Here is a 72,089-nt window from a genome sequence, read left to right as displayed (position 1 = left end):
TAAGTCCATGGTCAGAAACTCATTATATGCTTATGCTCGGATTTACTAAGTAATCACATATTCATATTCTTATACTTGAATTTACCGAGTACCCACATATTCGGAAACTAGGCTCGAATTTACTTTGTAGTCGTGTATTCAGATATTGGGCTTCAATTTACCAAGTAATCGTAAGTTTAGACGTTGGGTTCAAATTTATCGAGTAATCGCATATTCAGACATTAGGCTTGGACTTACCGATACTCATAAGTTCAGACACTAGGCTTGAATCTACTCAATAATATCAAATTTAAACATTATCCATGTACTTATTAAAGTGAATGTCGTTCCTGGTTAAAACCTTTCCAAACAAAACCTATTTTAGGAAAAACTTGAGTCAAGGAAAAATAGTACACAATTATTTATATCTATGTGCTACAAAATAGTAAAGTAAAACCTAAATGTTTGAGGTATTTGTGGCGTCACAAGCCTTATCTCATGTTATATCGAGCTCAATAATATGTTCTTTGGGGTATTTCTGATGCCATAGGCCTAATCTCATACTTGTATACAATTTGTATTGGCTGATTTCTTGTCTAATTGTGCTGAGGTCCACATTTTCATTGTTTAGAATTGTCCAATATTAAACAATTATCAATGGAATAATCCAATTTGGACATACAAAGTATAGTCATCCATCATCTATCTTATCATTGTCATTTTTTATTTCTCGTCTGAGAAACAGTTTGCCTATGTGGCCAACATTACCATGTTTCCTGATTTGAACTTTGAGTGCAGACTTTGGTACTCGGGTTAGGTCTTTAATTTTTTACCGAGGATCTAAATTGATTTCTTCCTAGTTTGCCTATGTGATGTTCTTATTTCTAATTAGAAGTATTTATTGTCTTTGATTGATGTTGGGAGTTGCAAAGCCGCTAATAAAGCGGAATTATGAGGAATTTCAAGTTTATTTGCGTATTGTATCAGCATGCAACTTTTTACTTTGTTACCTCATCTTGTATTTGAGACTCTCATTGTTTTTTATGTTTAAAGTTTAGGTCAAATTGTCGATCTTCCTTGTCGAGTTCCTTATCAAAGTGTTGTCTTGTCAAGCATTAGTAACAAGTAACTCCATTTTCCTTTAATGATAATTTTGGTAAAGCTTTAGGCTTTTATTGAATGATCATATAAGTTGATACCAAACTACCGAAATTGCCAATTGTGTGATGCATAAAAGTTTTTAGAGGAAAATATTGTTGAAAGTTTACTAAGTAGACTCCCAAAAAGGATTAGCATGTCACGATCAACAAACTTAAAAGCCTTGTATTTCCTAGCTAGAATTTTCTCAAGACTCCTTTTATAAATTTGCTCATATAAATCCTCAATAGCACTAACACTCTTTCACACAATATCACTCGTACTTTGTCATTTTTTATCCGAGTTTCTTTTTGTATATTGGGTAAAAGATTAATCATTTATTGGTCTATCAATGTTTTCGTACCTCGAAAGATTTTGTGATTGGTTTGATTGAGATTTATTTGTCCATTATCATTATTACGAGTTTTATCAAAGTTTCTTCTTTGAAGTGGAAGGCTCTCGAGAATTGAGATATTGTATTCTTATATGAAAGATCCAAGTTCTAATGAAAGAGAGGAAAGATCCACGGTCTTAGCCATTCAAACACACCACTCAAAGAAAGTTGTTTTTCATTTGAATTGATGTTTGCAACACTTCTGAGAGTTTCAAATGGCTCTCCCTCCAAATTTATGTGTTTTTCTTCATGCTTTTAAGATTACTTTCAAATGACTTTTCATCTTAGCACTATTAGATGTTTTTAAATACATTTTAGGTGTGGTTGCACCCGAATACTTTATGTGTTATCTTTTGATTTTAAATATCCTTTGGATGTGTTTCAATTTCAGATGTTGTAAACTATTAGTTAGACTCAATATCGTTCGACTTGTGTTCAACGTCGTTCGACCTTTAACCGTGTTCGGCTTGTCTTCGACCTTCATCTGTTACTGACCGTATGGTCTTGTACATGTGTTGTGTTTATCTATTTTGTTCGGCTTTCAATTGTTATACGTCATTCGACCTTTAGTGGTTGTATTCGATTTTCTTTTCGTTGTAACTGTCTGTGATACAGTTTGGATGCTTGGCTATATTATGGCCACTCCCTTTGTATTTCAGATATCGTAATCGAAGTATTCTTTCAGACCATTCTCTCTTACTCTCTGGTTTTCTTTTTTCTCTACTTTGCATCTGGGCTCTTGTTCCCTTTCCTGTCGGACCAACAAGTGGCGCCCACCATGGGGCTTAAACAAGAATTTATAGAAACGATGGCAACCAAGTTCGGCATACAAAAATTCAATGGATCAAATGACTTTGGGTTGTGGAAGATCAAGATGGAGGCAATCTTGATACAACAAGGCTGCGATGAAGCATTGAAGGGTGAGTTGAACATGGTTGCTACTCTTACGCAAGAAGAGAAGAAAAGAAAGGCTGATAAGGCAAGGAGTGCAATCATATTGTGTCTTGGTGATAAGGCACTAAGGGAGGTTGCGAAGGAGAAAACTGCAGCTGGAATATGGGCAAAGTTGGAGTCCTTGTACATGATAAGATTGTTGGCTCATATGTTGTGTCTAAAACAACAACTCTATTCGTTCAAGATGACAAAATCAAGAACCATAGAGGAGCAGCTTGCAAAATTCAGCAAAATTGTTGATGATCTGGAGAATATTGACGTTAGATTAGAAGATGAAGATAAGGTTGTTATTCTTCTGAATGCACTTCCAAGAACCTTTGAGCACTTCAGGGATGCCTTGCTTTATGGTAAGGATAAGGTGATTACTTTAGAGGAGGTTGTGACGTTAATTCGAACCAAGGAGTTTCAAAAGCTTCCAAATTCGAAGGCAACCAAGGAGGTGGCATCAAGGCTCATTACGTTGAAAGGAAAACGGAAGAAGCAGGGTGAAAATGGGAAGAAAACGAAACCAGAAGATAACAAACATGTGAGATTTTCAAGTGCCAGAAGATTGGACATATCAAGAAATATTGTCCAAAAAAGGGCAAAGGTGTTTGGCTGCATGAAACTACTGATGTGCCAGAGGCTTCCGAAGGATATGAATCTGCCGGTGTTCTGGTGGCTTCATCTAAAGATTCTCAAAGAAGCTGGGTCATGGATTCTGGCTGCACCTATCACGTGTGCCCGGTGAAGGAGTTCTTTGAGAGTCTTGATCAAAAAGAGCATGGAAATGTGCTTCTTGGCAATAACAAGGCTTGCAGAGTGCAGGGAGTGGGGTATGTAAGACTTAAGATGTTTGACAATCGTGAAATGGTGTTGCAGGATGTGAGGTATGTGCTTGAACTAAAGAAAAATATGATTTCTATAAGTTCTTTTTATCTTAGGGGTTATTCCACGAAAGTTGAAGATGGAGTGATAAAGGTGTTTTCTGGAGATTCTATGGTTGTCAAAGGTAGAAGAAAGAATGACTTGTACATTCTAGAGGGTTCCACTATCATTGGTCATGCCTCGGTAGCAAGTGAGAAGTCTGAAAATAACGCTCGGCTTTGGCACTTGAGGATGGGACATATTAGTGAGAAGGGCCTTGAAGAATTGGAGAAGCAAGGTTTACTTCTGGGAGATAAACTACAGAAGCTTGATTTCTGTTACCATTGTATCTTTGGGAAATCACACAAAATACCGTTCGGTAAAGGGAAACACTTAACCAAACAACCGTTTGAGTATGCTCATGCTGACTTCTGGGGGCCTGCTAAAACTCAAACTCATGGTGGAGGAGCGTATTTCCTAAGCATAATTGATGATTTTTCAAGAAGAGTGTGGATCTACATTCTGAAGAACAAGTTTGAAATCCTTGAGAACTGACAATGGTCTAGAGTTTATTTTAGATGAATTTAATGAGTTCTGCAAAGTCAATGGGATCAGGAGGCATAGGACTATGGTGGGAACTCCTCAACAGAACGGTTTGGCTGAAAGGATGAATAGAACAATTCTATAGAGGGTTCGGTGCATGCTGCTTGGATCAGGGTTGTCAAAAGCTTTCTAGGGAGAGGCTGTCAATACGACAGTATACCTGATCAACAGGAGTACTTCTTTTGCCCTCAATCATAAAACATCAATGGAAGTTTGGAGTGGACAGCCAGTAGATTACTCCAACTGAAAAGGGTTTGGTTCTTTGGCATTTGCTCATGTCAAAGGGGATAAGCTGGAGGCTTGGGCAGTGAAAAATGTATTGCTTGGATATGTTGAAGGAGTTAAGGGATACAGGCTATGGAGGTTGGATGCTAAACCTTCAACACTGATCATCAGTAGAGATGTCATTTTTGATGAGACAAGAATGGTTATGCATGCTGAAAATCCTGAATGTTAGAAGAAGACTCTCATTGAGGTGGAGCATACTACTGATGAAGACGTTCGGTCGTTAGCTGAGAAAGACTGAACGAATGAAGTGTAAAGAGAGTCTATCACAGATCTTTATGATGGTGTAGATGGAACATTTGTTGATGTTAGTCAATCAAGAAGAGCTGATAATGAATTGAGGAACTATCAACTTGTTCGTGATAGAGAAATGAGGATCTTTAAGCCAACCAAGCGGTTTCGAGAGGCTGATCTAATTTGCTATGCCTTAAATGCTGTTGAAGATCTTGAAAGCTCGAATGAATTGAGAAGTTTCAAGGAGGCTCTTGATAGCAGCGAATGGAAACTTTGGCAAGGAGCTACGGAGGAAGAGCTTAAGGCTTTAAGGAAGAATAACACCTGAAGATTGGTGGATCTACCAAAGGGTAAAAAAGTTGTAAGTTAAAAATGGATTTTCAAGAAAAATGAAGTTATACCAAGGGGTGAGAAAGCAAGGTACAAAGTGAGGCTTGTAGCCAAAGGCTTCACCCAGGTTGGTTGTATAAATTTGAGGCTTGTAGCCAAACCTGCTGGCACTTTGCTCGGCCAACACTTCAACTCACCAAAGAGCAATGCCCAAAGACCGAAGATGAGAGGAAGAAGATGGAGTTTGTTCCGTTTTCAAATGGGATTGGGAGCATCATGTATGGCATGGTCTGCACTAGACCTGACCTGGTGCATGGAGTAAGTGTTCTTAGTCGTTTCATGGTTGATCTTGGACAAATCCACTGGGAAGCTTTAAAGTGGATACTTAGATACATAAAGGGGTCTCTCTTGATACTAGATTACTCTTTCAAAATAACTTTCAAGTAGGAGGTTTTATTGAATGATTTGTTGATTCATATTTTGCTAGGTGCATGTACACAAGAAAGTCCCATTCGGGATATGTATTTACTTTGTTCGGAACTGCTATGAGCTGGAAGTCTACACTACAATCAGTCATTGCTCTTTCAACCACTGAAGTAGAATATTGTGCGCTTGTTGAAGGGGTAAAGGAGGCACTTTGGTTAAAAAGCTTGATTCGGGAATTGGGGATTGATCAAAAGTCTGTTCGTGTTCATTGTGACAGTCAAAGTGTCATACATTTGGCCAACCATCAAATTTACCATTCAAGAACAAGGCATATTGATGTTAAGTTGAACTTTGTCAGAAACATTGTGGAATCCGGTGATATCCAAATCTACAAAATAGCATCTGAAGACAACCCTGTAGATATGCTAACTAAGCCACTCGCAAAGAAAAAATTTCTGAAGTTTTTATCTAGGATTGGTTCTGCACCGTTCGGTCTTTGATTGTTTTCCGATCGGTCTTTTGTCGTTATTGAGTCTAGGTGGAGAATTGTTAGTTAGACTCAATATCGTCCGGCTTGTGTTGAACGACGTTCGGTCTTTAACTATGTTCGGCCTTTATGTGTTAGTGATCGTTAGACCCGTCAATTTGGCCCCCTTACATGGTTTGGCCCTAACCCACGTGGATTGGGGCCAGAAAAATCCACAAAGCCAAAATATCTTCAAAAGTCCTGTGGGCCAGGGCCAACCCATGGGCATTTCTTTTAGAAAAAATGTTCATTTTGAATACAAGAAAAAATATAATTAACTCCTAATTTGTTACAAAAATAGTTACTGTAGAAAATAAATTGAAATTTTTATAGGAGAGTTCTAGAATCAAGAAGCAAAAGCAAAATGACAATATTTAATATTTATTGAGTTAGATTCTCTAAGTATATAACTAAAGGATCATTTTATAAATTTGAAATTTAAATATTTAATTTCGCTTTTTTTAGGTTATAAGTTATAAATTAACTTTCTATCTAAAATTATCCTAATTGAAATTTAAGAGAAGATTTTCTCTAATTAAAGCTCTTAATTTAAAAAAAATGAGACTTCTTTATTTTTTTAGAAAGCTATTGAAATAGAAATTAAATATAAATGATTTTCTTTTTCATTTTATACTCAACAAATCATGCTCATAATATAAATAATAAGTAAAAAGAGAAAACTCATAAACCTTGTGCAGGCTGCAGTTGTATTCGCCCATAGAATTCAATCTCGTTGTACTACTCACTCAAAATGTTTACATTTTAAATGTCATAAACATAAACATAAACATACATTTATGTTATGTGTTCTAATTGAAAGTTAAAAATAAATTATTTAATATGTTAGTTAAAGAATTGAAACACTATAACATTTGTCATTCTTTAGTACTTTTAGGTCTATTTAAAATTTTCATTTTTTTATTAATTTTTAAGAAATTAACTTTCTTTTTATAATATATCTTAAGGTGATTTTGAGAAAAGATTATCAGAGAGAAAAAAACAAAATAAAGCATAAGTTTAATTTACACATAAAATATTAATACTATTTATGATCCAAAAAATTTAGATATTAAACTTTTGAATTATTTTTAATTTTAAATAGTTAAAAACAGATTGAGTGATATTTTAGAAGTCGAGGAAATAAAACAGTGATTCTTTGTAAGAACTGTAAAAGCATCGCAAATGTTATATCAATTTAATATGTTATTATAAATTTTTGTATTATTTTTAATTTTAAATAGTTAAAAACAGATTGAGTGATATTTTAGAAGTCGAGGAAATAAAACAGTAATTCTTTTTAAGAACTGTAAAAGCAATGCAAATATTAAATCAATTTAATATGTTATTATTATTTTGATATTACTAATTATATATAATTTTCTAATAATTCATATCTGCAATATAAGACATAATTGTATTAAAATTGACAACAAAATAAAGCATTTTTATAATATTTTAGTAAAATAAATTTGTAATACTATTTAGTTGTATAAAATTAAGTGTGTGGTTTGCAATTGTTTTTAATTATTTAAAAAAGTAGTTATTTTGAATATTAAATATTCTATTAAACTATAATTAATTAGTTTTATTTAATAATTTGAAATAAGAAATCAATTACATGAATATAAAATTTAGTACTTTTAATAGTTATTATGAGAATGTTGAAGTTTATTTTTCAAAAAATTTATTGAGGCTAAATCCACTTTAACCCTGACCCTAACCCCTTGAGAGGAGGCTTTGGGGTTTCTTTTTGGCCCATTTGAGGGGCTAAGAGGAGGTTTTTTCAATAGTGGGTTAAAACTAGCCTTGAAGTCAAGTCAAATTGAAAGCTCTAATTATCGTTTGGTTTTGTACATGTGTTGTGTTTATCTATTTTGTTGGGCTTTCAACTACTATTTTGCACATGAATATATTGTGTTGTGTTCGGTTTTCTTTTCAAGTTGTAACTGTCTGTGATACAGTTTGGTTGCTTGGCTATATTATGGCCACTCCCTTTGTATTTCAGATATCGTAATCAAAGTATTCTTTCATACCATTCTCTCTTGGTTCTTTGATTTTTTTTTTCTATTTTGCTCTAGACTCTTGTTCTCTTTCTTTTCTCTTTATGCTCGGCCGTCGTGGTGGTGGCTTGTCAGTATTTAGCAGCTTACCCAATTGTTTTACCGTTGCTGGTAATGTCTTGGTCGATGATGCCAACAAACACATCCTCAAACGACATCATTTCCGATGTTTATCGTTTTCAATGTTTGTTGATGTTTATCCTCAGAATAACACAACACAATATATTCATAAAATTGAAATTCTTAACCTAGTTCAGAATTTCAATATTATATTAATGCTACACAATATAATCGATTAACATTTTAAAACACTTTCATGAAATGGAACTTTCATGTGAGGAAAGTAAATGCATATTTGAATAGAGGTTGTATCAATAAATTCGGATTCATGGCACACATTTCAAAATTTCTGATAAACGAGAATAGTTAACTAAGATACATGCATGTATTGTACAATCTGACAATTCAATTAGGTATTTATGCACAAAACCTTATTAAAAGTTCCAAAACCTTTTTAGAAAGCCCAAATCCTTCTGGACGGTTAATGGCCCATTCTTAGATGTATTAGGCGAACCTTGACACTGGTCTTTGTGAGAGATTGGTTAAATTTTGAAAAAAAAAAATCGTTGCAAAAAAATTTATAAATAATAATATTTCGATTGATTTTGAATGTAATTGATTTCAATCAAAGCAGATCAACTTTCAATTATTTAATCATAATCGAGTGGAAGGATTGTTAATTTATTTTCACACAGCATCGAAAAATAATTTTATAATGAACAAAATAAATTTATACCATGTAAAATCGAATAAGTTGAACCATCATCATTATATATGTATAACAAATAAGAAAAAGGATTGGATTTGGTAAGAGATACGTGTTCACGAGACCTGTGATAATTAAAATTATGAGAAAAAGAAAGTTTCTTTCTTTAACCCAATCATGTCTAACTTTTCTTTTAGATAGTGTTTCAAAGGTATGGTGAAAAATCTAAGTTTAGCTTATTGCATGGTATTATGATAGCAAAGGGAATGCATGGAGACATTATGAGAGCGGACTATTTTTGTTCTCAAAATGAATGGCCATAAAAGATAGTATAAAATGTGGAGGTTGGATAAAATTTTATTTGAATCTCACTACTAGACATTTATTAGGTTAATCCGTGGTTGGACTTGTACCGACTTGTATCCAAACTCTTGATGGCCAAAAAGTAAAGTAGTTTACTTAGAAAAACTCTAACGCTTAAATCAATTTGTGAGTAAATAATAATTATAAGATGGGATGTACTCATTGTAATATCATTTTAAGATTTTGTGAGTATATTAGTATAACAACAAATAATATAATCTAAAGATATAACAACAAATTAACATATATAATAATCAGAGATATATTATAATATGAATTATGTTTATATTATCATAAATATTATTTTTGTTTATTTTAGAGATATTAATGTTTCAAAGTAATCTCACACTCAAGATCTCGTATTTATCGGACCATTTTGAGTAATAAAAATACTTTTTGAACTACATACTAACGAAAACAAGTGAGTTTTCCTTTTCTATAATATGAAACCATGCATTTTCATATGCATACGTCTATATCACACAACGACTCTATCTCTCCTTTTCATTTTGGCTTTTCAGGAGTAGCACAACATTTAATTTGGGGGCATGATTAGAACTAAATATAGAAATGTTGGATTAACAAGTCAATCAAATTAACAAGACTCCATTACGTAGCCACGTTTTATCATCAGATTATGAGGTTATCAACAATGAGTGATAACTTTATTACATATAATCTTCTACTGATATTATCTCATTTATTTATTTATTTGCTATATTCATCTTCTGGATAGGATTTTAATCTGGCAATAAAGGGAAAATGACATTGGCTAGGGTGTATGAACCTTTCGCAACTATTAATAGCAGGACGTGAATGGAAGTAGCAATTTTGTGCATGAATTTCGTGTACAGTGTGCAATTGTTGTAGCAATTTGAGCATGATAGGAGAAAAAGCTAGAAGAATGGTCCCTCCTAGCTAGTAGGCACTGAAAATTAAATGGTCCATCACTAAAATAAAGAAAAAGCAAGAATGCTATGATAAATTTGGCTACGGGGTCCTGTCAAAGTTGCGACGGTAAATACCCTTATACCATACCAAATTGGTCCTGAAATAATGTAAGACTTTGATAGCTACATGTCGATGTTATGATTTTTGCTAAAATATAACATAATATACCTAATCACAGGACCTATGCTTGTGTGAAAGTAGGTAATTTAAAATGACGTAGTTTTTAATGTACGTAATTATTCTATAAATTAAAAAACAAAATTTGGGTTAAATGAAAAATATATATTTTACAAATATTATAAAAGTTATATATATGGTAAAACACATTAATTTTTCATTTATTTAAAATATTTAGTATTTCTAAAGTTTAAAATTACTGATTTTTCTCTTGATTTTTGAGATTGAGTGTATTTTTTATTATTAGAGTACATAAATTAGAAGGTGACAGAGTATATGACAATAAGAGACAATATGAATTGCGTATCAGAATATAAGTTCAAAATAAATATAAAAGTTTAATCTTTTTGTTTCTTTTGCGATTGTGAGAAACTTTATGCATTACATTTTGAAAAATTAATTTATAACATAAAGTAATATATTTTTCTGGGAGAATAAAATCATTTTAATTAATAAAATATTTATGGCTGTTTATAATCTGTGTAAAAAAAATTGTTAAAGTTTGAATATTTATAGAGACTGTACTTGTGTTTGAATATGTAGAAAAAGCGTTGTGGGAATGAGGTTGGTTAAAGTTTATCATGTTCCACTCATGAGTTGGGCCTTTGCTTTATCATGTTCCACTCTCGGCTCATTCCCATAATGGAACCCAAACCAGTATGAAATATCTAAGATGGGCCACAAACCCATAATCTTTCAAATCTATATTCTAACCCTAAAAAACTAGGTCCCCTTTTTGGTGTTCTTTCTATTTTTTAATTTATTATTATTTATTCTAGACGTAATTTTTTTCTTAATATTAATAGATATTGCATTACCATTTAAAACTAAAATTTAATGATATATTTTATTTAGATTTAAACGTTAAGAATCTCCAAAATAATACTTTATTTCAGTTTTTAATACTATAAGTTATGATATTACATTTTTAACAAGAAGTTTTTTTACTAACATTAGTCTAAAATTCAAAGTTGAACCATTTGGTTTTAATTAGTACTTTTTATCGATTCAATAATAGGTATAGTTTTACAAATAATAACCATCAATACCATGTTTCCCCTTAGATTAGATTCAATGAATTTTATTATTATTATTATTGGAGGATTGCTGTATTATACAATACAATGATAGACTTGAAGAGAGAAAGCAAACAGTGAGGTTGACAAATTGGTTAAGATGAAAAGATATAGAAAAAGCATAACCATATCAAGGTATTTTTAGCCGAGGGCGGATCTTCTCGCAGGCTAGAAGATTTTGTGGTCTTTCTAAACTTTAAAATTATATATATTTATTGAGAATTTATGTGAATTAAATTAGGTAAATTTTTATTTTTTTATAAAATATATTGATTCATATTAATAAATAATAAAACATAAAATTAAATATAATAAAGAATAAAAAAATTTATTAAGATATTTTCTTCTTTTTTTTTTCTCTTGATTTACTTCTCTTTTTTTTTCACTTTTCACTCTTTGTTACGTTTTCTTATTTATGAAAAAAAAAACCTTAAACATAACTATTTAATTTTCTCACTTCATACTTGATATTTTTTATGGATAATGATGCCTTAGAGATCTAAAAATGACAAACTTTTGACACCAGACACGTGTTACACTGTCATTGGACCGGGTGGAATTTTTTTAAAAAAGAGAAAATGAGGTGAAAATTGAAAGAAGTAGATGGTTTTTAGTTTCGCGGGTCCCTCTGGTGGTTTTCAAAAAAAGAGAAAGGTAGTCATCTCACTCAGAATCCTTTTCGCTCTCGTCCAGAAGCATTTTCGTCTTCCTCCTCCATCGCACTCACCCACAACCACCGTCGTCGCCATTGAGGGAGTTCGGAGTTGGTCGGAGGCATGCTGTTCATCGCAACTATCGTTTGCCGTTACGTGCTTACGAACCTAGAAAAGGTCATTGGAGGTCAGTTTTTGAAGGGTTTTTTCGTCGCTAATGGTTAGCTTTTGTTCGGTGGGTTTAATTTTTTTTTTTTTTGGGCATTTAGGTTTTGTATTATTATTTTGTTGTTTGTCATGGCAAAGTTGAATGTTGTTTGAAGTTTTTGTTGAACATTTCGTCTTGCATGTGCTTTATTGGTTGAAAGTTTGATTTTTTTTTTTATTTGTGGTAGTATTTTGGTTATTTGGACTTAGGTTTTGTATTACATTTCTTTGGACAGTGATGGATTGCATTAAAGAAGAAGGTCATAAGAATGAAAGTAAATGTGATGTATTGAAAAGTGTTGGGACTGTTCAACAAACCTCTTAATTGTGTATATATTTGTCATGCAGGTATCTCTTGAATGAACAAAGGGAAACATATCAACCAAAAATATCTACATATATATTTTTTGGTTTTTCAAATCATGGCTGCTTCATCTAGTGCAGGACCGTCAACAATCTTGTGGAAGTTTGGGACCATCCACCTAACAAATTTGGTAAGCATGTTGTTGTCATATAATTTTTTTCCATGTATGTTATTTTAATTTTGCTGCATACTTTTGCAGGATTTTGGGTATGTTGAATTGTTGCTGCTTTTGAAAATGAATTAGGATCTACGTGGTCGTTGGTGGACAACAATGGTCACACACATGTGGTCACTTATAACATGAATACTTTCAATGCTAGAATAACGAATGGATTGTGTGCAATGAAAAACATATACCCTGAAAGACTTGATGATGCCCACATAACCTTCCAATATTTGGGTGACAACAATTTCCAAATAATAACTTATTTTGGTCCTTGGTCCAGCAAGAGTAGGGAATCATTCATTTATCGTTCTACTACAGATCTTGAGACGTCGTTGTTTGCTGTCAAATTGACTAAATCACAATGTCAAGAAGTCATTTGGTACGTCTGCAATAGTTTTAATTTTGCCCATTAATTGTCAAAAAAAATTTAACATCACAATGTCATTGACTTCATATTACTTCTGGCATAGGACTTGCAAAGTACATTTGGGAATTTAATCAGGAACAAAGGGTTCACAGAGGTTATGATCCTTGGTTATAAGGATGACATCATGTGCAAGTTTTAGTTTCAGAGACTAGGAATTCAATAAAGTTTGGAAAAGGATGGAAGGAATTTTGCACCCAATATGGTTTGAAGGAAGGACACATTATGGTCTTCGAGGTTGAGAACCATTGGAATGATATTATAGTTGAAGTTCACATTAATGGATGTCATTGTAATGTTATACATCCAATATCAGTGTGAACCACAAAGGACATCATCAATTCACTAGTGTAGTCAAGGGAAACAACGATTATTTTCTCCCATAGATAGCGGTTCCGAAACTGAGGCATATACAGGCGAGGCAAAAAGTCTACCCTTTTATGCCTCAGTTCACAACCGAGGCAAAAAGGAGTAGGATTTTGCCTCAGTTCAATGGTAACCGAAGCAATAGTGCTTTTGGTTTTTTTTTTCAGGACTTTACGTCTCGGTTCTTTCAGAACCGAGGCAGTATCTTCCACCTCCCCTAATGGCCTCCACTACCACGGACCTTCCCTTCATGAGCATTCCATCGAACAGGTTCTGTGCGGGGGTGTCCATCCCGCTAGGGGAGAACGAGATGAGGAGAAAGGGCAGTAGAGGGAAGCATCAGTCGTAGAGAAAGGGTAGAGGAGGTTGTCGCGGAAGTGGGTGGCATTGTCGGTGTCGCCAGGGGCCTTGACGCAGACATCCCAGAAGATCTTCTTGTGATCAGAGACGACCTGGATGACTAGAGAGGGCTAGCCGTAGCGGAAGCGATAAGGGTTGAGGTTAGTTGTTGTTAGGGGTGGAGCGGAGGTGGATGGGGGTGGTGTCAATGGCACCGCACATTTTGGGGAGGGATGTGAGTTCCTCGAAGGTTTGGGTGGTCTCGAGGAGGCGGCGGCGGCCAATGACAATTTTGATGAACTTGGGGTAGAGCTTGGTAGCAAGGAGGCGAGTGACCATGTTGGTGATTTTGGAGACGAGGTAGGGATCGAGGGAGTAGTGGGCGGCGAGGGTTTTGGCAGAGAGGCCGTGGGTGAGACTGTGGGCGAGGGTTTTGGCGGAGACATCGAATGGAAGCCCTAAATCAGACCTGCAGAAACCAGATTTAACACTATATAACCATCACGCAAGGATCCAATTCAGAAACCACACGATTTCACTGGCCACCATCGCGCCTCCGGAAGCAATGCGAACTACATCAACCCTAATCGGACAGCCATGGCAACTCTTGCGCTACATCAACTCTTCTGTCATGCCGCAATCTTGCTGTGGAGAAGGGTAGAAAGAAAAGATCTGCAATAGAGGAGGAGTGGAGGAGGGAGGAGGGGTTGATGGTGGTTGATGAGAGTGAGTCGGAGAGGAGGGAGGTGGTTGGGTCAAGGGAGTTGTGGAGGTCAAGCAGATTTGACAGCATTACCAGGAACGATTGATCCATCCCTTTTTCCTTTCACCCTCTCTCACCTCACCTACCGCCTCAGTTGGTTAGATAATCGAGGCAAAAGTCCTATATTAGAAAAGCTGGCAGGTGAAAAGTTTTTTTTGCAAGTGGGAGTAGAGTTTTCTACATCGGTTGTTCTAATAACCGAGGCAGTATCCCCTTTAAACATCGGTTCCTGGACAACCGAGACATATACTTTCGCTAAAACTACGATAATGCCATTGCACTTTTATACACTTCGGTTTCAGTAAAACCGAGGCGTATATAGTGCGTTAAAAAACCTTTTTTTTACTAGTGATTTATGTTCATGTCCTCAAATATTTATATTTCAATAAAAGATTATTTATGACATCTTGGTCTCAATGACGTAGGTTTTTATACAAATGTTGTTTTATATGTTAATATTTATATATTAAGTTCAATTGTTAATTTTGAAATTTATTAACCATTTTTATACAATATAACATTTGTAATAATAATCATTGATATAAATTCAAATTAAACATTTGTCACTGAAGCATTTAATGGCATGAACTGTGTTGACAAACATGTGCAAAATACATGCCTTAAGTGTGATAATCAACGGCTGAACATCACTTCTATGTCCAATAGGTCTTAAAAAAAATTGGTTCACTTAAAAATCAATGTCATTTTCACAGTTGACCCTTGTGTGTAGAAACTTTGCCTGAACTCCCCACTTATTTGGCCTTTGCTCCCATTTCTGTTTCTGCACATTGAGTTTTAAAAACAATTGTTCCTTGGCCATGGAGATCCATATACATGTGATAATCAATGGTAGAACATCACTTTTATGTCCAATAAGTCTTAAAAAAATTGGTTCATTTAAAAATCAATGTCATTTTCTTATTTGACCCTTGCGTGCAGAAACTTTGCCTTCACTCCCCACTTATTTGACCTTTGCTTCCAGTTCTGTTTCGACCTTTGCTTCCAGTTCTGTTTCTGCACATTGAGTTTTAAAACGAATATTTCCTTGGCCATGGAGTTCCATATAAATGTGATAATCAATGGCTGAACATCACTTGTATGGCCAATAAGTCTTAGAAAAATTGGTTCACTTCAAAATCAATCCCATTTTCTCAATTGACCCCTGTGTGCAGAAACTTTGCTTGAACTTCACACTTATTTGGCATTTGCTCTCAGTTCTGTTTCTGCAGATTGAGTTTTAAAAAGAACTGTTCCTAGGCCATGGAGTTCCATATTAATGTGATAATCAATGGCTGAACATCAATTGTATGGCCAATAAGTCTTAAAAAAAATTGGTTCACTTAAAAATCAATGTCATTTTCTTAGTTTACCCCTATGTGCAGAAACTTTGGCTGAACTCCCCACTTATTTGGCATTTGCTCCCTTAGCCAAAGCACTTTTTATGAACTTGTCACCAATGTTGATATCAATCTAGTTCAACAACCTTGGAAACTTTGTTATTCGTGTATTGTACATCAAGTTCATTAAATTCAATAATTTTGTGCCCAAAATAAAACTCAACCATGTTATGTACCCATCTACCACATAACTCACCCGACAAATTCCTACCTATCTTAATACAATCTGGCAACAATAAAAACCATGAAAAAATAGTGTTGTCATTCAAAGCCTTTTGTTCAAAGGTCAACCTTTCGTTCAAAGCACCTAACAATGTCATCTTGCAGGAGTGTTTAAAGACTAATTGCATACAAAAACATGATATTTATTTAAATACATAAAAACGACAAATCTATGCAAATCTCATACAACCCCACATACCTTCTTCCTGCTATCAGAACATTCAGTGTATTGACCAACTTCCTCCATTACACTACACCAAAAAAGGTAAAAAAATATCTAAAAGGACATAAAGCCGAAAATGTTCAACCAAAAGTTCAACAAAACAACCTAATAACAAAACAAATCCTAAATGCCCAAATAATTTTAAAACAATTTTACCCACCGAACAAAAAAATTCGAATTTTCCACCAATAAAGCACATGCAGTACGAAATGTTCAACATAAACTTCAAACAACATTCAACTTTACCATGACAAACAACAAAATAACAATACAAAACCTAAATGCCCAAAAAATTAAAAAAAATGAAACCCACCGAAGAAAAGATAACCCTTAGGAATTTTTTGGCTTCGTAAGCACCTAACGACGGAACAAGGGCGTTTTAGTGAGTTGCGGTGAACGGCGTGCCTCCGACCAACTCCGAACTCCCTCAACGGCGATGACGGTGGCTTGTGGGTGAGTGCGACGGAGGAGGAAGACGAAAATGCTTCTAGGCGTGAGCGAAAAGGATTATGAGTAAGAGGGCTGCCTTTCTCATTTTTTGAAAACCACCAAATGAGACCCGGAAAAACGAAAAATCGTCTACTGCCTTTTATTTCCACCTCATTTTTTCTTTTTAAAAAAAAAATTCACCTAGTCCAATGATAGTGTGACACGTGTCTGGTGTCAAAAGTTTATCCTTTTTAGGTGTCAAAGTATCATTATCTTTTTTTATCACCAATCTTTTTTACAGTAAATTTTTATGAATATAAAAGAAAAAATTAACTATTATATATATTTTATAACTCGATTTTAATTGTAACTTGATTATTGTAGATTTTCTTTTTAATAATTACATTTTAAATATTTAATGAGACTTTATAGTTTTTTTTTATTCTTAATTTTTTTTAAATAAGTATATTTATGATAAATAAAAGAATAAACTCATCTTTTAAAATTGATAAAAGGGAAACTACGAAGATGAAAATAAAATAAATTCAATTTCTTCACTTATTCTAAATATGATGTTAATGGTCCAATAATTTTTTTTTATTAATGACAATGATTAAATATATTATTGAATTAATGAAAATAATACATATTGAAAAGTCTTACATCATCTGGGACAAGCACTGATGTGGATGTTAGTGGCTGTATAATGGACTTAAGTTTATTGTTTTAGTTGACACATGTCAAAGACACTTTAAACTTGTATTTTAATTTTTTTTATACTCTTATAGTAAAGCTTTGTAATTTTGGTTAAATTCTTGTTTTGTATGGGTATACTTGGGGTCAAAGGGCATGAAAGAGTAATAAGAGTTCATCTTAGAATTTTAAAGGATAAAGTGTTTGTGTTTAGGTGCATTAAGAAAGTCTAATGAAGATCCCCAAACAACATTAAGATAACTAAGTTATCTAGATGTGAAGGCTCACTTTAAGAGATTGAAAGAAAAAGATGAGAAGATGGATTCGACATAACCAAAAGAAGGAACACAAGATAACAAAGAAAACATAAATTATGAAACCATAAAATGGATAAAAGAACATAAAGATAAATGGAGTGAAAGATGGATAGACAAGAAAGGAAAGAAAAAGAAAGGTGATCACGACACTTGGGGGAGGCGGGTACTAAGCCACCTAAGATAAGTAGTGGTTCCACCACTTGAACCTTGGTTCAAGATAAGACTTAGAAGCTTAATAAAAAAGAGACTCTCAACTCATTCTAGAAATGATTGAACATAATAACTTTACTCCACAAAAATATTCAACCCCTTACAAATAATGGAGAGTCTACAAAAACATAATAATTCTCTCTTAAGTAAACCAAGTGAGCGGTCTCCTAATAATTACAAAGAAAATTAACATTCAAGAAACTAAAGAAATCAAATACTCTCCAAATCTATGTGAGATCAATCTAATATTCAAAGGTGTTTTTCAAAATTATTTTTCTCTCTCCTGATACATGTGCAACCCTAAATCTTTTGTGGGCCCCATCCAATCTTTAAAAAGGTTATTTTCCCTCTTTTCAAGCACGTGTAGCCCTCCATGTGGTCTCCTTTTTCTAAGATGCTATATTTTTCACTTCAAGAGTGTCTTTTTAGCAAAAGAAGGGTAGGGGTGAGTACACTCACTTGGGTTAATCATTTCATTATTATAGGAAGTGACAACTTCCAAAAGAGGAGGTGTCATTAGCAAACCTACTAAGTGAAGACACCAAGTTATAAACAATCATAAAGAGAAATGATAAATAAACTCAAAGAAGATAAGAGAGAGGTCTCCTTTTAGTTATGCTTTTGGTGATTCTCCTAAGAAGAGTCTCTCTAGCCTCATGAGGAGTCATTGACTCATCCAAGAGTTTGTCTATGTGTTGTAAAATTTTTCACATAGTGTTATTCTCTAGTTGTCATTAGATAACAATTTTCGTTTTTCTCTTACCTTTTTGTTTCCACATTATATTCTTGTATTGATTATTTTTACCTTATTTCTCCATTAGTAGGGTAATTCTCGAAGGTAAAGACATTGGTGTTTTTAGTGACGCATTTTCCTATCAGAGTGATATCAAAGCTTATTATGATTTGATATGATATTTTCAGTATGCTCTGTGGTTGCAACTTTATTTGATCTTCCACACCAAAAAAGATGAATTTCCCACTACAGGAAAAGGTGAAAATTTTCGGTGGAATATTACCGAGGGCACTTGGACCCTCGGTAATTCCATGACAAATTTAGTTACCGAGGGATATGCGACCGTCTATAAGTTTCTCGATATTTAATCCCTAAAGCTTGAGTTTCCCTCCCATAACTTTCATTCTTCGAAATAGAAAACCCTATTTCGGTGCTTCGAACCAGAGAACAGGAGCTTGAGGTGATTGGCGTTCAAGGCTTGTTTTTCAGTCATGAACACCCTCTCCGTTATTCGCCCAACCATTCAAAGAACTTCCATCGGTTGTGCTTCGTTTGGGTTTAAACGATCTCCTTCTTCAGTTTAGGGTTCCCAATTTCCAAACGTAGAGCGTCTCCATCATTGGTGTCAGGGTTCCTTCAAGAGGATAGCTTGGTGGGTCGTGGAGGGTTCGTGGGTTCGTGGAGGGTTCATGGTTTGTGGATTGTTGGTGAGTTAAGCACGGTGTAGGGTTGGTGCGTTGTTGGGCTTCGAACATTAAGTCCTCTTCTTCTGCCCTATTCTTTTGTCTAAAGTACCAGGTTAGTTAATTGTGTGATTATCAGTATTATGAATGTTGTGGGCCGCTGATTATTTTAGTTCTTTGGTTCTAATTTTGCTTTGAACATTTGAATCTTTGGTTGTCCTTTTGTAAGACCCGACAAAATTGTATAGATTGTGCTATCTATTATAGTTGATAGTGATAAAAAGGGAAGGCTGTGTTGATTAGGGGCTGATGATAATAATGTTAAATTTTGTTCCTGTGATTAAATTATGTTCCTGTGATAATGATGTAGTTTATCTTTTTGTTATGAGTTGCATATTAGCTAGTGAAGATACTTGGGGTGAACTTGTATGCGATATGAGTATAGGGTATATACTCGTTATTATATGTTGTCCAAATTTAAGGAAACATTACTTTTTATTACTGCACATGTGTGACCTTGCTTGACAATTATAAGCCTGTAAAACTGATTAGAACAGTGACTGTTTTAGGGGAAGTGTTGCATGTTATTGGTTGTCAAGACCTTTAATATGAGATTTTGCTGTCGAGTTTTCATATCTTTGCAAGCTTATTCAAAAAGGCAGTTTCATAATTTAATAGAGTTGTTTAAGTCTTTGATTTATTGACCAATACAACAACCTCTTTGCTTGTCATAAATATGAATGTAGTTCTTCCCCTTACGCATCTGGAAAAAATAGAGTGAAATCACGAACAAGGTCATGGTGACCCTCAAAAATCTTTTCAACCTAGGAAAGTCGAACATACATATATGATTAAGTGAATGAGAAAGAAAAGGAAATCAACAAAAGAAATAATTTGTTGACAATCATAAAAGAGAATCCTAGTCTACAATCAAAGCATTTCTTAAAAAGTTGTGATGTGTATATGTTATGTTCACGTACACAAGCACCTTATAAGTTTAATTAATAGTAGTCTCCTTCGTCGACACCCATTTTTCGTCCCTTTATCTAGAATCAAACAAATACTTCTTAATTTACTTTATTCAAGCAAATATTTTCCTTATTAAAGTAGTGGTTTTCTCCATTCTCGTTTCTCTTGTATGTACTTCATATGAAAACAAGTCCCTTTCAGCCAAGGGTCACAAAAAGAGAACTATTAAGTACTATCCTTAAAACCCCTTATATCATCTACCTAAGTAATTCATATATATGTACCTTCAAACGCTTAATTCCACTTCCCTCTCATATATTTAGTCTTTAATTAATCAGATATAACACAACATTTTGTTCTCTTCATTCACCACCACCATCACTTATATGTTGTTTAGTCACATAAGTTTTAATGTTTTATGAGTGGCTGAATTACTGTGGTAATTGATGATATTGCATTGTGAATCATTAAGTATTAATAGACCTACATATGTATCATGAAATGGGGATTTTAGTTGTGTAGTTGGTGGCTGGAATATAACTGAAGGAATGCTTTCATTAGGTAGGTGTATGGCCAATTTCGATTTAAACTTTGACATGGTATGGACTCTGTGTGTTGTTAGGCTTGCTTTAAATGTCCCAAAATATTATGATAGATATTTATTTTTATTACTTAGGTAGTAGAAGTTTGTTGATATATGATAGTAGTGAGGTGTTTAAGTGTTAAGTGTATGAGTCTAGTATTTTATTTGGTTGGTTAGATTATCATAGAATGTACAAGTACTCTTATTAAGTCATTATACATATCAATTACATTATATATACTTTTATTAAGTTACCTATTGTTGTCTCCTTAGACATGGAATTTAACAGACAACAGTTACCCTATGTTACCATGTAGGTGCAACAACTCCTTGTGATGGATTAAAAGGGTGATACAGTTTTTGGGTTTGGGGTGTTTCTCTTTTCCACCATTTTCTAAAAATGCATGCTTTTTCAAAATTTAATGTCTATGGTAGGGGCCAAACAATTAGATCATGGTTGAAGTAAGTAGTATTTGGTTCTTACAATGGATGGAGAGAGAGGTAGATGGAGTGGCATACATATTGCACTCTGAATTGTTAAATGAGTAAACCACATTTGCGTTTTACCACCCAAAAAAAGATGTGCATTAATTAGTCTTGCATTGCTGTTTAGTAGAAATTTGGTAAGCAAACCATAGCTCATTTACAAACACTCACTCTCATTTTCACTCACTTAGACTCATCTAAATTACACCTAATATACCAAATAACCCCTTTTTCACCCTCATCTTCTTTCCTCTATTGCACCCAAATGTTTACCATCTTCATTTTTTCTCTCTCAATATTCTAACTTCGTTTCATAATTTTTATATATCTTCAAGTTTAAAGGAAAAAAAATTAGACGAGTTTGAATTTTATGTGTTTAGAAAGATTCTGTTTTTGTTTTATCATTTCTGGTTCTTATACTTTTCTTTGTTTTCTTTTTTAATGAAAATTAAATTAATAAAGTTTATTGATAAGAAATTTGTTACATATTTATATAATCAGACAGAGAAGAACTAACTAATTGAATAAATTAATCTCAAATATCCTAAGATATTTTTATTCGGAATTTGTTTTCTTATTAATGATCACGTGCAAACTTTCCTACCTTTTAACAATTAACAAAATTTTATGTACTTTATAAGAGATTTCGATGTAATATGATTAAAATAAGTAATAAGTTTCCTAATGAACCTACAAAAATATACATATCTGACAAGAAATATGCTTGTGAGGAACTTTTGGTTAATTATACTTGAGGAATCTCATGGTACTTATTGTGTTGTCAACCTTAACTCTGATTTCCTTTTTCATTTTTGTTTATTGTAGGTAGTCAACGCACTTGCTTATTGCGTCAGTATCTTTACACTCTCTACCTTGAAAGGGCACACTAAATGTAAGCTATTATGGCCCATGCTTTATTCTTATTATCATAAAAATATACTTTAGTTTATGTGATAAATGTTTTTTATATACAATGATATTATCATAAAAATTAAAATTAAAATATACCTTGTCTATATTTATGATAAAGAACCTTCATTATTTACATGTTTTTAGTGTTTTTGTTATGTTCTTAGAAGTAGATATTCAATTCTTTCTTCATTATGTATGTGTATAATAGAAAAGTGATGTGTGGTGTGTATAATCAATCTAGTTTGAGGTTTGATTTAGTAATAGGATAGTTCTAGTGGCATTAACGTAGTTACATGTGAAATGAGTGGTACATGTGTTGGTCTTAAACGCCATGTTTGCTTATTTTTCTCTAAGTGGTATGTTTGTTTTTATTTTGTTCGCAGATATTTCCTATTAAACTTGAGTCCACCCCATATTGCTCTGCTATCGACCCAGTATTCCTGAACTAGTTTTCCAAGCATTCTTCAGTTTTGTACCAAGTAAAGTATGTTCAAATTGTGAATCTATTTGTTATTATGTTATGAATTTCGACTATTGGTGTATGTATTATATGTCCTATGCTATTGTTGTGTAGGTGTGACTTATTAATCATAAAAATTGTTTAGTGTATGTTGTTTATGTATATATTGTGTAAGTATTGGTGTATGTTTTAAGGTCAAACTTATAAGTATTGGTGTATGTTTTGCCATAGTTGTGGGTTCAACTATATTTGGTTGAAGATAAATTTGGATTGTCTTATTTGAATTGAATTACAACTACATTGTACAATATGCCCAACCCTAGGTATCATTTAGTTAGGTTCCTCATGTAATTTTGAAACCCACATCGTACAATATGGCCAATCCCATATGTGAAAGGAAGCCTACAAATTGGCCTGTACACTACCCCTGTGAATGTTGATAATGACGCTAATGATTTATCTTGCCCTTAAATGTATATGCAGAACTATTAACGAGGGTAATGGGTTATGCGACATGGACTTTTGCCATAGTAGTGTTGAAATTGTATTCCATGTTTCACTTAAGTAGTAATAAGTTTATTACTTATGTCACATGGACTTTTGTCACAGTAGTGTTGAAATTGTGTTCCATGTTCGACTTAAGTAGTAATAGTTTTATTACTTATGTCACATGGACTTTTGTTATTTTGACTCAGTTTGTCTTCGTTTGGCTTGTCACAGAACATGGCCCAAATTCCCAACCATCGTGCATGGATGTACGACCGTTGTTATAGTGGTCGGAGATGACTGAAGGAAGCTTTTGTACAAGGAGTTGAAAAGTTTGTGCATACGGCTCGACAATATGAATATTATGCTATTGATGGAGGGATTCGATGTCCATGCCTCAAGTGCGAATGTACAAGGATTTTGAAAGATGAAGAGGTCAAAGTTCACCTATACAGAAAAGGGTTCATGCCAAATTACACACTATGGACATTTCATGGTGAAGAAATGCCTATCACCTCGACTGCTCGTTCAAAGCGGCAAGCTTCAAGTTCGAACAATTTTGTACATACAGATGAGTTAGATCAATTATTGTATATGTAAGAAATGGTCGACATGTCTATTTGTCGACATTCTGAACAAGAAGCAGAAGATAGTCCTGATGAAGAGTCTCCAAATGAAACCACTCAAAGGTTTTACAACTTATTGGGAGATGCAAACGAACCTGTATTTGATGGGTCATCAGAGTCAAAATTGTCAGTTTGCATTAAACTCATGGCTTGTAAATCTAATTGGAACATTCCCAATCAAGCAATGGACTTCATTTCAAAATTGATTTTAGACCTAACACCAATAAACAATTCTTTGCCCAAGAATTATTACGAAGCCAAAAAATGTGTTTCAAAGCTAGGATTGGAAGCGAAAAAGATTGATTATTGTGTCAATGGATGTATGCTTTTCTATGATAACGACCACGGCAAGAATGATGCATCCTTGGTCCAATGTAAATTTTGTGGGCAGCATCGATTTCAGACAATGCATCCTGAACGGAGGCAAAAAAACGAATTCCATTCAAGTACATTTTCTACTTGCCTATCATTCCTAGATTAAAAGGAATGTTCACTTCAATGCAAACAGCTGAACACATGACATGGCATGATGGTAAAAATATTGAAGGACTGTTGCGTCATCCTTCTAACGGTGAAGCTTGGAAGCTCTTCAATCGTAAACATCCATCCTTTGCTAGTGATGCGCGTAATGTGCGACTTGGTCTATGTTCAGATGGGTTTACGCCATACATTCAGGCTTTTGCATCACCATATTCATGTTGGCCGGTGATTGTGACCCATACAATCTTCCTCCTCAGATGTGTATGACAAAGCCTTACATGTTTTTAACATGTATAATACTAGGTCCATCTAATCCCAAGGCATTCATTGATGTTTATTTGGAGCCTTTGATTGATTATTTAAAGAAGCTATGGAGTGGTATTTGGACGTATGATGTGTCAAAGAAGCAAAATTTCCTTATGAGAGCAGCTTTGATGTGGACGATTAATGACTTTCCTACATATGATATGTTATCTGGTTGGAACATGCATGGTCGATTAGTTTGTCCGCATTGCATGGAACACATAAAGTCATTCTCATTGAGTTATGGTCGGAAAAGTAGTTTGTTTAACTATCATCGAAGGTTCTTGCCCATGGATCACATGTCCAGGAGGAAAAAAAAACGTTTCGCAAAGGCGAACTTGAAAAAGATTTTCCACCGCCTAGACTTAATCCTTCTCAAGTGCGGAGAAGAGTAAAACATTTTCCAAAAGTCACTGAAAGTGGTATCAATAGGATAGAAGGGTTTGGAGAGTGGCATAACTAGACAAAAAGAAGCATTTTTTGGGATATTCCATATTGGAAGGATAACTTGCTCAGACATAACCTGGATGTCATGCATATAGAAAAAAATTTCTTTGACAACATCTTTAACACGGTTATGAATGTTAGTGGGAAAACAAAAGATAATGAAAATGCAAGAAAATATTTATCTTTATATTGTGTTAGAAGAGACTTAGAGTTGAAGCCTCAACATAACGGCAGGTTGGTAAAGCCAAAGGCAAATTTCACCGTATCAAAAACTGAGGCTAGAATAATTTGTCAATGGATAAAAGAGCTTAAAATGCCAGATGGTTATTCTTCAAACTTGGCCAAATGTGTTAATATTGATAAGGTTGGTATTCAAGGTTTGAAGAGTCATGATTGTCATGTATTTATGGAGACTTTAATCCCGGTTGCGTTTAGTTGTCAATCCACGTGTTAAATCCACTAATAGAAATCAGTCATTTCTTTAAGGATTTGTGTGCCACAACGCTCAAGGCAGATTCACTGAGAAAGTTGGAGGAAAATATTCCAATTATTCTTTGCAAATTGGAAAGAATATTCCCTCATCCATTCTTTGATTCAATGGAACATCTTCCAATTCATCTTGCATATGAAGCATGGCTTGGTGGGCCAGTGCAATATAGGTGGATGTATCCGTTTGAAAGATTTATGGGACAATAAAAACGATCAGTGAAAAATAAAGCTAGAGTGGAAGGATCCATATGTGTAGCTTACTTACATCGTGAGACAATATATTTTTGTTCACATTATTTCAAAAACTTTATGTTGTTGCCAAAATATGTTAGGAATGAAACATAATGCCAAATTGGTACATGTCAATCAACATTGTCAGTGTTTCGATAGGTGGGTCGTCCTGCGTGCAAGGAGTTTACTTATTGGTTAACTGATGCTGAATTCAACTATGCTCACGTCCATGTGTTAATTAATTGCATCGAAGTTAAGGTCTACCTTGAGTATGTTCTAAACCTAAACTTATTGCCAATCCTCAAATTGTTATAGTCTCTAATTGTGTTAATATTTAATAGCTCATTTCTTGTGGCAATGCAAGTCCCAGAAGGAAGTAGTTCTGGTATAATACACTCGGAGTTTCCACAGTGGTTCAGATATCAAGTATGTTTATGTTTTCGTTAATCATGAACAGATCAATTGGTTTAACACTTGTAACTTAATATTTCTTTACGTATTTGTAGGTTCACAACCAAGCATTAAGTCCCATAATTCAAGATTTAAGGGATTTATCAAACTGGCCCATGAGATGTGTTAAAGAATGGCACACATATTTTGTCAATGGGTACAAGTTCCACACAAATGCATGGTCCAAAGGAAGGAAGACAACTAATTGTGGTGTGTTTGTGAAAGGACTTATCGAGGGTGGTTATGATGATTTCTATGGTATTATTCAAAAAATTTATGAGTTGAAGTACAATAGTTCAACTACTCCAAAGAGAGTAGTTCTTTTTTATTGTGAATGGTTTGATCCTTCTAGGAGTGGAACAAGAGTGGATCCTAGGTATAATATTGTTGAATTTCAAATGACTTCAAGATACCGCATTTGATCCATTCATTCTAGCACATAATGTTAAACAAGTTTATTATGTCCTATATCCAAATTTTCCTACCATTAACAAATTTGGTTGGTGTGTTGCAATACAAACCAAGCCTAGGGGTCACATTGAGTTAAATGATGTCCAAGATGAAATCCCTTACCAAGTTCATGAAATGGAACATGAAAATGAAATTATTCAAGATGAAGGAATATTCGCATTGCATGACTTTGATGGTGATGATGAAGACTTGGAGGGACAAAACCAAGAAGATGAAGAAGAAGGAGAAGAAAAAGAGGAAGAAGAAGACCACGAAGATGAAGAAGAATTTCAACACAATGAAGAGGACGACGATGAAGATGATGATGATTCTTTGCATTATGATGATCACAGTGACGGTTCTAACAATGAAGATAGTAACGATGATGATGGCGATGAAGACGATTGAATTAGAACAACCCTTGTGTTATGATGCACGGTTCTACAAATTTGTAACAATTGTTGTAACAATCATTGTGTAAATTAAATGATGTATTAAAATTGAATTAATGTATTATGTGTTAATTAATCATTTACAGTTTTTGCCGCTGTATTTTTATATTTCTGTATTGCAGCCATGTCAGGAGAGGGTCCTTCGGCTCCTTATAAGGGGAAGGCTATAAAAAAGACTAGATAACAAGCATAGTATGTTATCAGGGTTCCTGACACCCAACCATTGGCAGATGGCAGTACTCGAGCTGACATTCGATCATCTCTCCCACCACGCCCTACTCCGCAGCCCACACCTCCTACTATACCGACCACACCCCCTACTATATTGACCTCACCCCCTACTATACGACCCACTCCTTCTATTGTACCACCCACACCAAATCCTATTGTGGATCCAACACCAATAATTGATCCCTCTCCTTCTATCCCCAGAACATCTTCTATACGATCTACAGATGTTCAGCAGCCATCGGATGATCCTGGTGATATGATTGATCCTTTCCCTCATCATCGGCGTTCTATTGAACCTTATGGAAAAGGGTAATACCACATTTTCTTCTTAGTCATTATTTGTAGTAAATTATTTCTTGTACTATACCTATAGATTCATAACTTTCTTGCATTCATACTTCAGGTTTCTTCCTTCTAGAGTTGCTTCACAAGCTATCACTAGAATTATTAAGCAACAATTTCTTCAGCCTTGGACATCATGGGGAGCAATCCCCGAAGATGACCAGGAACATTTCTGGCAAATATTTAAGGTAAAAACATTTTGTTACTTAATCATGTTGTATTAATTTCAAATAGGAATTTCATCTTCTTTATTTTAACATTATATATTGTAACAGCAAAAGATGTAGTGGATACCTGAGCATGAAATTCAAATTAAAAGAAACTTCCACAGCAAAGCATCTCACAAACTGTCAGAAATGTTTAGAGATGCAAGGATCACAGGAGAACGCCCTTATTGGGTGGGGGAGCACATTTGAAACTCATTGTTGGCACATTGGAATACGCCAGCATACCATGTTAAATGTGTTACCGCCCAGAAAAATAGGGCTTCAGAAAAAGGTGGTGTGCTCCACACTAGAGGATTGATTACTACACATGAGCATGTAATTCGTATGGTAGAAATCTTCATTCATTTATTATCAATTTTTCCATAACATCGTGTACTTTGAAATTATATGTTTTATAATTTTACAGGCAGCAAAGCTGGGACGTGCTGTTAGTGTTGATGAGGTGTTTACACAAACTCATATTCGGAAGGGGACTGGCACATTTGTTGATGAGAGGTCTCGCAAGACCATTCTAAGTAGTTTGGCGTAATAATATTCAATGTTCTACTATTTATTTTAGTTTCACACTTTGAATTTAAAGTTACTGACGTTTTTTATCTTATTTAACAGGAAGTTTTTTCTACTAGACTCACACAAGCGAGATCGGAGGTGGGATCTACTCCTGATGTTGCCTCAAGAAAAGATGCAAATGAGGACATCGTGAAGACCCAATGCTGGGTTGATGTCGTCAGGGGGAAGAAGAAAGGAAGAGTTTATGGGGTAGGACAACTTGCCTCCAATTACAATGCTACAAGAGGAGGGATATTGAAACATCAATCATCTACATCCAACAATACTGAGCAAATCAACATGGTCAATAGAGAGGCTTATGATGCAGTTATAACCAGATTGAAGACTCTTGAAGATATGTTTAGGAAATACATACCTCAGGAACAAGTATCCGGCCCATCATCTTCCCACCAGCCACACTCACCAACACAGCCCATGCAGCCCACTCCAGTGCAACCACCTGTCCAGCAACAAGAAGAAGATGATGATTTTGATGACTATACTGACTATTAGGAGTTGATGAACTTTTAAAACTTAGTTTCTTAGTTTAAAAACATTTTTGAGTTTTAACGTTTATTACTATTAACAACTACTTCTATGATATTAATAGTCGATAAAATTTTAAAACTTAGTTGCTTAGTTTAAAAACATTTGTGTTTTGACGTTTATTACTATTAACAAGTACTTCTATGGTATTAATGATATATTTGATGTTTTGATGTTTCTTGATATTGATTGCATTTTATAAAACAAATATTGAGTGCATTGATGTATGATGATATTGATTAACAGGTGTATTGTGGTGGGTAGGCAATGTACAAATAGTAGTGCAACCTGCATTTTATGAAACAAATATTGAGTGCATTGATGTATGATGATATTGATTGGTAGGTGTATTGTGGTGGGTAGGGAGTGAAGAAACAGTACTGGAATCTGCTCTGTACATCACTGACGGCCTTACCGACGGATACTAACGTCGGTAATAGCATAAAGTCTCTGACACACCAGCAGTCAGAAAACAATTACCGAAGGCTGCAAACCGTCGATAATTTTCTACTGATATTATCGAAGGACAATGATCGTCCGTAATTGCCGAAGGTAATTGTCGTCGGTAATTATCGACGGCTTCTAACCTTCGGTAATATCCGCCGATAAATTTATCGACGGTCAGAATCCATCGACAAATATTTCCGACGAACTTGTTACCGTGAACTTAATAGCCGTCGATAATCCGTCGGTATTGTATGTTTACCGATGGCATTTTTTTGTTATCGATGGATCGAAGGCGCCGGTAATTAATACACATTTTGTAGTCTCTTATTGTTGGACAATCATTCTTGGATTTCACAAACAATTTTTTATCTGTTTGTTTTCTTTTTCTGTCCATTTTTTATGAGTGGACAATTATGTTTTGTATATTCTGTGCGTAGTTATGTTTCTTTTTTAACCTTTTAACATTATAATGTTTTCTATAATGTCTTGAATGAGAAGTACCTTTGACTTTCATAGAAAAATTACTAACAATAACCCCTAGTACTACTCTTTACTCTACCTATATTACTTATATTATTGGTTAAAAAGAAAGATGGTTATTAGCACTTTTACATAGATTTTAGAGTTTTGAATGTTGTTGTCGTCAAGGAGAAGATTCCTTTAGTAACAGTTGGTGAATTGTTGATGAACTAGGATTGACCAAATATTTTTAAAAAATAACTTATGTTCTTATTATCATCAAATACACCTTCATTTCTCAAACACTCATAAAATAGCTATCTGATGGGCATTACAAATTCATTGTCACAAATGCTCTTATCACTTTCCTTCGATAGTTTGTTCTAATATTCTTTTGATGACTTTTTTTTTACAACACTTCATTTTCTAAACATTTAATGCATCTATATTCCATTTTATATTTATTGGTTGCTAACAAATTCTTTGCCAAATTATCTAAATGTGTGTTTAGTTTCCAACAGGTTGCCTAATTGGGATGCATGATAGACTTTTAATAAACTAAAAATAACTTAAAATAGAAGTTATACCGATTTTAGTTTACTAAAAACATCGTTTTAATTGACTAAAAAAATTGAACAACCATTTTAATATTTTCATAGTGTTTTAATCGAGTAATTCATGATTTTAATAGACTAAAAGGGACAAATTGACTTTCCTTTTGACTAAAATTTCAAGAATTGAAAATAACTTGGAAATTGGTTTTGTTTTTATATGTGATTTTTTTTGTTAAAATCATTTAACACCAAGCCCTATGACACGAGTAATAAATTAATTTGTTTATTCACCTTGTTCTTCAATGTGACTGTTACAAGACTATATTTTCATCATTCTCTATTATTCTTGTGATTTCAGTAGGGCTTATTCCTGCAGTAACCTACAAAGAGAATGGGAAGTTTTGGTCTATCTAGATCCTGTGAAGGTTTTATACAAATTTAAAATTAAAAGGTGGTATGATGAAATTAAAAGAGAATGGTATACAAAGAAAATTATAATGCTGTTGCTTTACTTGACAAGGTTAAGGTGTATAAAAGTTGTTTGAGAGACAAAAATCTTAGGATGTACGGTTTATTGATATTAAAGAGTCAAGAAAGCTTGATTGGGTTGATTTGATGTTTCTAACCACTTGTATTTGATGATGAATCTATTGAAAAGTTGATATCGTAGTTAGTATAGTGTTTGAGTTGTAATTTTGTTATTTTAGGTGTTTTAGGTAAGTTTTGAGTCATTGATCTTGATTGGTTTTGACTAAAATACCTTTAAGAAGCGTTTAAAACTATCGTTTAAATGCTCAGTTAATTTTAATTAATTAAAGTTAATTTTAGTTAGTTAAAAATGTTATTGATTGTCGGGTTGCAAGCTAGAACGTTTTAGTCCATTAAAATTTTATTATAGTTGACTAAAATCACTTAAGTTTCTTAAGAAATGAAATTCGTTCTATTTTAGTATATTAAAACATAATTTTAATTTGCTAAGTTCACTATAAAGTCACTTTTAATTGATTTTAATTGATTAAAATGTCACTTTAAATGGCTAAAATTTTGTGAAACTTCATAAAATAATGTTTAATTGGCTAAAACGTGTTTTAGTTTGTTAAAACTATCATACCTACAAATCTATGTTTTCTTTACTCTTTTTAAATATGCATTAACGAACATGAAATCTTTCAAAATACTTTGACGGAAAGCTTTGCATTTTGAATAACATTTTCTAGGATTTTTTTTTTTACATTGAAGATCGCCATTATATGTTCTTTACATCGTTTGAGCTTAAATATGTTTAGATGATGTTATTCCATTTTTTTTCTTTTTTAAGTCGTTTTGTTCTTGATCAGGGTTATCAAGATTTTTTTTTTATAGAATTTCACAATAGGCGGTAAGAAATCTTCTAGAGTTTAAGATCTTGTATTTGTACATTTTTCTTGTTTTCTTGAATATTTTTGTAAAACTTGATAAATAATAAACTAGCTTAATTATTAAAGAACGTAGAGGGTGAAGTAGTATAATTTGTTTTCTTTTTCGTTATCTCTTACCAACCCATATATAATATGCGGTAAGAAATCTTCTAGAGTTTAAGATCTTGTATTTGTACATTTTTCTTGTTTTATTGAATATTTTTGTAAAACTTGATAAATAATAAACTAACTTAATTACTAAATAACGTAGACGGTGAAGTAGTATAATTTGATTTCTTTTTCCTTATCTCTTACCAACCCATATAGTGTGTGTATGTGTTTGTGTCTATGTGTGTGTGTGTGTCTGTGTGTGTGTGTAACTGTGTGTAACTGTGTGTCTGTGTCTATGTCAATGTGTGTGTCTGTGTGTCTCGCTGTGTCTATGTGTATGTGTGTGTGTCTATGTGTATGTGTGTGTGTCTCTGTGTGTGTCTCTGTGTGTGTGTATGTGTTTGTGTTTGTGTGTGTGTGTGTATGTTTGTGTGTGTGTTTGTGTTTGTGTGTGTGTCTGTGTGTGTGTGCCGTGTGTGTGTGTGTGTGTGCACGTGTATGTATGCGCGTGTGTGTGTGTCTGTGTGTGTGTGTCGTGTGTGCGTGTGTGTGTGTTTGTGCGTGTACGTGTGCGTGAGCACGTGGGTGGGCGTGCGTATGCGTGTGCGTGATATTGTGATTTTTTTGATATTGTATTATATATTCCAACTTTTTAAAATATTAAAAAACATTGAAAGTAAATTTTTTTTACAGTGTTGAATTTGGTTTTCGTTAAACTATGATTTTAAGTTAGTCATTCATTTTACAAGGTTTTAAAGTCTTGAAAATCTCAATTCCAACTCCTTTTATACTTTCTAACATTTGACACTTCGATAAGGCATGATGCAACCATTAAAGTGGTTTATACTTGGTTTTAATGATGTCATGTGATCTTCGTTCGAGAACTTCAATACGATGGAATGTTTTTTTTTTTATATATGGGGTTGACAATTGATTAAGTGGTATGTCATAAACATTGCTCAATAATATAAGCGAAAATTTCTTCGAATGTGGAAGAAAAACGATTATGCTTGATCGTTGGAAAATTAACCGATTTTAGGAAAATACCAAAGTGACAAGGATTATCATCCAAGGTGGTGTGATCTTGACTATTTTTACCTTATCGTCTTCTTTCGAATCTTCTAGATTTATTCATTTAAGAAAAGCTTAATCTGATCTACTTCTTACTCCTTCCAATACTAAGAATGCAAAGATTCTACCAATAAGATAATAACACATCAATGAAAACAATTAGTCTCACTCGATAATTTATTTGAAATTCTAGTTTTCTAGTTTGACTTTTAGTTCATGACGATAAACATACTAGGATTAGTTATTAAGTAAAACTCCAAAATGTGTCATTATCATTCCCATTGTTATTAGCATATTTAATACAAACCCTTATTGTTAATATTAGCCAAGCATAAACCAATATCATTGACACGCATTTCATAGCTTTCCACGCGGTTCAACGACCGTTGTTTTTTTCAATCAACACTTCCGTCATCTTTTGGATAAGACAATGTACAAAGATTACGTTAACTTTGGAAACCAATTTGGCTTCAATTATTGACACATAGTGCAGAATTTGCCAAATATATCATTGGTCAAAATAAATTATCATTGTATTGTTTACAAAAAGTGAGCGACCATATCTAGATTCACATGCTTCCGAGGCATGATCAAAGCATGTGGCTTGACCGAATCAAGATAAGGAATGTAACTAATCATGTATCAACCTTAATTAAGAGGCGTCTAACTTCTCCTTCTATACAATAAGTGTCAATAACACATTGAAAATACATTTTTTGACATAACATATTTGCCATACTTGGCACATAGAGTCTTCATGATTATTTTATGGACGAAGCTTATCGTCATGACTAGACAACAATCTAACTCTGTTTTTGTTTTTTCCTATCCTACTAGATCTTTCATCTGCTTCACACATACTTGTGGTCAATGTTGCTACTCTGTTTCACTCAGTATTTCCCTGAGTCTGCTACATAATTGTTCGCCATTTCAACCGGTTGAGATTTTACTAAGGGGTCAATTCCAATATTGGCATTGCTCATTTGAAAATCAAAGGTTGAGCAATAGGGGCCATCAGATAAAATTGGACCCAAGTAATTCATATCCAAAAGGTAAGTGAGGGACCAAGTCCTGGGAAGGTTCATCATCATTTTCTGCTCATCATTGTTTTCAGCTATAAGATCAGTCATTTGAACTTTTGGGTGCGTCTCCTTGTGCTCTGTTTTTCCGATGTTCTTCTTCTTATAAATCCTGCACAGGACCCAGTCATCCAGCTGATGAAACATCCAAAACCAAGGGAAATGTCAATCATAAAGTAACATTATTGAATGGTAAAATAAGTTGTTAAATTTCACAAATAAAGGAGCACAAGGCTTAAAAGTTTTACCCTCATGGACCCAATTTTCCTGTTAGCCGATTGTTTTGATTCCGCCAATCGGTATTCATGCATAATCCAATCAGTCTTGTCACCCTTTGGTGGCCTACCCTTATAAAATACTAAGGATTTCTTCACCCCCACAAGCTTAGATCCACTATAGATTGCCTTGTCTGTGCCAGTGGCCTTCCAATACCCAGACACTGTTGCTCTGTTCGGCCTCACACCGTTTGGGTACTTTCTGTCTCGTGGACTAAAGAAATACCATTCATTTTCTCCAAACTCTGTTTTATCTGGATTCCAAGGGATATTCATAACAAGAAGATGCAACAAGTGAAACATTTAGAGAGAGACATTGTGGTGCAACAAGTAGAAAACAAAGGTTTGGCTAGTGATGTTACTATATACCTGGCAATTCCCATGGATCAAACTTGTAGAGATCGACTTCTGGGATGATAGAAGCAGGGCAGGGCTTTGATGTGGCTTGGTTGCAGAGGTAATACACGATTAGTTCCTCGTCCGTTGGGTGAAACCTAAAGCCAGGGGGAAGTTCAGAGCTTGTGGTAGCATCCATGGAGTGAAAAATATGAACTTGGTTCGGGAGAAGAAAAAGGGAGTTATGAAGTGAAGGGTTTGCAGAGAAATGAAGGTGTTTGAAATGTTTGAAAGGAGATTGGTGGTGGTTTTATCTTTGAGGGTGGGTTTCCTTGCATGCTAGTGATTGGGTGATGGGATAAATTTACTATTCCTAGTACATGCGTCACAGGCATGCATGCACCAATGAGGAGTCAGAACTATTTCACATGTATATCTGTTACTGACTTTTGCACATGGTTCAAAGAACCAGTGCAAGGACGTCTATATCCTTATCAAGTAATATTCAATTCTCATTTCTCCATTAGAATGTTATTGCCAATTGCTGCTTTTTTATTCCCACTTAATTCTGTACTCAGCAGCCAATTTTCCTGTCCTCTCTCACTAGTTAAACCATACCATTTCAGAATGTTTTTCACCAAACTAATACATCATTATTTGGTCCATGCAATAATCGTTGAGAAAAAAGACTACAAAAGTTTTCCTTTTGCTTTTTTTCATTTTTTGTGGTGGAATTATCTGATTACAAGTTATCTTTTTTGCTTTACATGTTGTCTATTTGCATCAATCATTTGTCATGGTTTAATACAATTTGAAGGGAAAATTGTTGCTAAAGTTTACGCTTTGAGTATTGGTAAATACAAAATGTAAAATATGCTTTAAAAGCAATATTTTTAATTTTCAATTAATAGTAATATGGTGCTTGTGACTAATGTGGCATCGTTTGCATGAGGCGTAATGTGTCTAGATACATGTTAGCATATTAATAAATGGTGAAAAGAATGTTAGTAGTTCAAGAATTTAAAATTGATGATAACTAATGAAAGTTATAAAGTGTCAATAAAATTTAGTAAGAGATTAATGATAGATATGTTCATCGAGCGATGACGCAGCTCCTCAATTAGTTGCAAAATATACTGAGGATTGGGAACATGTGTCTTCTATGTACGGGTTAACAAGATTTCAAAGTTGGCACTCTCAGCAACCACACGATTGCCATGGGAATCCGAATAAGTTAAGTCAATTTTTCTCATAATGAGACCCTAATTAAATATTTTTAATTTAATTTAATTTAATAACGACATAATTAAGACTCATGCTCTTCATCTAATTGCCCAGTCATTCTAATTTACAGAATGACTATTAACAGGATCGCGATAATGCTCATCCACCAAACACAACGAAACGCAAGCTTTCTTCATTAAACATTAGAAATGCAATTTTTTTATCACTCTCTTTATGAACGAACACATTATTAAAACTCACATTTGTATCCCTACTATCTAATGAGTTTTCTTTTTCTAGATTATAGTTTTCAGTGTATTTTAAACTGTAAATTCTGATTTTCAGTGTATTTATTATCGAATTATTGCAAGAAATTATTCGCTCAAAAAAACAGGAAAAAGAAACTCATAAATAACGCAGACAAAATATAGGAGGAAGTTTGTTGTCAGTGGAGACAAGGAATCTAGAACCTTAAAATCTAAGGTTTAAGAGTACATGTACAAGTATTTAGGATAATTCTAAATATATTTTATATCACTAAATATTTTCTTTTCTATTTTAACAAGTACCTACATAAAAGTTTAAAATGATTTTTTAATAGCTACAATAATCAACTAAAAACTTACCCAATGAAAATTAAGACAATTTTTTTTCTCTGATTTCCTAAACTAAACAGGTGAGGACAAGATTATTATTGTTAAAAACGTGATTACTCCTAGATTTTTTTTAGTAAATAACACTGGAGATATTTATCATATAAATTGTCAGAAACTTTTCCAATACATATTTATCAATATTAATATAATTAATATATCATTTCTCTGTAAATTTTCTAACTCATCACTAATGTAGAAATAAAATTTAGCATCACACATTTAACATTTGAGGAAAGGAAATCCAACGTAAAAAATGATCGATGATAATTTTATAAATAAAATGTCATTATAGAAGTTGGTTAAATGGGTCTCTGACGTCAAATAAAGTATAGATGTCGTCTCTCCCAAGGTCAGACATCAAATGATCTGCATACAGTACTGAAAAATCGTTATTTTATTGCCTTTAAATGTCGGCTACAAACTCCCTGAAGTCTAATTGAAATTAGATGTTGGCTTCCTACCCCGCATACGTCAAAAATGTCCAAAAATATCTCATTTTAAACGTCAATATTAATATTTTTACCCACTTAGACGTCGGCCCCCCTCCCCACAAACGTAAAAAATGTGTGAAATTACCTCATTTTGAACTTCAATATTAATTCTTTTTACCAGTTAGACGTCGGCGGGGAAGGGGAGTGACGTCAAATACCCTGCATTTTCACCCATTCCAGAACGCGAGCACCGGTTACACGTTTTCTCTCTCGCCGCGTTCAACTTTTTCCTCTATTTTCTCTCGTTCGCCATTAACGTTCAGGTAAGTTTTCTTCCACTTTGCATTGTTTAAAATCATTTTGCACCGATTATATTACGTTTACAACCATTATCTTTCATTGGCTTTTAGTGTAGTTCTTGGGCGTGTTATAGGACAACTGCGACAGTGATTTTCGAGATGTTATTGTGCACATTTTTCTTCTCACCCTCACAGCGGCACCTGCCTACTCCCTCACCTTTACAGTTAGTTTCATTTTGTTTTTATGTATATTAGTTGTTGCATTTTCATTGGTTGTTGCACTTTCATTGGCTGTCACTACTTCTAAAATTTTGGAAATTTTCATGGTGTATTCTTGTGTTGTATATCAATTTTTCATAGTTTCAGTAGAAGAAAATATTGGCGAATTTAAAAAAAAAAACCCATAAGTTGACGTTTGTTGTTCTTACAATAGACGTCAATTAACGTCTGTTGTTCTTACAACAAACGTCAATTGACATTTGTTATAAATGCAACATACGTTAATTGACGTCTGTTCAAAGACAACAGACGTTAATTTAACGTCTCCCACAATGACATCGAACATTTAACAGACTTTAAAAACTTAAAATAACATACGTTAAAAGCTATTTTTGTGTTAATGCATGCTATATTCTTGATCGTCTCGTAATAGATTTTAGGACAATTTAAGACAAGAGACAAACACAAAAACAAATCATCAACTTTAATATCAAGATTAAATTTTTTTTGGAAAAATACACTAAGAAGATTTTAGAAATGATAAAAATAAATAAATTATCTATATATAATAAACTTACATCACTCTCAACATAAAATTTTAAAATTTAATATTTGGGAATAATTTTTTTCTTATATTCCATTATTTTTTTTTCATGTAAAACTTTCAACTAAAATTCTTAATAACCACTTCTCTGGAATAAATTAAGTTCTCTCATAATATTTTAAAAATAAAAGTGTTACAATAAAGAAATAGGTATATTTGATAGAAAGAAACATTGGTGGGTGGTGTCCATTTTCGTTTTCAGAGAAATGTGGATAAACGTTGATGTGACGTTAACGTACATGGAGTGTTGACCACTTCAACACGACGTCATGGATCTTGAATTCTTGATTTGTATGAAGAGAAGAGGATGAGTAAGTTAAAGATAGCTATCAAGTGGCAGCACTCACCAACGTTCTTTCCTTTCTGAAAAAGGTGTTGATCATTTGAACTAGGGTTGTGTTAGCACTACATTGTAGAAAATGGAAAATCAATCACACAACAATATCATGTTGTCATGCAGTCATGTCCACAACTAATTGGAGTTGGCATCCACTTTTCAAAGAATATTCTCCTTTCCACACTTTCTTTCATTGCGTTTTAAATTTCTTTCCTATCCTACCTATTTAGTTTTAAACTTTTTCAACTTTGCTACCCGACAAGGAATTCAAACTTAAAAAGAATGAAAAGAAAAATTGAAACAAAAAAATATATTTAACAATTCATTATAAATATAAAATGGTCATGAAAAAAATAAACTTTTGTATTTATAATATAAAATGGTCATGACAACTTCAAGTTTTCAAAAGAACATATAAAAAAAACTAGTTAAAAATTGAGTAAAATTAACTAAAATTACGTAACTTTTTAAAAAAAAATGATTGAATACATATTCCTAAAGGAAATAGTTTGTTTCTTAACATATTATTTAGTTTAATAGAGATCCAGAAAAGAGACAAATAAAATAATACTTACATATAAAGAAAATATACTATGGTTGGAAACAATATTTTATAGTTATTAAATTATACTATGTTAAAATTTTAGGTTAAATTTTCTAATTTTTTTTAAACTTTTTCTTTGTTTTTAATATTTCATCCATTCTGTTATTATTTTTCTCTTCGTGTTAATTTTATCTTTTATATTATTATAGTTAAATATGAGCTGAAGTTTTTATTAGTTAAAAGTGAAAAAATCTTTGCCATATGAAAATTTTAGAAGCATATATGAGGGAGATTTAATATCAATAACATAAAAGATATTACGACCTGACTTCATTCTTAATTTTGACATTTGGCATTTGTTTATTTTGATTGTCCTAAAGTTAATGAAATATAAAGGGGACACGTATGTCTAACCATAAAAGAATTTGTAACCATGATTTAGACTATGTACGAAAGTTGTTGGTGTGTTTTCCAAATGGTTTTGAATTCATCATACAAAACTCTGTCAAATACCAACAACACTAATAATTCCAATTTTGAAAATGGTGGACGGTTCAACAGAACGACTGTATTCTGATATCTTTCATTTTAAGGAAATTTGTTCATTAATCTCATTTAATTAGTTTAATTTGATGTAGCTTATCATGCTTTAATTTTCTTTTCGTATTATTCTGCCATCATTTTGCCTCTTTACAAAACTTTATTTTTACTCAAAACTACAAAAGATAGCAAAAGTTAAACTGCTGAATACGAATTCTATATTATCAATAACTACAGTTACTATTATATATTTCAATATGCAAGTTTTATGTGTATGTTATTTATCAATAAGAAAATATCAGAAATTCTACCGAAAATATTATTGAAGTTGATAATAGCATAATAAGTACTTATACAAATTGTTTTCTATATTTCAGCTAAATATTAAGAAAATAAGCTTTAAGTTGAAAGATTGAAAAACACTGCCTATTTTAAATAAAAAGAATCCTTAATTGTTGTAAAAATATATTTTGATTGAAATTAAGGGAAAAATATTTCCACCCTTAATATATATTTCTTGGTTGAAATTATGTGAAAACTATATGTTAAATTATGAAGTAATTTAAGGAAAGTATTTTCGAAAGAAAAGGAATAAAACTTGTTTTGTATTTTTGTCAAACAGCTGGTAAAGTGTGTTGGTGTACACTTTGAATGACAAATCAAAGTTGCCCATCATACTGTGAGGATATTTTCTTTCTTTCTATAATATAGGTGTGTGAAATTAATTAAAAAAAATAACTTAATCTCTAATTAAATCAGCTGTACATTTAAGGTGTATGTGAATTATTTTTTTTACCTTGAGATGGAAAATAATTTCTATGTTTGGTTATGGGAGTTTAAAAATGGTGGATTAGGGTGAGGAGTATAGCAAAATCAATTTGGGATCATGAGTTGGATTTTCTTTTGGTGTGTGGCATAAAAGAAAACAAAAGAAAAGGTGGAGTTGGTAGGCATGAGGCTACAAATAGAAATTTTATGATTTTCTAACTTCATTAAAGCGTTATTAGCTACCTCTTTCACTTCTTCACTCTTTATTCTTCAACATTTAAGCCGCATGATCATCCTTTCAATTCCATCTCATTGAAAATTTCCTCTAATCCACAACCTAGCCACAAAATGTGGGTAAGATTGCTCATCTAATTTCTTTCTACATTAAGACATGGGCTAGTTTTCATGGGGAAGTAAAGGAGAGGCCTCTCCTTGTTTAAGCAACATTGACATCCAAGAGTAATTATGTTTTATTTAGGAAATTTCAAAAGTTCAAGAGACTTTACTTAAGTCATATTCCTTTATCTTTAATATAATATTTTTAACATTGCTAAACGTACTTTGAAATGCTTTTAAACAAGGTTATCTTTATTTAGTTAATTATTTTCCTACATGTCATTAAGTGTGATTGAATGATTACGATGACAGTATATATAATGTTGTATATGTGTATTAGTTTTTAGATAGAAATGGAAAGGAGTAATTATAGTTGTTTATCAAATGGAGTTTGAAAATAGTGAATTATACGGTGAGGATAATAACAAAAGAAATTTATGTGTTGGGTTTTCTTTTGTTATGTAGCATAAAATTAATAAATTGTTGGAAATATATCCTTCTTTAATCAAGCGATACAATTCATAGGCAATGAAGCTAATGAATGATTTATTCCAAGTTCTTGGAATTATTTTTTACTCTTGAAGATATGTTCATTTATCTTTGGAAAGGTGAAATCCACTATTATTCTTGATCTAGAAACCTCAAGATTTCGGGTCTTGAGAATTGGAGACACATAAAGTAGTTGAGTAATCCAATTAATAAGTTGAAAAGTAGAAGTGAGTTGAGCATCATTTGAGAGAGAAAATAGAGTTTTCATTATTTCTTGGTGGATAATTGTAAGTCATTCAAATGGTGAATATGTGTTATCCTCTTAATAAGAGAGCTCCATTTTGTAATCCTATTTTCATATTAGTGATCTTAATTATACGGATTTGGTTCCATAGTTTTTCCTTATCATATTTGAGTGGGTTTTTTATGTTAAAAATATTGTGAGTTATTTTCTTCTATTATCTTTATTCTCTTTAAGCCTATTTTAAGTTACATATATATAGGAAAATTTTTCACTTCCACATATTTTGATCAATTTTTCCAACAATGTTATCAAAGCTCTCTTGATTCATGAGGATAAGCTTGTGTAATTTAAGATGGAATGATTCATCTCATATGATGGAGATATATGTTCAAGCTTACTGCCAACAACTATTCGTATTGAAAGCCCATGATGGAAGATCAGTTATACTGTAAGAATTTATATTAGCCTATATCATGCAATGTGAAACCGACATAGAAGACTAACAAAGAATGGGAGCTTCTGAATCGAAAAGTTGTGGCTATGATTGGAAGTATATAGAGAGAAGTTTGTTCGAGCATGTACTAACGTACACTAATGCTTATGAGTTGTTGTCCAAGCTTGAATCTATGATTCAAAAGAAAACTCCTAGAAATAAAACTCATCTTGTAAGAAAATTGATGAATATGGAATACAATAAGGACGGTCAAAGCATGATAGAGCATTTGAATGGCTTTAAAGGCTTAGTCAATCAACTGACTAAGATTGAAATGAAACTAGATGATGAATTACAAGCACTTATGCTCCTCAGCTCATTACCTGAAGTTGGGACACACTCAATTCTTCCTTAAGTCGCACTTAAAAAGTTTAACTAATCAAAATTTGATCATGAGTTTAGTACACTAATCACTTTTAATTGTCCTTTTTCAAACTCTACCCGAGTTTAATAAGTGATGAGTTTTAAATACTTGATTTGAAGTTTCTACTGATACTACAAATTTATTCCATTTTAATTCCAATTGATTCAAGAACAAGATAAAACACGTTTTTTAACGCAACATATACGCTTCGGTTTCGTAAAAATCGAAGCATATAAAAACATGGTGACATTTCCGTAAATATGACGATATGCCTCGGATCCCAGGCAACCGAAGCAGAAAGACTTTATTGCCTCGGTTATGTAGGCAATTGCGACATAATATCTTGCTGAAACAACCTGCCCCTTTTGCAAGTCAGACTTTTCATTTGACATGTTTTTTGAAAAAAGGCTACTGCCTCAGTTCCTAGGGAAACTGAAGCATAAAACTCTGTCAAATCCCTCTACAACCACTGATATACCCTGACATAGCTCAGAACAGAACCTACTACCTTGGTTCTGCGGAGACCCGAGACAATATGTTTTGCCAGACACCTGCAACTTATGGAACTGAACATTCCATATTCATTTTGTCAATTGATACTGCCTCGGTTCTTTGACCAACCGAGGTAAAAGACCCTAGGTAGCTCTAAAATATCAGAAATTGAACATTCCAACTCCATTAACGTCAAGCTCTACTATCTCGATTCTCCATAACCGATGTTATATGCTCTTTCTGCCTCAGTTTAATCGCCAACTGAGGCCTATAATGTGAGAAATATTTTCAAATTTGCCATTTTTTGAAAGGTATGGCATCAGTTTCCATTAAAACCGATGTGGTATGGTGTTTATTGCCTTGGTTGTCAACTTAACCGAGGTAATATCATTTTCTGAATTACAATTACGAAAACGCAGAAAGAGTTTCATTTACGCGAAAATAGTTTCTTCTTCCTCGTGACTGCGCTTGAGCTTCCTTTCTTCTCACTTTCGTTGCCTCCATCGTCGTCGAGCATCGCCGTCATCTCTGTCGTTCGTCGACGTTGCTACCACCTTTTGTTCTCGTCGCCACATTATGTTCTCGCTGCCACGGTTTCTGCTCTCTTCAAGTGGTAAGTTCTCTTCGCCGACACCATTTTTTGTCCATTTTTATCTGTGGTTTGATAGTAAACCAGTTTGATATTGATATAATTGTTATTTGTTGACAAGAATCCATGACCAGAGGGGGGTTTAGCCATACGAATTAGGGATATACAAAATTAGGGGAATAAAATTTTGAATTATTTGTGTTAAATTGGTTGATAATGTAAATTGGTGTAGATTTTTGAATTAGGGATATAGAAATTAGGGAATATGATTTTGAATTGTTTGTATTAAATTAGTTGATTTCGTGACGAAATAAACTTTAGGAATCATGATAGTAATTAATGTGTTGTTTGTTTTTGTCCAGATATTGTATTTTTGTGGTGAGGTTTTATAGCTTCTTAAATGCGGACATTCTCTATAGTTGACCGATTTTTATGCTCCTAGGTTCCTATTCTTAAAATTTTCTTTTTAAGATGAACATGTAATTATTTGTTTTCTTGAATATATTGTTTTCTTGATATATTTTAGGTTGCATATGTAATTATTTGTTCGGTTGAATATAATGTTGTTGTGAATTAGCCTTAGTTTCCCGTTTAAGATTCAATACAAAAATTATTTACTATTTCTACATTTTTCTCAATAAATGTACTTTTTACAAATGAATAGAGAGAAGATGATAATAATAATTTACAAGTATTGAATCTTGAATTGTCCGGTTAGACAGTTTAAGAAGAGTAGTAACTTTTTCATAGTTTATCAATATATATAAATTTTAATATACATGTCTTAAATTTCATGAAAATTTGCAGTTGTGTTTTGTATTGATCTTCAGGTGCATATTTGATTGTGAATTGTAATCACATTCATTTTGTGTAACTGGAAAACCAATGCGAAATGCTGGCAAAATTTCGTGAAATTTTAGATATATTTTTTAAAATTTATATGTTTAATAAATTAAAAAAAATAAAACTTCTTGAATGAGATAGAGTCACACCTTGAATACAAAAGCAATCGAAGTGATAATTCAATATTATTGAAATTATGTAAACAATTTCAATAATATGCATACGATTTAACATTAGATTAATTCATCATGCATCAGTGTAATCACGAGAGGGGTACCAAATCTAAAATTTATTGTATTTCCTCCACAAAGTAACAAATAAACAATTCCAGATTAAGTTACATTCAAAACAACTATTATGTGAAATTTAACAACAACTTACAATCTTATGTCTTTTATATATAACTATAATCATATAAAAGCTAAATACTATATGTTATATTTTACTTTTTCTAGTAAAACACGCTTTTCTCACACACCATCTCTAATATTTTATAATTAATATTTTTATTTATTTTTTATAAATTATTTTTTAAAATATATAATTAAAATTATAAAATATGGGATACAAATTATTGTTTTATTAACTATTGAAGTCAATCTTTTAGTAAAAATAATTTAATTTCTCACCTAAATGATGTTCTTTTATGTTTAAAACATTTTCTTAATAACTAATTATAAAATTTTTTATATTTATTTTAAAATTATTCACTTGATTTTTTTATATTAATAAAAATATTGAAGTTGTTAAAACTAAAATATTCATTCACTGTTTTAAGTATAAATTTTTGTAATTGTTACAAGAAAACTTTTTATTTATTATATGATTTTATAATATATATATATATATATATATATATATATATATAATTTTATTTAAAACTTATCTTTTTAAAATAAAATCTTGAATATTTATCTATAAAGCGTAAGAAATATGTAATTATTTGTCTAAAACTACTTTTAAACACTAATTTTAGAAAGTTAAAATTGATTTAAATAATTTTATAAGTAATTAAAATATATTAATTGTATGTAAATTATTTAATTTTTTAAAAAAAGGTATTGCGTAAAATATTCATGAAAAAATAAATTTAGATTATCTTATTTTATTTTATGAAAATAGTTTTGTATGTGTGTTCAAGTATTTATTATATATCAACAGATTTTATTTTATTAACAGTTTTATTAAAGAAAAGACATAATTTTAATAAAAAAAATAATACTTATAAATTAAATTAGATATATTTTTAATAATATTTTATCATATTTATAATTACCAATAAGATGATTCTTTTTTATGTTGATATTTGTTTTCCAATTTTATCTTTTAAATATATTTTTTAAAATTAAAATAATTATTTTATTAATTTTATTTTTTATTGAATTATTTTTTTAATTTAATTATTTTCTAAATTATAAAACTACCTGTAAAGACTGGGAACAAGTCAACTTCTAGAGTGGACAAGTGGCAGCAAACAATGGAGTTGAGTCCTTAATAATAAAGTAATGATACTCTAAAACTTGGACTCAAGATCCTGGGAAAAGTTTTTTCACTCTTGAGAGCCCTAGTTCTTCTTCTTTGCCTTCTCTCTTCCACTCCTCTCCTCTCTAGACTTCCTTCCTTCTCAACTCTTCTGTGCAACAATCAGGTGATACCTGATTAAGTCTGGCGTCAAGGACTTGCTGGTACACCATCATTTTGCTGTGTTTGTATTGGTAAGTGGTCCCTCCTATTCCTTATAATTTATGTGCTTTCTAACACATGCAAGTATTGTTCCTCTTGCATGTGTTCCCTAGCTTCCATCCTTGCTGATTTTTGTTTTTGGTGGGGTTCCTTTTCACCCATCTGAAGTTGTAGGCTGTTCTAGGGTCTTTTGGTTATCTAAAGCGTGGAGGAACTGTCCAGTCAAGTTACTCCAAGGTAAGGGGAGCTAGATACTTTTTCTATGGGTTGTATGAAGAATGCATGTGCTGAAATCTATAATATTCTGCTGTTTGATGAACATGTTTATGTTTAGAGTGACCTTGTTTTGTATGCATCTTTATGGGTAAACGTGGAACTGTGAATTGATGTTGTAAATTGATCTGGGGAAAATGTATTGTTGTGATTGGGTTCATTGGTGAGGTAGAGATGTTATGAAGGTGATTAGATAAGGGGTCAAGTGAAACTCTAGTGTTTTAGGGCAAATCGGAGGTAGTGAGGTAGCGATTTTGGGCATTGGAGATCTTGTGTGTGTTTGGGCTGTTTGGGTAGCTCAGATAGGTCAATTTTGACTTGCTAGGAACATAAAACTAGACTACAACATGTTAGAAATGGTAGAATTGGAATTGAGCCCCTAAGTTGAGGAAATTAGTGTTTTAAGAAGGAATTTGGGTCTTAATCAATTGATAATCACTATGTAAATGTTTATAATCATCTAGACAAGTTTAATTAGGTGTAATACAGGAATTAGGGGTGTTAGAAAGTGGATAAGAGGCCTAGAAATGGTAACGACGTGTGTGAGTGCCTAATTCTGTAGAATTTGCGTTCTGTAGAGGATGCAGAGTCGCTATGCGAGCTGCCTTGCATAGCGAGACCCTGTGGAGGGTGGTCACTGTCTAGGTTATTCGTTGTGCGAGCTGGTGCGCCGTGCGAATGACCAGAGGGTGTTGTTCTCTGTTTATGGATTCGTCTAGCGAATCTTGTCACTATGCGACTGGTGATGGTCTGGAACAACTATTATTTTAATTTGAAGGGCGAGTTTGGGCGCATAGCGATTCTTTGGGAGGGGTAGTCTTTGTCTAGGCTCTCGCATAGCGACCTGGGTGCGCTATGCGAGAGGTTGGAAGTCTGGTGCATGCTGCGATTTAATTCGCTATGCGAATTAAGGGGTGCGCTGTGCGAGATCCTCTTGTCTCGCCTTGCGAATAGGGTGCGTTGTGCGAATCCTCCGAGTCCAAAGTTCTCTTTTGCTCCTGTTTTGGTTGAATTAAGTGTTTGGAATGTTGGAATTCATAGTATGATGGTGGTAATGTGATTATATTGAAAGTATGTGAGTGTATGAGACATGTTTGGTGATTGAAAGTATGTGGTTTTAAAAGTATGGTTGATGGACGTAATTCCATGGATCTCAAAGGAGGTTACATGGTGGTGTCTTATGTTATTGGACGTAATTCCATGAATCTCAAAGGGAGGTTACATGGTGGTGCCCTATATCATTAGACGTAATTCCATGATCTTCAAGGAGAAGATTCATGGTGGTGCCCTTAGTGTTTAGAATGATTTGCATGGTAGCTCAGTCTTGGGGGTTTTCCTGACGCTCCAATGGTCTTTCATTCTCAAGTAGAGAGGATTGATCCATGTAGTGAGGAGTAGCAGGAGGTCCTAGTCTTGGGTGCTTCTAGTATGGCCCAAGGTGAGTGATAACGGACTGACCTCGTGAGTGTGGTAGGGTGAAACCCATTGGCAATGACTTTGCAAAGCAGTAGAGGCCACCATGAGTGCATGACCCGCCATAGCTCGGCAATCATTCCAAGTCCGGACGAGTCAAGTGTAAAGTGTAACAAGTGGTGTTGTATGGTTCATTAACTTTGAATTAAACTTGCATGTTGTATGTGATTGTTATAACATGATTTTTGTATATCTAGCTCACCCTTACTTCTGTGTTTGTGTTTTGCTTGGGTATGCTTTTTTTTTCAATGACCATCCACTTGGATGCGAGCAGAGGTGAATGAAGTGCCTTTGGAGCAGGCTTTGGAGGGAGATGATGTTGCTGCCTAGTTTGTTTAGGAATTTCTTAATTGAGTTATATTGTTTTGAAATACTTTGTTAAGTAGGAAGTTTTTAAATTATGGCTTATTTTGGATGACTGTAAGCTTAACAACTTATTTGCAAGTCTACTCTAACTGTTCTGTTATATTAAAATGTGGACCTGCTACATTATATTTCTATATAATCTGGGATGTTACACTATCTACAAAATAAATAAAAAATATTTACAATAAAATTATAAAATTATTTTTATTTAATTTTATAATTATAATAGTAATAATAATTTTATTATTTCTTATTATTATGAGAAAAAAAAAAGTAAACATGTGATGTGTCAAAATGGATTGGAATCCATGAAATAATCTAGTTTATCAGGAGTTTGGGTCGAGTTAAGTTGAATTTTTTTATTTAAATTTGGCGTACTAAGAACCTAACTCATTTAGGTTGAAACTGTGGTAAGTCAGATTGGTTCACCAAATCACCTAATTTTTTTAATTTATTAGTTAACAATCATTTTTATTTGTATGGTAGGTAGAGATAAAGAAGAAGATACTTCAAAACAACAAAATATTGTAGATTTTGTATCATATTTTTTTTTATTTTGAGTTGTCTAGAGTTTAACATCATTTTGAATTGAAATTTATTTAGATTTGAATTAGAAAAAAAATTAGTTTTTAATTGAAAATAAATTGTTTTTTAATTGAAAAAAAATTTATAATTAAGTGAATGACTAAATCAACCTTATTAACTCATCAATCCCATAACGAGTATAATCCATTTCAACAACACTAGTTTTTACTAAAAAAAAAAAAAAGAATTCGTGTAAATACAATAATAAAGAAAATAAATTAAAATTATTATAAAAAATATGTCAACATAGTTATTTAAATCAAATATAGATCTTCATAAATTAAATTAAATAATAATTTTATACATTTCTTTTTCATACTTAAATGGCCAAAGTTACAAGATAACATTTTTTTTTTCTTTTTAGGATATCCCACTAGATAACTGAATTTGGATCTCTAGGATTAAGCACTTAAAACAAATGTTACACAGAAGGATAAGTGGTATGCAATAATGTCCAAAAATTATTGATACCATTGATTTACATAATGGAAAGATGAGCAACTGTGACAACTTGAGTTGATGGTGGCTGGAAACTTGATGTTTACAGCAATTAGAGAAAGATGAAACAATGATAGAGTTTAAAAAAATTAACAATAGCAACAAAAGGAAGAAGAATCAGTAAGTAGAAAGTGATTAAAAGATTCACTTAATCAGCAATGCAGAGTTGCAGAAGTGTCTTCATTGCTTGCTTTTTCACTACCTTCCCAAACACTTGTTTTGCCATCTTGAAAACTTTGTCCCTCTCAACAACTCCACCACTATTTTTCTTGAACTCCTCCATCACAAACTTAAGCAGCCTGTGGTCTCCTCCAACCACATCAGTGATGCTATCAACCACAGCCTCAGCAGTAGGAATCTTCCTTCCCCACCTCTTCATGGCCCTCTCTGTCCTATAAGCCTGAGAATAAGCTTCCCAAAATGATGCCCTCAAATACCCTTTCTCCTTACCCCTTACCTTCAACCTCTTCATTTGTTCCTCCAACTTGAACACCACACCCCCCACATCCATCCCTCTCTCAAGACCAATCTCAATCTCTCTTATTTCTTGTTTCGGGAACACTTCCCCCTCAAACCTACACCTCTTGCACTTGCAATGAATACACCAATTCACAGACATCTCCTTCCTCTTGCTCAAACCACACAAAGGGTCAAAATAAGCAAAAGTCACCTCCTCCCCAGCCTTCAAATCCTTAGAAGCATGAACCACCAAGTAGTCCCCAACATGCAACCTCCTTGCATTGGGACAACATGAGTGGTTTATCAAGGAAGGGAGCAGCCACAGGCCAACACCGTAATAATCATTGCCCCTCCTCAACACATTGGCCGAAACAGCATCCTCTGTCAGAGAATTCACATCCAATATACCAACCAACTTAACCATATCAACATCAACCTCAACTTCACCATCCTTCTCCACATTCTCAGGTCTAAAGAGACCCACATCAGGCACCTCAAGTTCTTCCTCATTCTCCCCACTTGACAACCTATTAATCAAACCCCTTGTTCTCGGACACTTCCCAACAAACTCAAAAACCTTGTCAATGAAATTCTTCCACATTGCCAACTGTGCATCCTCACTCAGATCCTGAACACCTCCCATTATGATACTCCTTTCCATGGCAATTGCCTTGGTGACCAAGATCAACGACCCAGCATCAATATTCTTCGTTGCAAACAATCCTCTCCCACTGATCTCAGATCTTCTAATCTCCACGGCACCAATGTGCTCTGCAAGCTCTGGAAGCTTCCCTCGAAACCCATTTGAAACCCAATCCGAAAGATCCAAACACCCGGTTTTGGACAAAAGCTCCAAACTTTTGCACCTCTCCAAGTACCCACTTACGCTTTCAGCGTTTCCGTCTAGCGTGGCGGTTCTGAAGCACTCAAGAGCGGAAGCATACCGGTTGAGGCAGAGCAAGATCTTACCTTTGCACAAAAGGGTCTTCGAATGCGTGGCATCGAGTTCCAAAGCGTGGTCACAGTCCCGAAGGGCGCAGTGGAAGTCCTTCAACTTGGACCTCGCTTCTGCGCGATTGCACAAAGCTATGCAGAGGGATCTGCGAAGCTTTTGGTTTGGGAGAGAATGGGAGAGCGTTTGGGTGCAAAGGGTGATGAAATGGGAATAGGCTTCGATCGAGGCATTCCATTCTTCTCTGATGAAAAGCTCCGTGGCTTTGGATCTGAGTTGTTGCAACTGCTCATCTTCTTCTGCTGCCATTTCCAACTCCGGCTTTTTGGTCTATCAACAGCAACCCTTTGGCATCTCTTTTCAAATGGAGTTCCCTGTTTCAAAATTTTTCCCAGTGTAACGGTCGTTTAATTTCACTTATTCTTTTTCTCTTTTTCTTTTCACTCTTTAGCATTTGACGTTGAAAAATGCAAACCAACCCCTCATGATTCGTGAATATTAATTTAGTTTAGGAAAATGATAGATTGAATATTAAATTTTTATAACTTTTTACACATATTGTGTGGCATATATTTTCATTTTTTTAATTTCTTTTTTAAACATTCCACGTTGAAAATAGGAGAGTAGAGTGAGAAAAACACATTCATTTAAAAATTAAAGTATTTTAAGTTTTTCGAAGAACCTCCCTTAAACCCTCTCTTTTTTTAATGTGAAGACCCTTGTTAGTGTTTGATGGTTAGATACTCATATTAAATAATAATACTTCATTATAATTTCTTTAACTACTTACAACATATTTGATTATTCGTTTTAGATATATTATTTTTATTATTTTTATTTTTTATTATTAGTTAATTTGTTATTAATTTTTATTTATATTTTGAATTTAATCCATATTTCTTTTATTATAATATGTATATATTCAATTTAAGAGAGATAATTACCTACATAGTTTTCACTATATTAACATGGTATCTAGAGTTTAAGGTTCTTTTAAAAAAAAGATTTTTGTTACTTGAAAGAGATATTTTCACTAAGTTTTTATGGATTATATTAGTAAAAAACTTGGTACATACTATTTGTATGCACTAGCTTGAGGAAGAATGTTAAATATATTATTTTTATTTTTTATCTGTTTACATCCTAGGTTTTTGTTTTCAGTATTTCATTCTCTAGTTCGTTGTGTAGAGTTTTCGTCCTTATCATTTCCTGTTCTACATTCACTTACGAAACAAGGAGAAAGACGCGTCAAAGTTTGAAATTTATAGATTGATCTCTACCATATTTATTGCTCGAATCACTACCAAAAGTGGGAGAAATGTGCCTATGCCATTATTGTCACCGTTGTCTGTTTTGTCTCCACCTCCTTTCTTAAAAGTGCCTTTTGATGGCCAACTTCAAGGGTGTTTGAACAACCATACTCTAGATGCAGTGAGTGGAAACAGAAACTCAAAGTAATGATGTACTGGAAAATGGGAGAATGGTGAAGCAAGAGATGAAGAATGGTGCGTGTATGGTGCTAATGGATCTGTGCAACCAACCTGACTAAGGAAGGAAGCTAGAGAGGACTGAAAAGGACCCAGGGTGACACTCAAGTAAGAAAGAAGCTGGAATAATCTCAACAAAGCTTCAAAAGTGGCTAATACAAAGAGTGATGAATTTATAGTGAATTCAGGCCCCTTGCACGAGTAACAACCATAGTTGATCATCTGCTACACCCCATAGATCATAAGATAATTGGAAGCATGTTTCTAATGTGTTTATACACATATACACAAGGCATTAAAAATGTGGCCCTTCTAGAGTATCATTGGCGTTGGGCGCAACTCTCTTGTGTTGGGTGCATGCAGTCCATAATGTTAAATGTGAAGAGCATGTGTCTTTCGTTAGGCGACTCTCTGCTTGCGCTGAGAGATCCTTGATAACAGTTGAAAAACTGTTATTTTTATACTTAATTTTGATAATCAATCAACCCTTTTTGACTTAGAAACTTGCTTTAACTCATGTTTTTGCTTTATTTTTGTGAATAAGAGAGTTGAAGGTGAATTTAACGGTCTTTTGCTAGATTCCTTTGATTTTGTAGGTTATTGGAATGATTTGAAAGAAGAGTTAAATTACCGAATGGTTGGAATGCAGAAAAGTCAACCAGAAACCAGAAAAGTCAACCAGTCAACCAGAATGCAGAAAAGTCAACCAGAGTGCAGAAAAAGTTGCACTGAGCGAATATTACCGCTGAGTGCCAGTTTTCAGGTGCTGAAATCACCGTTGAGGGGCAAAACAATAGCTGAGGGGCAAAAATAGAAGACACACACTTACCGCTCGGCGGTAAATATCGCTGAGCGCCATTTTTATGGGCTTGGGCTTACTTTTGTGTAATTTTTAGAATACTATATAAGGTTTTAGTCGACCTAGGTTAGACATCTTTGGCTGGAACGAAGCAGAAACACACTCTTTCACCCCTTGGAGGAGGATTTTGGATGCTACAGCTCCTTTCTCACCTTTTTAGGGTTTTATCTTTCACTCCTTCATTGTATTTCATCTAGTTTCACCATGAATATGGTGAACTAAACCTTTATTATTGTTGGGGAATCAATGTAATCCTTTGAAGCTCTCATGTATTGAATTTGTTCTTCAAGATCTTTTAAAGATACATGCTTTCTTTCATTAATTGTTAGGGTTTTTCCTCTTTACTCTAAGCTTGCATTGTTTAACTCATTCGATGTCATGATTATTGATTTTGTCGATATGGACACATATGGGGAAATATAGATATGGGGAATCTCTCCCAATAGTAGTATAAACCTAGACATAGGAGTATGATGGTTGGTTGCCTTTAAGCTTCTGTGCTTTATAATGCATGAGTAATTGCTAGGGAGACAAGACATTGTAAACTAGTGATTATGATTAGGCTTTCTTCGCCGAGACATCGGTTTAAGGTAATTTAGAAAGTGACATTAACAATTAATGAAGAAAGATGAATTCTAGAATACATGAGAGTGGATAGGATGAAATTGATAAACCCCAACAACATATTCATTCATATATTTCATACCACGTGTTCTATTTCTTCTTGCCCATTGATCAATACATGCATTCATATTTACTTTTCAGTATTTTGCATTTAAAATTTACAAGAATTGGTTATACAAGTCTTAGATAATCAACAAATCACATAACTGTCTAGGCCGAGAGTCCTTTGGGAGAATGATACTTGGTCTTACCAGTTTTATTACTTGATACGATTCGGTTATACTTGTCGAGGGTCAAACAAGTTTTTGGCACCGTTGTCGGGAACTCGTGGTTGAAATATTCTATTTGTGTGATTATTGATTAACTTTGACTTGATTGTTATCTTTTTATCTTTTTATTTTATCTTTTTATTTTATCTTTTTATCTTTTTAGTTTATCTTTTATATTTTTTTGCTAACAAATGTTTTCTAGGGTTTTGTGCCTAATGCTTGCAGGATGCAATACGAACAAGAATTTAACTATATGGGCACTCAATTCTACCAAAGTAATTTCAACCATTGGAGGGAATCTCACTCAAGCATGGATCAAAGTCAATTTTGACAAGCTACCGGACAATTTGAGAACCAACCACAACAACAATGGCAGCAACAAAGCTCTCTATCAATGGCAAACACTAGTGCAGAAAGGGCTTTAGACGTTTGTTGTTTTGGCTTTTTGACGTCCGACCTACACCCGACGTCTTTGTGGGTGACGTTAGTCAGACGTCTGTTGTGTCAGGTCGAACGTCTATATAGACGTCTGTTGTGTCAGGCCCGACATCTATATAGAAGTCCAATGAAGCCACCCCGGACGTCTATATGGTTGAATGGGTTGTTTAGGGATTACGGGTTTGGACGTCGGTTTGTGCACTGCCAGACGTCTATAGACGTCCGTTTGTGCACTAACCGACGTCTACTGGGCGTTTTTTTTTAAAAATCAATTTATTTTTGCATTAAAACCACACCTAAAAAACAGAAAATCGTCCCAGAACAATATATAGTATATTATATTTGCGTTTCATATAAAGAAAGTTCTACTTAATGTACAAAATAATCCAATACCAAAACTATCAATATATAAACTTATAAAACTAAAATTAATCAATGTTCAACAACAAATAAAATTGTTCCTAACTCCATCTTTGCAGAAGATAAGTTGTCCACTCCTGTCTTATTTGCCTAATCGTTTCCTCTGGTATAGGAGATGTACTCTTGAAGCGCTGCAAAATTGAAGAAAGATTCATTATGGTTTCATATATGTTTAAAGATGAATTTGATTTGTAATGTATTCAAGGTATGCATCATTACCTCATTCCAGTCATCTGTAATGACAGCTCGAATGATGGTCTTAATCCAACACATCACATAGAAGCCACATTCCCATGAATCCTGCTGCTGGTTACACTAAAATGATGCACTAAATCGTCAATAATTTAGATCATTCAATAACATAGAAAATGAATTAGAACTATAAATGACAATCAACCTTTGGATATAAAATTTGAACTAGTTGACCTCGAGATTTACCAATAACTCTGTACAGATTAAAAACACAAAGTAAAATTATCATAACTATATTTATCATAAAAGTTTAAGGGGAACATCAAATTCAAAGTCATTTTTAGAGAAACACTCAGCATTTTGTTGAACATATTGCAAGAACTTCGAAACACCCTTATCATATTCTTCACTGATGTGACGTTATTCATCCAGCTTCGATCCATTCTATGTTCGTCAAATCATCAGTGTAAGTTTTTAACTCTCACAAGGTGAGGCCCTACCCATTCAAAAAAATTAATTTTCATAATTTTCTAAGACACGTGCAAAGAAGTCTACATCATAAATTTGATAAAACTTCGGTAGCATTTCGCATTGGTCTCCGAAATACACGAAATGAGAGTAGTCAACGATGACCACAATCAAATATGCATCCGAAGAACAACACAAATACTGAACCGAAAGTTTATCAATCTTATCCATAGACTCCAACTTACATGTTATTGCAAATTATGAAAATTAATTTTCTCAAACTGTCCAATCGGACAATTCAAAATTTAACACAAACGATTAAAAGATTAGTCGTTTGTGTTAAATTTCAAACGGGAACTAAGGGTCACTCAATGATTTGATACTTATAATCTAACATGAAAATTATAATAACACAACTAATACTTGCATATTCAAAAGACAATAACACATGCAGACCTTAAAGTCAAAAACATGCATACACAAAACCCAATAACATGCGTATAAAAAAATTATTAACGAAGAAACTAACCTGAAGAGCAGATTCCATATGAAAATGGAGGGAAATGGAGGAGTGCACGACCTAAAACGTAGGCCAAAAACAGTAAAAAACGCCGCCCAAGAACACGCAAGAAACTGCACCAAAATGCACCGAAAACAGTTTTTAATCGGTCCAAATGAAAGATATTTCATCACAAAACAATTTAATCGGATTAAAAGTAAATTTAAACGGTCCAAAACAGAGAAAAACCAACCTGTTAATGCAATGCGCAGAGTGAAATCGCAGGGAAGATGATGAACAGTGAGCGTAACTCCTTGCGGGTTCGCGTTTTAGTATAAATGCCCCTAGACGTCCGTTACGTGAAGGCCCTGACGTCTATAATGTTATAGACGTCGGGGCAGTAACTAATATGACGTGTTTTGGTTTTAAATATTGATATTCGCGGGGGGTTTTAGACGTCCATTACAGGGGCACCGACGTCTATAATATTATAGACGTCGGGGCCCCCACAACGGACCTTTCAGAGGCTGAACGCCATTAACTCTTCAACTACCTTGTCAGCAACTTAGACGTCCGTTCTGGAAGGGGTCGGACGTCTATAATATTATAGACGTTCAGCCCCCCCACAACGGACGTTTAAGAGGCTGAAGCAATGAACTATTCAACTAGACGTCCGGCCCCATCCAGAACAGACGTCTAAGTTGCTGACAGGGTAGTTGAAGAGTTCATTGCTTCAGCCTTTTAAACGTCTGTTAGAGGGGCCCCGACGTCTATAATATTATAGACGTCCGTCCCCCTCCAGAACCGACGTCTACAGTCCCACTTATGTATGGATATGCCACCGGTCAATTATTTACGTTGGGGTTTTTGTGGACGGACATCTATTAGGTGACGTTAAAGGCCAATTCTGCACTAGTGAAACCTGGATGACGTCTTTCAACAATTTATGCAAGCACTAGTAAAAAATTGGGTTTTTACAGCGCACATTATGCCACGGTTCACTAGAAACCGCAGCATAATGGTGCGCGGTGGCAGTTTTGTAAATAAATCGAAGGAATATGTCGCGGTTCATAGGGGAACCGCGGCATATACGACAGTCAACCATCCCCTTTGACGCCACGTCTGAAAAAAAATTAAATAACAGCGTATATGCCGCTGTTCTCTAGAAAACCACGGCATATACCCCTGCCAATTTATTGCAGGGGCTGAATGAGTCAGAGAATTTCAGAAGTTACAAGGGTATATGCCGCGGTTGCTCTGAGAAACCGCGGCATATACCGCAGTAACTTCTGAACTTCTCCGTCAGTCAGAGAATTTCAGAAGTTACAAGGGTATATGCCGCGGTTTCTCAGAGCAACCGCGGCATATACCCCCTGTCATCTCCTGATATTCCCCAAAAGGCAGTTGGGGAGACAATTGTATTCAGCACGTTACAGGGGTATAGGTCGCGGTTCTCAGAGTAACCGCGACCTATTCTCCTACCTGAAATAAATTTAAAATGAATTTGAAATATTTAGAGGAATATACCGCGGTTGCCCGCTCAACCGCTGCATATAGTTTAAAAATAATTTCAAAAATGCCATTTAGGTTATTTTTTTAAGGTTTAATGTCTCAATAGGTCCCTATTTTTGTTCAGAATTTGAAATAGGTCCCTTTATTTTTTGGCGTCTCAATTACGTCCTTATTTTTGTTAATTTGATGCAAATAAATCCTTTCCGTCAATTTCATCAAACGGTGTTAATGAATGTGTGACGTGGCCTGAGGACAGTATTGACACGTGTAAGGCCACGTCACACATTCATTAACGCCGTTTGATGAAATTGACGGAAATGATTTATTTGCATCAAATTAACAAAAATAAGGACCTAATTGAGACGCCAAAAAATAAAGGGACCTATTTCAAATTCTGAACAAAAATAGGGACCTTTTGAGACATTAAACCTTTTTTTAATGAGTATAGGCCGCGGTTCATTGTGAAACCGCGGCATATAACCCTCTTATACCGCGGTTAAGTAGTGAACCGCGGTAGATTCCCCAGTCAGAGTTAAAAAATAAAACTTTGGAACAGTATCGTCTTGTTCGCGCAGACCTGCGAGTTTTCTTCTCCCTCCCGCCGACCACCCATCTCAGTTCCCTCGTTTCTTCACCGTTTAAACTCAAAATTGTTCGGTCATTTCCCATTTTTGACGATAAGAAACAGTTTTAGCCGATCAAAATCGTTTGAAACGCCTGCCATTCCTCTTCGTTGTCATTCCCCTTTGTTGCACCAAGCTTTTTCGCCGCCCCTGTTCCAGGTATTTATGCCCTTTTGCATTCTTAACATGATTTCTTCATTAGTTTTTGCATAATAACAATTGCTATAGTTTTCGTAATGTATGAAATTACTATAGTTTTGGTAATGTATGGTATAGTTTTTGCTAAAATTTTGGTAATGCATGAAATTGCTATAGTTTTGGTAATGTATGGTATAGTTTTTGCTATAGTTTTGGTAATGTGTGTTGTAGTTCTTGCATTATTTATAAACCTTAAAATATTATTCACTAAGTTTCAATGATATGTATGAAATTGCAAGTTTGATTTTTAGTAGCTTATCTTTTTATGTAATATTTAGGAATATGGATCGAAATTGGATTAATTTACCACATATTAGTGCTGAGTACGAGAGAGGTGTAGATGAATTTATACAATTTGCGCAACGTAATGAGGGGATAAGTGATGATGAAGTGAAGTTTAGATGTCCTTGTGTGAACTGTTTGAATGGGAGAAAGTTGAACGCAACTCAAATTAGAGAACATCTTATATGTGATGGTTTCCTAAGATGCTATACAACATGGATATGGCACGGCGAAGAAATGCATTTTCCCACTGACTCTCAAACTGTAAATGTTACTGATTCCACCATGGAAGAAGATCGACCGGATGAAGACAAATTGGAGGACATGATCCGCGATGTTGGAGCAGAAAATTTTGCCAAAGCTCATGTGTATGAGACGATGTCGACTGATGCGGAAACACCTTTGTATGTCGGTTCAACTAAGTTCACACGTTTGTCAGCGGTGTTAAGGCTCATGAATTTGAAGGCGAGCAATGGATGGACTGATAAGAGTTTTACAGAACTGTTGACGTTGTTGAATGAAATGTTGCCAGATGGAAATACACTGCCCACTCGTAATTATGATGCGAAGAAAATTCTTTGTCCAATGGGTATGGAGTATAAAAGGATACATGCTTGTCCCAATGACTGCATTTTGTATAGGAAAGAGTTTGAATTTTTGACAAAGTGTCCAAAATGTGGTTTATCACGATACAAGTCAAAAAACAATAGTGAAGATAATGGTCAGATAGAAAAAAATGGATCTGCTTTGAAAGTAGTTTGGTACCTTCCAATAGTGCCCAGACTTAAGCGTTTGTTTGCGAATCCCAAAGATGCTTAAAACCTTAGATGGCATGCAGATGAGAGAAAAATTGACGGGCTGCTTCGTCATCCAGCTGATTCAAAGCAATGGAAAAATATTGATCGACAATTCTCCGAATTTGGTAAAGAGTGTAGAAATCTTAGGCTTGGTTTAGCCACTGATGGAATGAACCCATTTGGTAATATGAGTACCAATCATAGTTGTTGGCCAGTTATATTGATAATTTACAACTTATCTCCTGCATTGTGCATGAAGAGGAAGTACATGATGTTGTCTATGATGATATCTGGTCCAAAGCAGCCTGGAAATGACATAGATGTTTATCTAAGCCCACTAGTTGAAGACTTGAAGGTGTTGTGGGTTGATGGGGTTGAAATATTTGATGCATTCGCTTCAGAGACTTTTATGATGCGTGCAATGTTATTTTGCACCACTAATGACTTTCTTGCTTATGGTAATTTGTCAGGATACAGTGTCAAGGGTCATAAAGTGTGTCCTATATGTGAAGAAAACACTGCAGCTCATCAATTGAAACATGGAAGAAAGATGGTGTATCTGCGTCATCGGAGATTTCTAAAACGTAATCATCCATATCGAAGGTTAAAAAAAGCATTCAATGGAGATCAAGAGAGGGACGAAACACCAAATCCACTTACTGGCCTTCAAGTTCTTGAAAAAGTTAATAAAATACATCATGTATTTGGGAAAACATCCAAGAAGTCATCTGTAACGACCCCTTAGAAGAAGAAATCAATATTCTTTGATCTTCCATATTGGTCAAAGTTAGATGTTCGACATTGCATAGATGTGATGCATGTAGAAAAGAATGTGTGTGATAGCTTGATTGGTACATTACTCAACATTCAGGGAAAGACAAAAGATGGAGTGAATGCTCGTTTGGATTTGGTTGACATGAATATCCGAGAAGAGTTGGCACCCAAGGAGATTGGTAAACGTATTTATTTGCCCCCTGCATGTTACACAATGTCTAGACAAGAGAAGATAAGTTTTTGTGTATGTTTAAAGAGTATCAAAGTACCACAAGGATACTCTTCAAATATGAAGAGTTTAGTGTCGATGCAGGACTTAAAGCTTGTTGGCATGAAGTCTCACGATTGTCACGTCTTAATGCAACAGTTGTTACCGGTGGCTATTCGTGGAATTTTGCCCAAAAATGTTAGGCACACCATAAACAGGTTGTGTTCATTTTTCTCGTCAATATGTAGTAAAGCCATCGATCCTACAAAGTTAGATGAACTTCAAGGCGAGATTGTTATCATCTTGTGTCAACTAGAGATGTTTTTCCCTCCATCTTTTTTTGACATCATGGTACATTTACTTGTTCATTTGGTTAGAGAAATCAAGTTGTGCGGACCGGTATACTTAAGATGGATGTATCCTATTGAGCGTTATATGAAGATTTTGAAAGGGTACGTTAAAAATCCATATCGTCCTGAAGGTTCGATGATTGAAAGGTATATTGCTGAAGAAAGTATCGAGTTTTGTTCAGATTACATGACATCAACGAATCCAATAGGAGTTCCTCGCACAGCATGGTTGAATAAATTTTCTACAAGTAAAAGCATCCGAGGTGTCAATGTGGTGACAAAAGATCGCGAAGAATTGTTGCAAGCGCATCTTTATATATTGAACAACACAGATGAGGTGATCCCTTTTTTGGAAGCACACAAAGCCATTGTTAAGAATAAAAATCCAAGACAATCAGAGAAATGACAATTGATGGAGCATAACAAAACATTTATGTCTTGGTTCAAATCTGAAATTGACAAAGAGCCACATTCTTCTGAAACTTTATTGTGGCTTGCAAATGGTTTGAAGTTTGATGTCGTGTGTTCTACAGGTTATGAAGTCAATAATTGCACATTCTATACGAAGACTTTGGATGATAAAAGCACAATACAAAATAGTGGAGTCAGTTTAGAAGCTGAGTCACTTCAATTTTCCACATCAAAAGATCAATCTTCTGTACTTGGATCAATGAGATATTATGGTATAATAGAAGAGATATGGGAGGTTGATTACACCAAGTTTTTTGTTCCATTGTTCAAGTGTAAGTGGTTTGACAATAAGAGTGGTGTGAAAATAGATGACTCGGGTATGACACTGGTTGATTTTCGCAAGGTGGGTTACCGAGACGAACCGTTTATCATGGTACATCAAGCATCTCAAGTTTTTTATGTCAAAGATCCTGCGTCTGACCATTGGTATGTTGCTCTTCAAGGCAAAAAACAAATTGAAGTTAACGAAGACAATCTGATTAATATTTATATTGCTGACAACCATTCATTTCAAACTACAACAAATTTGGATGACCAATCTCTAGTTGACGATGATGTACATGCAATTCGGTCAGATCATGATGAGGGAATATACATATGATGAATCCATATCTTTATGTATGAATTTTCAATTTCTGTATAAGTATTTTATTAATATAACATAAGTTTTCCTTTTATACATTTCCTATGATTACTATTACATGCTTTGTTAATTTATATGATATTACATAAGTCTTGAAATAAAATTTAATGTTGTTATTTATTTTGACAGATATATGGCTGATCATCCACATTCTTCAGGGGATGAGGCTCCCCCAACCAGATCCACTAGAGGACCCACTAGGATGAAACAACTATTGATCAGGAAAAATAGTGGTGAAAGAACTCCGGTGAATGTGAATGTCACCACGGGTGTGGCAACTGGCCCCCATGCAGATGACTTCCGATCATACCTTGGAGTGGTGGCACGTGATAAGATTAGCATTCTCATTCCATCTTTTGATCATGTGTTCGAGGTTGATCGGAACATTATTTGGAAAGATATATTGGTAAGTTAGTTAATAGCATTTGAATTAAAATTTGTTTATATTGATAATTTTGTACTAATACAACTTTATTATGTTTTTTTCAGCTGACATTTGACATTCCAAATGTCACAACACTTAGAAATAAGTGTTTGTCAACTATTGCAGAAAATTTCAGAAACTTTAAAAGCAAGTTGACATCAAGATACATCTTTGGACACCTTAAACATAAAAGTCCATGTAGTTCATATAAGTCCATTGATGAGGAGACTTGGTGGCTTTTTAAAGAGAGTCGGATGTCAGAGGAATGGCAGGTTAGTGTAGTTCATATTATTCAATTCCTCATTAACAAATATATATCATATGAAGTAATTAATTAACGTGTATGTGATAGGCAATTAGAAGCAAAGCACAAGGAACAAGTGCTCACAACAAAAACCCCCACCTATTATCTCGTGGTGGGTATAGGAAGCTTGAGGAGAAAATCCTCAAGCAAAAGGCAGATGTTATACCACAATCTCAGGGTGGTAGCCCTCCTCAGCCTCCTTCTCCACCGTTTAGACATGAGAAATGGAAGTTGGCCCGTATGCGACCATTGGGCACCTACTCTTCCGACACTGCACGAGAGATTTCTGAAAGAATTGTAAGTTATCACTGTTCCTAAAATAATAAGTATTGTCATTATACATACTACATTAAACTATTTAAAGAATAATGGTGTTTTGTAATGTTACAGGACGCCTTGGTTGAGCAGAGCTCCCAAGGCCAATTCACTCCAGAGGGTCGCCAGGATATTCTTGCTGCTGCGATTGGACGACCTGAGCACCCTGGACGTGTACGTGCTGCAGGTCCTGGAGTAGGAATTAAAGATTATTTTGGGAGCTCTTCTCGTCAGCCTTCATATTCATACAGCGATACACAAAGGATGATAGAAGAGATCACAAAAAAGGTCCGAGAAGACCTTAGAGAGGAGATCAGGGCCGAGGTGAGGGCTGAATTCCACGTCATGTTCCAGCAGCAGTTTCAGAGCATGCGCCCGGTGCCGTCTCCTATAGAGGAACATGTTATCCCTCCCCCTCCCACGGGTAAACTTAATAAACATTTATGTGCAATTATTTCTATCTTTTGTATAATCTAACATTTACTCTGATAGGGAGAAGCGGGAAAGGAAGTTGTTCCGCATCAGCCATCCCAGAGGATGACATGGACGATGGTAGTCCATGTCTGCTATACATTTTAGAGGATACTGAGATGGTGCTGGTAGCTCGTGGAACAGAGTTTAGGTCAGCGACTGTATGTCATGGTATGCAACTATTAGAGGATGAGGTGAAGGTCTCAGTGGATGAAATGATCATACCAGATGCCTCGGTTCCTCTGTCCACAGAAGAGATTTTCACTGTGGAACAAGCATATAAGTCGTTTATCACTTGGCCTAAATTTTTGGTTAAACCAGTTTCTGACCCCTCGGTATGAAATTCTTATTTACACTTCTCAATTTTAAAGGGTTTTGATGTCAAAACTTATCTTATCTTTTCATGTAACAACAGACGCAGGCACAAGAGAAGATTCCTCTATCTGAGGCTGACCCTCTTTCTTCATTGCATCTACTTGCTGACATCCTTGATGATAAGCCTTTGGAGGTTGAGTATGATGCTAATGTATTTGGGACAGGCTCTGAGGTCTCAATATACCTTAATAGCCAAGATGTCCGTGAGCTTGCGTCGGGAACACAAGAGTTGAATATTTCAATTATTCAACTATGGACGATGTAAGTCTATGACCAATTATTTATATATAAAATTGATTTATATATCAAGTATCCTTATATCAAAGTTAATTTTTGATTTCAGGTATATGTCTGGGGTCAGTAACAAGTTGGGGTGTTCTGATGATTATGGATTCATTGATCCCCAATAAATTCATGAATCAAATGAATTTGAGCAGATCAACATGAATCTGATAAGAAGTTTTGGAAGGGGCAAGAAAATATACTTTTTGCCTTATATATCCGGGTAAATGAACTTTGTTAACATAATAATGTTCCATATGTGATTTTAATATTTAATAGTTACGTTATTATGAATTTCAGGCGTCATTGGCAACTTCTTGTTATGTCTATGCAAGACAACTGTGCTTTGTGGTTCTGTTCATTGCACATGCCTCCTCCCACACAACTCAGACAAGCAATTGATTGGTAAGAACCTCAATGTTTGGACTTTCTTTGTTATATAAATGAATGCTAAAACCTTTTTTTATATACAATTCTATTCCAGCAAGTATGATGATGGGTGGGAGATCAATTGTTAATAGTAGAAAGATTACTTGGATTTCTCTCAAAGTTTGACATATGCTAAAGTCATACTTTGTTATAATCGTTTTATTTTAATGTTATTCACTAACTATTATCAACTGTGATGATATATTGTAGTGTAACAGACAAAATGGGTCATATGAGTGCGGATACTATGTAATGTATTGGATGGCCCATATTGTTCGTTCTCCATCACAAGTCGCTGGGAAACGATAATATTTAACTTTAACAAATTTTGATTTTTTCCCAAATGTTGAATTCATATACACTAATTAATATGAATTGTCTTTTGCAGAGATTCAAGACTACTACACCAGTTCCTGAGAAGTCACTATTATTCATTAGGAACGCTGCTGCGAAGTATATAATTAGATTATACAATAGCTCTTAGATTTAAACATTGCATTTGATTAGATTGAATTTTCTTAGACTTTGTACTTTATTTGATGTTGAAATACATTTGAACATGTGTTTGTTATGTTCAAATTGAATTTGTGTACATGTTTTTATATGCAGGTCTATTTTTGTGGTAGTGGATATCACAAAAACAGACCTGCAATTTTAAAAAACTGCAGGAGAATATGCCGCGGTTGTACCACAACCGCGGCATATAGTGTTTCGTTTTTTTTAAAAATGAGACATATGGCCGCAGTTAGTGCTAGAACCGCGGCATATACTGGAGTCTTTTGCCGCGGTTGAACCGTGGCATATCGTGGACAAATTTTTTTTTTTTTAAAAAAAATGGATTTAGGCAGCGGTTCCTTGGACAACCGGGGCATATTACGCAACCTATATACCGCGGTCATAACCGCGGCCTAAAGTCTCTGACTTACTACCGCGGCTGAATATGCTGCGGTTCGTAAACCGCGACGTATAGTGAAAAATAACCGCGGTAAAATCCCCTCGCTGCACTAGTGAAGAGTCCATCTCCACTCAGAAAAGCATTGAAGCATCATGTAAAAGGATGGAGATGCAGATTGGTCACTTCATTGAGAGATTGGAAGATTTTGGGGTTGAAACTAAAGTTAACCCTAGGGAGGAATGTCAAGCCATGATATTTGGAAGTGAGAAGACTTTAGATGAGAAAGAGATAGAGAGAAAAGAAAAAGAAGAGTTGAGTGAGAAAGATAAAGATGTAGAAAAAGAAAGAGAAGTGGTTGAGAGAGAAGAGAGAAAGAAAATTTGTGTGAAGATGAAGAAAGTGAATGGAAAAAAAGAAAGGAAAAAGAAAGTGAGAGAAAAGAAAAAGAGGACGAGAGAGAAAAAGAAAGAATCATATGAAAAACCTCTTCCTCATCCAAAGAAGTATCAAAGGAAAGAGAGGGATTTTGAGCGCTTTAAGGAAATCTTCAAGAAATTGGAGATTAAAGTTCCTATGATTGAGACATTGCAACAGATTCCTGGTTTGATCAAATTCCTGAAGAAGTTCAGTAGAAAGAAGAAAAAAAGAAGATGGAACTTGAACTTTATTGGGTCAAGCTAGTGACGTTAAAAGAGCGCTTGCTAGGAGGCAACCCAATGATTTAAGAACTTTTAATTTTTGGTTTGGTGATGTAATTTTGAACTGTTGGTATTTTTGTTTTGGTTATAAGTTTGTTACAGGGTTTACATCTATTGATGGATGTTAGGTGGAAGAGTATCTATTGAAGGATATTATGCTATCAGACACTTACTGATGAGTGTTGATGAAAAGTGTATACACCTAGTGATGGGTGTTGGTAAGAAAGATTTGCATCTACTGAAGGGTGTAGGAGGATTTTGGGTCAAGCTCGTGACGTTAAACAAGAGCTACCTGGGAGGCAACCCAGTTGATTGAATTTATTTTTGTTTGTTTGTGTTGATTTTGTTCTAGTTGCATTATAGGGATTGAATGTTTGAGAGATGTGAGAACCTAAATACATTGAGTGAGTAAGAGGCTTTGGTATAAGACACCTAGGGCAAGCTAGGAAGAAGGAGAGTTGGTGCCGCAAATGCCGCTCAGCGGTAATTACCGCTGAGCGCGAACGCTGCAGAATGGGCTAACTGTTTTGTTTTAATTGGGCTCAGCGGGATTTGGCTCATTAGGTTTTTTTTCATACCCTAGGGCACGTTTTGGTTGGCACTTTCAGATCTCACTCCTCCCACACACTCTTAAGCACTCTCCAAAGAGTTATCTTCACTTTTCCCTTCTTCCCCCTTAATAAAGCCTCTCTTCCATTCATTTTGCATCAAGTTTCCATTCAAGTTTGGGGTTTGGTGAGAGCATTGCTATTAGGGACTGATTTCTTTACATTCCTAGAGCATTCTTCACTATTTTGCTTGCTGGTTTTGCTGCACAGGTTGCGTTGAGGGGTTTTGATTGCCCTCAGCGATGATAGGAATGGTTTCAGGGTGTTGTTTGAGGTTTACTAATGCTTAATGATGTGTCTTGTGGTTTTGTGAATTGTGTTTGATGTAGGGATGACCTCCTCATCAGGCAAGAGATTTAAGACTATAATATCCAAAAGGAAGGAGAAGGAACCAGATCAACCCTATTCCAGCATGTTCCTTTCCTATAAGCATGAGCAACACTTCCTCATTGTCCAAGATAGCATGGCAAGAGGAGCAGGCACATGCTAGTAGAGCTGGAGCATCTGAAGCTCTAGTTATGGAGGAAGATGATGAGGATTTATCAGTGTGTAATGGTTTGTTGATGCTATGATGTTTGTGATGAGTATTGCTTCATGATGTTGATTATATTGATCGATGTTGAGATGATGCATGATGCTGATACACAGGTGAGGTGGTTGCTCAAAATATTTTGAAACAGATGCATGATGACTTGTGATTGTGATTATGATACTAAGCAGGATGTTTATCTAAATGTTGGAATTTGATTTAGCCTGTGTGAGGATTGAACTCTAGAGTTTTTGTGAGTGAGTGCTATTACTATGAAAGCATGAATGACTTTGTCCAGGTTTTCTATGATTGAATCACTTGCTTGTATGTGTCATATGATCAAGGCCATTTGTTGTTAACCCTTTTTAGCCAAAATGCATGATTTTAGCCCACTAAAAGAGAGCATTATATGTTCTATCCTTTGAACCTTTAGCCTTGAACATGATTTGAAAACCCTTTGTGAAAATTTTTACCTTGAGTTGAGTGGAGAATATTTTGTGGTATTGATAAAGGTTTAAGTTTGGGGTTGTTGGGAAGTCTAGAAAGGGAAAATAACAAGCATTGAGCCAAGAGCTAAGCATGTGAAAAACAAAAGAAAAAACAAAAGAAAAAGCAAAGAAAAGAAAGAAAAGAAAAGTTCAATGCAAGGGAAAGTTGGGAATAAGTAAGAATGGTTGTGTTTAAATGAGGAAAGTATGAATGAATTTCTTAACTCAAGGATTTTGTTATCCAGAAAAACCAATTTTTCTTCTTAGCCCAGCCATATTACAAGCCATAGAAAAGCCCTTGTGATGATAATTGCTTGTGAGTATATTTAATTATGGTTAAATGAAAGACAAAGTTAATTCATGTGACATTGTGATAGTGGAGTGAATGAGTGACCTCTTATACACTTGTGTGTTTGAGTGAAACACTTTATCTGATGAGGAAAGATTCCATGATTACATCTTTGCTTGGTTAATTGATCATTCATGAGCATAGCGTCTGTTGAATATTCTGTGATTATCTGAGCACCACAATGAGCTTAATTGAATCAAGGCATGTATTCATCTTGACTGATATTCTTTATGATAAGCTGATTTGAGCAATTACTTCTGTTAAAAGAAAAGGTTTTGAAATGTGTTGAATCATTGCATTGATTGGTTGAAAGCTAAGTTACATCTTGTTTGCTTGAGGACAAGCAAAGTTCTAAGTTTGGGGTTGTGATAACAATTGAAAAACTGTTATTTTTATACTTAATTTTGATAATCAATCAACCCTTTTTGACTTAGAAACTTGCTTTAACTCATGTTTTTGCTTTAGTTTTGTGAATAAGAGAGTTGAAGGTGAATTTAATGGTTTTTTGCTAGATTCCTTTGATTTTGTAGGTTATTGGAATGATTTGAAAGAAGAGTTAAAGTACCGAATGGTTGCAATGCAGAAAAGTCAACCAAAAACCAGAAAAATCAATTAGTCAACCAGAAAAATCAATCAGTCGACCAGAATGCAGAAAAGTCAACCAGAGTGCAGAAAAAGTTACGCTGAGTGGAAATTACCACTGAGCGCCAGTTTTCAGGTGCCAAAATCACCGCTGAGGGGCAAAACAGCAGCTGAGGAGCAAAAATAGAAGACACGCACTTACTGCTCAACGGTAAATACCGCTGAGCGTCATTTTTATGGGTTTGGGCTTACTTTTCTGTAATTTTTAGAATACTATATAAGGTTTTAGTCGACCTAGGTTAGACATCTTTGGCTGGAACGAAGCAGAAACACACTCTTTCACCCCTTGGAGGAGGATTTTGGATGCTACAGCTCCTTTCTCACCTTTCTAGGGTTTTATCTTTCACTCCTTCATTGTATTTCATCTAGTTTCACCATGAATATGGTGAACTAAACCTTTATTGTTATTGGGGAATCAATGTAATCCTTTGAAGCTCTCATGTATTGAATTTGTTCTTCAAGATCTTTTAAAGATACATGCTTTCTTTCATTAATTGTTAGGGTTTTTCCTCTTTGCTCTAAGTTTGCATTGTTTAACTCATTCGATGTCATGATTATTGATAAACCCCAACAACATATTCATTCATATATTTCATACCACGTGTTCTGTTTTTTCTTGCCCATTGATCAATACATGCATTCATATTTACTTTTCAGTATTTTGCATTTAAAATTTACAAGAATTAGTCATACAAGTCTTAGATAATCAACAAATCACATAACTGTCTAGGCCATGAGTCCTTTAAGAGAACGATACTTGGTCTCACTATTGCAGAAAGGGCTTTAGACGTCCGTTCTTTTGGCCTTTTGACGTCCGACGTTCTCCCGACGTCTATGTGGGTGACGTTACTCAGACGTCCGCTGTGTCAGGACGGACGTCTATATAGACGTCCGCCTCCTCCCTCCCCGGACGTCTACCAGGCTGAATTGTTTGTGGTAGGGTCTGGGGATGGACGTCCGTTTGTGCACTGCCAGACGTTTATAGACGTCCGACTGTACACTAACGGACGTCTACTGGGCGTTTTTTTTTAAAAATTAATTTATTTTTTCAATAAAACCACACCTGAAAAGCAGAAAAATGTCCCAGAACAATTTTGCAATAATATAAATATGCGCTTCATATAAACAAAGTTCTACTTAATGTGGAGTTCAATCCACTACCAAAACTATCAACATAAAACTTAAACTAAAACTAAACAATGTTCAACAAGAAATAAAACTATTCCTAACTCCATCTTTGCAGAAGATAAGCGGTCCACTCCTGCCTTATCTGTTTAATTGTGTCCTCTGGAATAGGCGATGTACTCTTGAAGCGCTGCAAAATTCAAGAAAGATTCATTATGGTTTCATATATGTTAAAGATGAATTTGATTTGTAATGTATTGAAGGTATACATCATTACCTCATTCCAGTCATCTGTAATAACAGCTCGAATGATGGTCTTAATCCAACACATCACATAGAAGCCACATTCCCATGAATCTAGCTGCTGGTTACACTAAAATCACAAACTAAATAGTTAAGAATTTAGATCATTCAACAACATAGAAAATGAATTAGAAACTATAAATGACTTACAACCTTTGGATACAAAATTTGAACCAGTTGACCACGAGATTTACCAATAACTCTGTACAGATTGAAAACATAAAGTATAATTAATATGACTATTTTATCATAAATGTTGAAGGTGAACATCAAATTCAAAGTCATTTTTGGAGAAACACTTACCCTTGAAGCATGGTTCTCAACTCATTTTTCATCCTCCTGTGCAACGAACAAAACCATATAATTTTACATTGTTTGGGAATGATGACCATCAGCTGCCAGTGCGACCTATCACGAAGGACAAATAGTTATTCAACTAATTAAGGAAACTATAATTATGAACTGACCACATATAACAACACCTACCCCTCAATGTATGGCACAATGTATACGTCTCTTTTTGACTCATCCATCCATGTTTGCAAATAATGTTGTCTGTTTTGAAGTGTGTTATCAGACGGTTGAATGGTCTGAGGTTCAACAAATCCATACATGGAAGATCGACCTTGGTCTACAACGATTGTGTCCATGTACCTAAAACAACAAAGTTAAGTTGTTAGAAACTATAACAATGTAAATAAAAGTAATATGAAAGACCAAATTGACTATCTTACATGCACCAGAGCTGAATGATGGAAATATTCAACATCCTGTCTCTCCCAATCACCTCCAATGCATCAGAGAATGTGATATAAACTGGCACATGTGGGGGAAGACCAAATACTCTCAAATCCCAGTATAGTTCTAATAATGCTTTCTTCAATCTGGGTAATTTTGTCATTAACTTTGATAGAGGATCATCCTCCGCTTCAGCCATCTCATCATCTTCATGTATGACTATATCATGAATTGGCTGCTTTTGAGGACGTGTGAACTGAAGATAAGAATTTACGTCAAAGCTTTATCAACAATTATTTGAAGAATAAACATAGAAATACTAAGGAAAAAGACATTATACCTATGGAGTAGCGATGTGGGACATGATCAATGCTCTAGGCCAGGCAATAAATGATCCTATGGCCTCCCCCACAAAGTTAATTTCTGGAGTGGGTACAGGCACCTGAGCCTGGGGATCCCAAACCTCGTCAATGGTCACACGCACGTGCTGGGGTAATATGGCAACACCATGAATGGTCTGTCCTCCCTCAAGCACTCGTCCGACAGCCACAATGCGTGGGGGATCCCCATCAACCAACAACTCATATTGACCGCTATACTGAGTGGGGTCTACAGTAGAGCATGATCCTCTAGTGCTGACACGAGGTGGTGTGGGAGTTTCATCGGCCCCCATGTTGCCTTGCGTCATGGAATGCAGCTTTTCTTCAAGCGCTCTTTGTATTTGTTTTTGTTCTTGTAGCTGCTCCATGAATCGTTTTTTAATTTTCACAAGTTTCTAATGCTCCAACCACCATGTTAGCACCCTAAACGTCCGTTTGGGGGGGGGGGGGGGGGGGGGGGCGGACGTCTATAATATTATAGACGTTCGTCCCCTCCCAGGACGGACGTTTTAGGGCTGACATGGGGAGTTGAAGCGTTGATTTTGTTCAGCCCCTTAAACGTCCGCCCCCCTCCCACGGACGTCTATAATATTATAGACGTCCGTCCCCCCTCACAACGGACGTCTAGAGTTTCACTTATTTACGAATATGTCACTGGTCAATTATTTACGTTGGGCCTTCTGTAAACGGACGTCTATGGGGGGACGTTAAAAGCCAATTTTGTACTAGTGTCTTATCAGTTTTATTGTTTGATTCAATTCGGTTACACTTGCCAAGGTTAAACAATCCTCTTATTGTCAACTTAGCATGATGTGTAACGACTTGTTAGCCTTTAGTGTCTCATCCTCTAGTTTTTCTTGCAGTCTATCATTCCTCCACTAAGAGGTCCATTGATTGGCTCTATTTCATCACTTTTTATTCCCTTCGTTGTTTTTTTTTTCTTCGTCGGTACCAAGTAATTGATGAGAAATCCCTAAAAGGTTAAGGTTTATGGTGAAATGTTAGGTCTTTGATCGTAGCTAGATCAATGAATTTTTGGTGTGGGTCTTTTATTATATTCTTAGTGGCTAGTTGCAAATCAGGATGTATTAAAAAGATAATAAAAAATAAATGAT

At 34.5% G+C, this 72,089-nt stretch overlaps 2 protein-coding genes, 1 long non-coding RNA gene and 1 pseudogene across 3 annotated transcripts; all 4 read right to left on the bottom strand.

Moving 5' to 3' along the window:
• Positions 1–12,973: 12,973 nt before the first annotated feature.
• Positions 12,974–14,440, bottom strand: LOC148206140 (uncharacterized; annotated as a pseudogene).
• Positions 14,441–16,044: 1,604 nt separating this feature from the next.
• On the bottom strand, positions 16,045–16,787 carry LOC148206139 (uncharacterized). Its single transcript, XR_015785918.1, has 2 exons — positions 16,545–16,787; positions 16,045–16,259 (listed from the first exon to the last, which is right to left on the bottom strand). It is a non-coding gene; the product is annotated as an uncharacterized LOC148206139 (long non-coding RNA).
• Positions 16,788–33,532: 16,745 nt separating this feature from the next.
• Positions 33,533–35,092, bottom strand: LOC124839968 (NAC transcription factor 29-like). Its single transcript, XM_047315921.2, has 3 exons — positions 34,778–35,092; positions 34,382–34,662; positions 33,533–34,268 (listed from the first exon to the last, which is right to left on the bottom strand). Exons 1-3 carry the CDS (start codon positions 34,941–34,943, stop codon positions 33,945–33,947), a joined length of 771 nt encoding a protein of 256 aa, XP_047171877.1. The 5' UTR covers positions 34,944–35,092; the 3' UTR covers positions 33,533–33,944.
• Positions 35,093–49,049: 13,957 nt separating this feature from the next.
• Positions 49,050–51,010, bottom strand: SDG35 (SET domain protein 35). The gene has a single exon (XM_047292541.2). The coding sequence runs from the start codon at positions 50,812–50,814 to the stop codon at positions 49,243–49,245; it is 1,572 nt and encodes a 523-aa protein (XP_047148497.1). The 5' UTR covers positions 50,815–51,010; the 3' UTR covers positions 49,050–49,242.
• Positions 51,011–72,089: the final 21,079 nt, after the last annotated feature.

Source organism: Vigna umbellata, chromosome 1 (assembly GCF_029865625.1).
Source record: "Vigna umbellata cultivar VRB3 chromosome 1, Vumbellata_1.0, whole genome shotgun sequence".
Classification (NCBI taxonomy): Eukaryota; Viridiplantae; Streptophyta; class Magnoliopsida; order Fabales; family Fabaceae; genus Vigna; species Vigna umbellata.
Note: the sequence above shows the minus strand (reverse complement) of the source record. Positions and strands in the feature narration are given on the sequence as shown.

Coding starts and splice junctions, on each gene's coding strand:
- SDG35 (XM_047292541.2), bottom strand. CDS start 50,814: ATGGCAGCAGAAGAAGATGAGCAGTTGCAACAACTCAGATCCAAAGCC.
- LOC124839968 (XM_047315921.2), bottom strand. CDS start 34,943: ATGGATGCTACCACAAGCTCTGAACTTCCCCCTGGCTTTAGGTTTCAC. Junction 34,663..34,777: donor TGATCCATGGGAATTGCCAG/GTATATAGTAAC, acceptor CTTGGAATCCAG/ATAAAACAGAGTTTGGAGAA. Junction 34,269..34,381: donor GGAAAATTGGGTCCATGAGG/GTAAAACTTTTA, acceptor ATGTTTCATCAG/CTGGATGACTGGGTCCTGTG.